The sequence below is a fragment of the Hermetia illucens genome, chromosome 5, assembly GCF_905115235.1.
Source record: "Hermetia illucens chromosome 5, iHerIll2.2.curated.20191125, whole genome shotgun sequence".
Taxonomy (NCBI): domain Eukaryota; kingdom Metazoa; phylum Arthropoda; class Insecta; order Diptera; family Stratiomyidae; genus Hermetia; species Hermetia illucens.
In genome coordinates this window covers 37672411-37744499 of record NC_051853.1, presented here as the reverse complement: position 1 = coordinate 37744499, position 72089 = coordinate 37672411, and the positions used below count along the sequence as shown (strand labels likewise).

Here is a 72089-nt window from a genome sequence, read left to right as displayed (position 1 = left end):
ATAAAAGGGAAAGATAGGCGAAGAACGAAAAATTTCTTGCCGTGATAACTACGGCTCAAACAGAGAGAGTATATCTAAAAATTAACCTTGCCTTGACTGGAGAAATAGGATACGACGAACACGGGGGGCAGGGGAGTAGGAAGAAAGATACTCTTTGGCACGGAGAGTTAAAAGTGATCACTAAACATCGCCAACCAACCTATCCAAAGTCGGTTCTATTCCAGCGAAAAAAATTTCTTTATATTGGTGGTGGATGGCACAGAAATTCATAGTCCGTTTCATTTGATGAAAAGCTCAGACGATGACGTTAACATCTGTCACCTTGAAGAAAACTTTACACTTCCTGTGAAGCCATCCAACGCCTTGAGACGGTGGGGAGGCAGCGTGAAGAATTACTTCCGATTGGCTGCAAAGTTAAATAGTACCATTTTACCTGCCTGTTGGGTCGGTTATACGGTAATGGCACGATGTGTTGGTGAAGCAGCTTAATTACACTAAAATGCATGTAACCCTCGAGGTACAACTTGAGATAAAATATGTCCGTATGAATCAAAAACAAAAATTCTACTAAACGATACTCCAAAAAACTATTAATATTCTGCAGATTTTTTAAGCGACTAGATCAAGATAACAATTAGGTGAATTGAAATTCAGAGAGATTCAAAAGATATGTAGGTCTTTGACGAAGGAGAAAGCTTTTCAATGATCGTTTTTTCAACACAAATATAATAACAGTTTCTGATTATTCACAGATTTATAAAAGACAACGTATAATAATCTCAAGCTAGGTGATAAGAGAATATTATGTCCCTAATGGGCTTGTTCACTACCCACGATATTCGCTTTGAAATATTTCATATGGGACTCTTTTGAGGCGGCTTTAGTTTCTTTCATAGATTCCTTTAAGATATTTCTCGGAAATAGTTTTAGATTGTACAGAAAGCATTTCTTACATCATGGGTGTCAACAGGAAGAATATGGAGTACATCCATAAGTTTACACAGAAACTGGTGACCAAAATACGATGTGGAAGGATCCCAATTATCTCCTACTACTTCATCAGTAATTGTTTCAGTACTCACTGGAGTACTTTTGGCGCACAACGAAGTAGTTCAAAGACCAATATATTCCATTCCTTGATGGGTAAGTAAGTTATGAAAAGAATAATATACGAGTCGTTCTCAGGTGTTTCCTTTTCTTATAAACTTCGACTGCAAAGTAAGTCAATACATGAAAACAAGTAAATTCAAAATGATTGATAGTCAACATCTTTTTATTATAAAATAAATTACAACTAATAAAACTGTTTACTTCCAGCCATGGCTTTTCCATCCACCGCCATATCCTCCCCATCCGCCTCCGTATCCTCCGAGTTTGCCAGCGCCGCCCCAACCTCCATATCCTCCCAATCCGCCTCCGTATCCTCCAAGTTTGCCAGCACCACCCCAACCACCATATCCTCCTAATCCACCGCCGTATCCTCCGGACCAGCCACCTCCATGACCGCCAGCACCCCAACCTCCTCCAAGGCCACCTCCATATCCACCGGCTACAACTGGGACAGCCTTAACGACAGCACCGTGTCCGCCACCCCATCCACCATATCCAGAACCACCCCATCCAGCTCCACCACCGTAACCTCCGCCATATCCTCCTAATCCGCCGCCATATCCTCCCAATCCGGCTCCATATCCACCCCAACCTCCATGACCACCAGCGGCTACGGCTGCCACTAAAGCCAAAATGCACAGGAAAACTTTCATTTTGTTACTATCAACGGATGCGAATAGTTACTGATGCTTTCGGATACTTTGCAGCCAGTATTTATACGTTAAATTTATCAATGAAATTGCATTGTATCGCACAAGATAACAACAAAAAGCTAGAGTATCTTTTCTTGTATTTTTTACGGAACAGCTATTTTGATTTAATCGTTTAATATTGCTTTATGAGGATTCATTAGATTAGAAGGTGAATACAGAACACATTCGTAGATGTGTATGTATGCGCTTGAATTGGTTACACATGGGAAGACCTGTTTTATTACTGTGCTAACCAGATTCATATGAGAACTCTGCCCATGCCATTAAAGTGTGGCTCTAATTAATAACCAATTTTTGATTAGATTTCTCTCCAGATTTCGAAAATCTTTCTTTTGCTTATTTTGGAAGCTTTTCTATTTGTAAATAATACAAGATATTGGCTCACTGATTAGTTCAACAGGTACAAACTCTTCTCTTCTATGGGGATTCCCTAAAGTGAGAAAAATAAATTGCAAAGAACTTTAAAATCTTGAACTTTGAGATTTTATTATGTTATTCTAACATGCTAATGAGGAGAAGGTAAAATATAGAGAACGGAAAAAGTAGAGGACAATTCATGTTTCCTAGGATTTCTTTGTATTTTCTGAAGCAATGTTATTTCTGGTTTGAGGATCATCATCATCGACGGTATCCTGTACAGACCTCCCTTAATAAGGTATTCCAACCATACGGGTGTTGCGGCAAGGTCCATCAATTCAATACCCCTAAATGCTGTCTGGCATCCTATGCCATCGCTCCATCTCAAGCAGGGTCTGCCTCGTCTTCTTTTTCGACCATGGATATTGTCGTTATAGCCTTTCCGGGTTAGATCAACCTCATTTATACGAATTAAGTAAACCGCCCACCGCAACCTGTTGAGTCGGATTTTATCCACAACCAGACGACGGTGCTATCGCTCATAGATTTCGTCGTTATGTACACTACGGAATCGTCCATCCTCATGTAGAGAGCTAAAAATTGTTCGGAGGATTCTCCTATCAAACGCGGTCAAAAGCTCGCATGTTTTTTGCTTATAACACAGGTCTCCGAGGAATATATCATCGTCATCATCAATGGCGCAACAACCGGTATCCGGTCTAGGCCTTCCTTAATAAGGAACTCCAGACATCCCGGTTTTGCGCCGAGGTCCACCAATTCGATATCCCTAAAAGCTGTCTGGCGTCCTGACCTACGCCATCGCTCCATGTTAGACAGGGTCTGCCTCGACTTCTTTTTCTACCATAGATATTGCCCTTATAGACTTTCCTGGTGGGATCATCCTCATCCATACGGATGAGTGACCCGCCCACCGTAACCTATTGAGCCGGATTTTATCCACAACCGGACGGTCATGGTATCGCTCATAGATTTCGTCTTTGTGTAAGCTACGGAATCGTCCATCCTCATGTAGGGGGCCAAAAATTCTTCGGAGGATTCTTCTCTCGAACGCGGCCAAGAGTTCGCAATTTTTCTTGCTAAGAACCCAAGTTTCCGAGGAATACATGAGGACTGGAAAGATCATAGTCTTGCCTTCATTGATGTGCAGCCCAAGATCTCGCGCCAATCACCGCCTGCTCGGTCTGGATGAAGACAGTTTGTACGTCTCGGGTGGTTCTTCCCATGATGTCGATATCGTCAGCATAGGCCAGTAGTTGGGTGTACTTGAAGAGGATCGTACCTCTTGCATTTACATCAGCATCACGGATCACTTTCTCGAGGGCCAGGTTAAAGAGGACGCATGATAGGGCATCCCCTTGTCGTAGACCGTTGTTGATGTCGAATGGTCTTGAGAGTGATCCTGCTGCTTTTATCTGGCCTCGCACATTGGTCAGGGTCAGCCTAGTCAGTCTTATTAATTTCGTCGGGATACCAAATTCTCTTATGGCCGTGTACAGTTTTACCCTGGCTATGCTATCATAGGCGGCTTTAAAGTCGATGAACAGATAGTGCAACTGTTGTCCATATTCCAACAGTTTTCCCATCACTTGCCGCAGAGAGAAAATCTGATCTGTTGCTGATTTGCTTGGACTGAAGCCTCTTTGGTATGGGCCAATGATGTTCTGGGCGTATGGGGCTATCCGGCCTAGCAAGATAGTGGAGAATATCTTATAGATGGTACTCAGCAACGTGATACCTCTATAATTGCTGCACTGTGTGATTTCTCCCTTTTTATGTATGAGACAGATAATGCCTCGTTACCAATCGTCAGGCATTGATTCGCTGTCCCATACCTTGAGCACAAGTTGATGAACCACTTGGTGTAACTGGTCGCCTCCATATTTAACCAATTCGGCTGTAATTCCATCATCTCCTGGCGACTTATGATTTTTTAGCCGATGAATTGCACGCACTGTTTCTCCTAAACTTGGTGGTGGCAATATTTGTCCGTCGTCTTCAGTTGGCGGGATCTCCAACTCGCCGATGTTCTGGTTGTTCAGTAGCTCATCAAAGTACTCAACCCATCGCTCTAATATGCCCATTCTGTTGGAAATCAGATTTCCCTCTTTGTCTCGGCAGGATGAGCATCGAGGTGTATAAGGCTTCATCCTGCTGACTTGTTAGTAAAACTTCCGCGCCTGGTGCGGTTGCTCCCTGTACTTTTCTAGTTCACAGACTTGTTGGTTCTCCCAGGCTTCCTTTTTCCGTCTGTGAAGTCATTTCTCCACTCGACGGAGTTCGTGATAAGTCTCTGTGTGCCCGTGTTCTTTGAGAATGCAACATTACTCGGTATGCGGCATTCTTCCGTTCCGTTGCTAGCTTACATTCATCGTTAAACCAGCCATTCCGATTCCTTTTGCGACTGGGGCCAAGTATGCTTGTGACCGTATCCATGATAACGTTCTTCCGGTGATTGTGAAGATCATTTGTTGATGCTTCATCTCCAGGTCCTCTGTTGACTGCGGTTATTGCGGCATCCATTTCCCTCTTATAGGTGTCGCGGAGGGTTGTGTTGTGGATGGCTTCAGTCTTCACTCTCACCTGATTGTCAGAGGGGATTCTAGGTGGTACTGTTATTCGAGTTCGGAGCACCATGCCAACGAGATAGTGATCTGAGTCTATATTGGCCCCCCTATATATTCTGACATTCATCAAGGCTGAGAGGTGGCGGCGTTCGATCAACATGTGGTCAATTTGGTTGAAAGTGGTCCCGTCTGGAGAGGCCCACATATGTTTGTGGACCGCTTTCCGCAAACCAGGTACTTCCAACAACCATTTCGTGTGACCCTGCTAATTGAATAATCCGCAGCTCGTTGTAATTTGTTTTTTCGTGTAAGCTATGGGAGCCAACGCATGAATACGGGCTCCTTCCCTTCTTGACTGTTAAAATCCCCAAGTATGATTTTGATATCATATCTGGGACAGGCTTCGAGGGTTCTTTCTACTGCCTCGTATAAGGTATCCTTCTCCGACTCTGCAGTCTCCTCTGTAGGGGCGTGAACGTTTATGAGGCTTATATTTTTAAACCTGCCTCGCAAGCGCAGAGTGCATAGCCGTTCGCTTATATTTTCAAAGCCGATAACAGCAGGTTTAAGTTTTGGGCTGACTAAGAAACCTACTCCAAGCACATTGTTTACTGAATGACCACTATAATATATGGTGTAGTGGCTCTTCTCCAGGAAACCGGTCCCTGTCCATCGCATCTCTTGTAACGCTGTTATATCAGCCCTATATTGGGACACAGTATCGGCTAGCTGCTCATCAGCTTCATCTCTGTACAGGGAGCGCACGTTCCATGAGAAAATGCGCAAATCGTTGATCAGTTGTCGTTGCCGGGTCCGTCGTTTTAAAGTCCGTCCTGTTCGAGGCTCCTGTGGTGGCTTCGTAACAAGTTTTCTTCTGTGTAGGGTTGTCAGCCCTACCCAACTCGCAACCTGGAAGACCAGTTGGTACAATTTGTCCCGTTTTTAGGCGCGGGAGACTCGCCTTCATCCTTCTCCGTCTGCAGCTTTTCGTTAAGAAAGAGCTCCCAGCGGTCACCACGTGGAAGTGGAGATAGGGTTTGGTAGTAGAGCTGTTGGTGTTGGTTCAGCAGGCATTTCCCAGGTTTTATGCTCCATCGTGGGTACCAATCCACGTTTCGCCCTGGGACCTATACTACCTTTTGATCCTATGATGTAACGTTTCGAGCGAAATAGTTTTTTAAGCTAAAATAGGCTCTGTTGGCAGCCAACGACCGTGCGCGGATTTCATCATCATAGCTATTATCGGTTTTGATTGGTTGAGAATAGCAACTATTAACAATTGTCAACATCGTTGATTTCAGTTACTCCAGCTCAACTTCCTGTAGTGCATCGTATGTAGGTGGTTCTACTTTTAAAATTTTGAATGATGCAGCTGGCTTAGCATTATATAGGGTTTCCATTATTCCCACCGAGTCACCAAAATATGCTTAATCTGTCCCTAAACTTTCCTATAAAGTAAATACTCCCCCTTTACTTTTCCGCGCTAAATACTTTTGGGCCGACCCACTCATCGGCCGCTCTTAGATAGTAGATTTCTTTGTATCACCTAGCTAGCAATGGAGCTGTCCTATTTCTTACTATTCTTAGTGTCGCCTTTGCCACATCTGTCTTCTAATCAAGTTCATCCATACGCCGACGAAGTTCTTCATTTGGGATTAGGTGGGTTCAAATTACCGTCCGATTTGATTACTTTCCCATATCATATCAGATTTTTGAACGCATTCATGACAACCGTATTCGCGAAATCGTTGAAATAACCGTGAATCAAGCTAGATTTATCAAGAACTATGGAACTACTGAAGCAATACAGGCTACGCGGTTACTCATGGAGAAACACCGTGAGAAGCATCGCCCTTTTTATATTGCATTTCTGGAGAAAGCGTTTGACCGTGTGCCAGACGAACTAATCTGGTATGCCCCACGACAACACTTGCCAGAAAAACTCGTGCGCTGTGTTCAATTACTCTACCTCGATCCGAAAAGTAAAATTCGAACTTCGCTCCGTGTTTTTGTTGGTGTTCATCAAGGAAGCGTCTTCTCGCCACTCTTCTTTGTTTTTGTTATGAACACTGTCAAACGGGATACCCTCCTAATATCTAATAGCAAAAATGATTTCGAGCAGCTTGCCAAAAATAGAATGATCGCCTCATGCAATACGATCTCTGACTGAATCTGAATAAAACTGAATTTTTGATGACCGACCCCCATGACACAGGTAGAATCACTGTTAGCAGCAGTGGCCTGCCCAGAACTGAGCGGATTAAATACCTTGGGTCAACGTTATCAGCCAATGAAGAACTGCGCTATGAAATTGCTTCACGTGTTAACGCAACCTGGATGAAGTGGCATTTCATAACTGGTGTTCTTTGTGATCGACGTATCAACGAACATCTCAAATCTAAAATTTGTCGTCCGTCCTGTCGCTCTCTATGGCTGTGAGTGTTGGCCGACTATAAAAGACAATGAACGGCGTCTTGCAGTAATAGAGACGAAGATGTTGCGCATCGAAATGAGGATATCCGCGATCGATATGGGGTTGCACTTATAGTGGAAAAATTGCGAGATAGGCGTTTTCGATGGTATTGTCACGTAATTCGTGCTAACGAGAATTCACTTGCCAAGATGGGTCTGAACACCGAAGTCGATGGCAAACGACCAAAAGGCACTGAATGGGGATTTAAAAGCTTCGAGATTGCATCTAGATCAGGTATTAGCCCTTTCCTATCCCCTAAAGGTGAGAAGCTTCTTCTATTCTCTTCTTCGGCACTCTCAATTTAAATCATACAGTTGAGTGTGCCCTTTTAGTTCTGAAAACCGACGTCCTGCTCCAAATCAATCGCAAAAACCTACCATAGCCTCTTGACATCAAGAAAGAATATTCCTAAATCCCTCATGCTTCTTCATAATCCTGCAATATGCTGATGGCCTTCTAATATACACCATCACTAGTGACCGTGAAGCTTGTTTGATCTCATAATTGGATAATTGTTCCTAGAGAAAACAAGTCGGGAAACCGGAAGCTGGACGCTTCAAGTACGAAAGGTTTTGTATATTTCTTAGTACGTAGTACGTAATATATGCATATAGTATGCGAAGGTATCCACTTTCGGGTGATATTGACATTCATAGTCTCGAATTTGCAAAGAAGCAATAACTTTGACGTATTATAACTTTGTTAGTAATAATACTATTGGTAAGATCATGCTCTATACTATAGCCTATATCACTGAAAAATTTCGTGGTGCTATGATCTACTTAAAGGGGGTTTTGCAGCCAATTATTGAATATTATTGTAATATACTACTATGAACTATATTTGAACAGATACTGGTATGGAAGGTATTTACCACCATATAGTGGCAGCCTCATGACTTTTTTTTCGGATTTTTCGGTTGTGTAGTTTCTGAGAATGGGCCCCTTAAAGAAATGATCACTTTCAACTCGCCGCACTCCCGACCCCCCGCTAATAACCGTTTCCGAAAAAAATGCGTGTGATGGACAGGCAGGCTGACCGACAGACGGACAACATTCGTCATCTCTGGAATGATGCCCATTGACATCTTGGCAGATGATATGACGAATATATATAATGCGAAGTATGTCTTTCCTTTATCGCAGACGTCGCAGACGAAGAACGCCGAAAGGGAGAGATCTCTCAATAGATGGCAAGAGTGTTGGGAACGCTCGGGAAAGGGTCGGTGAACACAGAGACGGCACGGTGAGATTAATTATAATCTTACTCAGTTTCTCACAGGGCATTGAGGATATCGCCAGTACCTATTCAGGTTTAAACTAGATACCTCACCCGATTGTCCAAACTGCAATGTAGTCCCAGAGGACCCAGACCATGTATTCTTCCACTGTGCAATGTTTGTGGAGGAAGGGAAGAACCTAGAAGAGACTCTAGGAGATCTCTTCTCGCTCGTACCAGAGAATCCGGTGCGAAGAATGTTAGCATCTCTCATTAATGCCTACATAACAAGCCCCTTCTTCAATCAACTTACTCCAACAAGCGTCAAGGCTTTCTGCTATAAACAGTTTATAGGATGGTTGATCAATTTCGGGTTCATCTTTAGGACCCATATCTCTTCTCGACAGCTGAAGTGATTTCGCCTCAAGCAAAGATAGATCTTCCGGCCTTGTACCGGCATTGGGTTCTGATGTAGAACACCCTAAACTGCCAGTTGCATGCCAACTTCTTAGTTTGAAAATATTTATACATTGCCATCAGTGAGGAAAATTCTCTTGTCTAGAACCAATTCCCTTAAATCCTTATTTCAGGCAACGGTGATAACCGTCGGTTCGGTAGAGTAGTTTTCTGCATAGGTCATTGTTCTTATCCACAGTAAGCCTCTACCCTCAGATAAAGTTACAAGCTCCATACCACCCCCAACCCCTATCCTTTTCTTCCACCTCCAAACCGAATAAATGGACGACAGGGGTTGGAGGCTTCTTGAAGCCTTTAGAGGCAGGTGTCTGTTAACGTAACAGGATGTGAGGACCAGAAGTGGCAAACATTCTCTTGAAATATGTGAACTCTCGAATAAAGTGGCATACAAGACGGTGTATGTCTGGAATAATATAATAATCGTTGGCGCAACAATCCATATTGGATCAGGGCCTTGAAGTGTGTTAAAGCACTTTATTCAAGACCATACCGGTACACTACAGGCTACGCTATAGGAGGCAATGTGGTCAGCATTGGGCTTTAAGTCTGGAATGCCGCTCCCAAATGTGACCGGACCAGTGTCGCCAATATTCGACAAGCTTTGAGAATTTATCCGGAGGGTGCCAAAAAAGGAAAAAAAAAGGTCAACTGAGAGTTACATTCGATTGGGAGTCGAGAAAATGATAAGAGTACACTATTGGCCGCAAGGGAGTAACATATAGTACATATTCATCCTAGGCTTAGTACGTTTACTAATGACAAGTCTTTTATGCTATTGGCAAAGCACGCTGACACTAAGGTTAGATAAAAAGGAGAGTTTTAGGCAACGTACTTTGTACTACCATCAACAAAAGGAAAATAAAATGTTGACATTAGGGAAAGAGATAAGTAAACTTTAGTATGGGACACTCCACATACAGTGCCAAAAACTATGACATAAAATAGAAACGTAGTAAAAATGGCTATGAACTCTATTTTGGTCCTTCGGGTACTTTTTGCCTTCTTTGAGGGCTTCCATGGCCCTGCTAAGGAAGTCGAGTGGTTGGATGACTGGTTGATGAAACTCACCCCACCAGCTGGTCGCACGATTTATTTCTTCATAACAGACAAGTTGACCCGATGTCGAGAAAGATCCTTCCTGATAAATGCTTCACACAAAGATCCATTACATATCTGGCGATGACTATATCGTCTTTGTTGTTATTTGAGTAAAAAGGCAGACGCCACCGGGTGCCATGGGAATAAGGTTTCGATTTTGCGGCCACTCTTGTATTTGTCAATACCAGATTCATTGTCTCATGGTTGTCTCATCTTCCTAGATTTTATAGGCGGAACAATAATGATATCTGTTGCGTTAACGACTTGTTTCCTTCTTCTAGATCCATTTGTCAAAAGCCATAAACTCGATGTGAGAATTAATGGGCATACCCTTATCCAACTCGCCTTCGACTTCCAATTCCTCTGAGATTTGACCTCGTTGATTCGATAATGCATTGTCTGTTTGCCGACCGATGATGCACGAAGGGTATATGGTGGGGTCGGGTAACACTGCCGACATTTGGAGCAATTCCACTTGTCGGCACCATTGAAATCGCGGAAGCAATAAAACAGATGAAATCGGGAAAAGCAACAGGATCTGACGGCATTGCATTGGGGCTCTGGAAAGCGAATAGTCGGGACCGAATACTGTGGCTCAACGAGCTATTTCATCAGGCTTTTGAGAAGAACTAACACCATCGGCAAGAAAGCACAATTGTTTCAATATGGAAAAGGAAAGGTAATCAAGTAGAATGTTCAAATCACTGTCCGATTCGTTTACTGCCCCATACCATGGAGATTTTTGAACGCACTTATGTAGCCCTGTTAGTTGGGGCTTAGGAGTTTCAAAGTGCCGTAAAAGGTGACTGAAAAGGTAGAAATGTGTAAGCCTACCAACCTGCAAAATTTTAAAACTTTGCTGATATTGAAACGCCAACAACGCCTTTTCTAACGAAAATGGATTATGATTGATTTCTGAAATGTCCGCATGCTCATCGACAACGATGGCGGTTTTGGAGAAAGTAACGATAATGGCGGAAGGTTCGTAGATTTCTGCAGCTTCCACCGCTTCGTCATTGGTGGCATATTATTCGCGGAAAGAGTATGCCATAAAATCAGATGAACTCGGACTGACCGACGGAGAACGAACAATCAGATTGCCCGCTTTAGGATCAGCAGTAGGTTTAAGAGTGGCTTTCTGGTAGCAAGAGAGGCGCTGACATCGAAATCGAAAAAGATTACCATCCGATGGTCGCTTACCTTCGCTTGGGTGTAGCGTCCGGCGATTCTTGCGAGGTTGGATAGCAGCGATCTCCTAAACTTATCATTGTCTGTTTGTATGATCTTACTGTCGCTGGACAGTGGGAGAGCGACCTTGTTGATCGGATGGCAGATACACAGAGTAACCCACCTGAGAACATCGATGAGCAATGAGTTGATATCAAAAATGCTGTTTTCTCGGATGCTATGCAGGACATGGCCCACGTCTCGAAGGGGCGGAAGGAAATGAAGGCTCTATTGACCGCTGTGAGTGATCGCGGGCGTGACATGCTAACAAAATGTCACGTGCTGCGCCGAGAGTCCGCTAGAATTGCATCCTGCCACTTACGTTGCCACTTAATGCTGCCTTGTCCGAAAGACATGGAAAAATTCAATGGATGATGACATCTTTTCTTAAACACCTCGATTATGGTGATGGACTTTATCCAAATAACTCTGGATTTAGAAAGAGAGGCAAGTATAGTTGAATTTAATGTAAACACCAGCAGAACTAAGGTTCTCAGTCTGATGCATTAATGGACAGAGCATTGAAGTCGTCGATCAATTTGTATATCTAGCAAGCATGGTTTCTACCGACGGTGACATCGAACTCCCCGACGTATTAACAGCACTTGATCCGCTTTTGCAGCCCTGTCTAAAGTCTGGGAATGAAGTTATCTCACCAACACCAAAATCAAGATGAGATTATTTTGTCTAGTGCACTTTCTGTGTTGTTATCTGGGGGTAGTACATGGGAAGTGAAGTCTACTGTTACTGAAAAGCTCCAAGCGTTCGTCAATACCTGACTGCGTGGTATCATCGGAGAGAGTTGGCCTGATACTATCTCACACGAAGAACCTAGTCGAAGCACAGGCCTACTATTCGTACAAGATGGCCGACGAGTGAATCGTCCCAAGAGCACTTGGATCTTGGATCGCAGTCATAGAGAAGGGAGGTGTGAGCCTTGGGAAATGGTGAGGGCAGCTGAAGGATATTTAAGATAAGATGTTGACGGGGTATAACCCATGAAGCGATAAATGGAAACCATGTATTATTTCGTCATGACTTTGAGAAGCTGACAACCTATCAGAGATTTAAAAGAGATTTTTGCAATCATAAATAAGTCAGACATATAAAGATAAGGCGGAAGCTTTTAGGCTGCACCACATTTTAAGTGGAGGGAGGGTCGTACGGGAAATGACGCTTGAAAGTATTTTTGCAGTCTAACAACTAATGTTTGCCATGGTTTAGGATTTTATTAGGTTGTCAATTCTCATGCTATTATTGGGTTCAGAAGCCAAACTTTTCAAACCCCTAAACTCCTTTGTGCAGTGCATGCAAGACGGTATAGATGGGCACTTTTGGAGTAGTACCTTCGGTGCAACGATGGGAAAAGCTTCTAAAATTTCTTCCGAGAATTCTGAAAGAGTGATAGATTGATAGAGTTATGTTCAATATAGTACGTAGTAGTAAGCAGAGTATTCATGCTAGGCTTAATGAGGTTGAGAAATCAGCATTGAAGTAAGTTAGCAGAGAAAAAAAATTATGCGCAAACGGTGAGCAAACTAAAGGTCTGTTTTCCTAGCGACAGGTTTTTTGCGCAGTAGGAACTGAATTTGCCTGAAAAACGTCGGCAGGAGCGTGAAATGTATAACGCTGTGTAAAGTGTTTTCCTGGCGCCGCGTTTTTATCTGTTCAGTTGCCGTTGAATTGTGTTGAAGGTAGCACCTGTGTGTCAAAACATTCACCTACTAAAATGGAGAACTTGATGAGGAAGAGAAATGTTATGGCCGCATTGATAATTAAAGAAATGATAGATGATGACGAGGAAGAGGAGTGCATATTAACAAAATATGCCAAAGAAAGGAAACGTGTGAGTGATGTATTCTCAAATCGCAGAAATGAAGGAATGTTCAGCAGTTAATTCAAGAATCATCTTCTTGACGATGAAGAGAAATTTCGAAGGTACTTCAGACTGACCAGAGAAAGGTTTTCCTTCATTTTGAACATCATTAAAGACGACTTGACTACTTCTTCCTACAACAGAGGAATGCGCTCAGAACTATACTCGTAATGACAAAGCACTTGCCATACAGCATACTACACATCATCGCTACGAGGTGGCTGGGAAACTCATTCTTTTGGAGCCTGAAAATTAGTCCATCCAACCAGACGGTATCAAAGGCTTTCTCCATGTCTATAAGGCAAGTGCCTACGCACTCACCATTGTTAATCCGCCAGCAAATATCAGACGTTGCCTTCGTTATTGCATGTATTGTCGAATGTCCAGATCGAAATCCGAATTGCGCGTTCGGCAATAATTCCTTCTTCTTGATATGCTTTCAATACCAAAATCTCAAACACCTTGCTGATGTTAGGCAGCAAATTGATTGGGCGGTAGCTCTTAGGGCTGGATGAATCCTTCCCTCTCTTTAAAATCGGGAATACTCGGGCTTTCTTCCATTGTCCTGGAAAGAAGGAATTGTTCAATAAATTATTGAACAAAATGCAATAATTATGAATGGCAATGTCTGGTAAATGACTGAGGACCACGTTGGGAATGCCATCCATACCGGATGATCTCTTATTGTTTACTCTTCTAAATATGGAAGTTAACTCTACACATGAGAGAAAGTAATCAAGCAGAGGAGAACTGTGGTGCCGTTCAGGCTATATTTGAAATTGTGGACATCTCGTTCTACGATTTCCGAAAGTCGCGTTGGCTCTAAGTCCGTTCTGGGCCGATGCACCGATTCAAAGTGCTCCCCTATAAGTTCGAGTTTCAGAGCATCATCCATCAGGATGTAATTGCCTTACCTATCAGCAGTTACACTATTCGTGTCTATACCTGAGTCAATAAGGTGCTGTATCTTGCTGCCTCCGATTTTAATTCTCGGCACAGTTACTCGCGACTTTTTCCGGAATAACGTATTTATCTTAGTAAACATGGAATCTGGATCGCTTGGTGAAATACCCTTTAACTTCTTCCGCCATTGAAAGTTCACTTCATTTACGTAATGTTGACGGATAAGATCCCGCGCCATCTTTAGAAGTGATTTGAACTCAACCAATATGAGATGATGATAGTCCCCATATCTCCGATAGATTTTGTTGACGCGAGTGAGCAGAAGGCTTTTCACTTTTTTCAACCGTTTTATGGCTGCTGTTTCATATCCTTCCATATTATTGCGAGGTTTAATCTTAGGGACAACTTGTTCAATTGTTTCCAGGGTCAAGTTCTCCAGCTTGAGAAGATACTGAAGTATTTCCTCGTTGCTCAAGTTCCTGCCACCTGGTGCAATTTTACTATCGTTTTCCCCATCAACAGGTGGGCATTCCTCTCGATATCCCCGAATAAACCTCTCTTGGAATTTCTTCCAATTTGTTTGTTTAAAGTTCAGCCTGTGGATGCCACTGTCCATCGGCAGAAGGCGAACTCTTCGTCCATCAAACAGAACTTCAATAAGAATAGCGTTATGGTCGCTATCGTAAGGAAGAGTCTGTAGTTTCCGTTGAGGATTCCTAAAATTAAAGTTCAAGCGTGCGTCAGCAATGCACAAATCCAGATAGGAATTTTTCCTGGGCCAAGTTGGACTCTCTGACCCATATAATTCGCATTTATACTCTATCTGGTATTGCTCTATCCAAGATTTGAAGAATACCCCTCTGGGATTGTTTGTGGCGTTTAGCCACGAGGTATGCTTAGCATTCAAGTCGCCAGCTATAATATAATAATTATGCAGCCTATTCAGTTCGAGTATCGTGAACAGAGAATGGAATTCCTCCTTGAACTTGGCTCGGTTGTTTCCCACTGCATAGACTGACAGTATGTATAAATTCCCTCCTATAGGCAGTGAAAACAGAATACATGATACTTCGATACACTCAAAGGTTTGAAACCTTTGAGCCTATTAATATGCCTGAAACGATAATGGCGACCCACAAGTATTCCGGTACCACCTCTCCCATCACAATTTCGTCTATCGTTCCTCACGAATTCAAAATCCTTGAATGTTATCGAATGCCTCCGATTGAGGTGGGTTTCTGAAATCAAGACTATGTCAGGCTATTGCCTGGCAGCGAAATCAAGGAGCTCCGCTCTTCGATGGATTCCTACGATGGAATTCACATTAATCGCGGTGATCCGGGGACCATCCAGTGGTACCGCTGTGACTGCAGACCTAGCAGCGGGTATGCTGTTTGTGTAAATATTCTGTTATGCTATTTATTTTTGTATTGCGTACGTGTAGCGTATGCTGCATGTTTTCACACATGGTTAGTATTTTATTGAGGATGGTGTTCATCCCGCCACTTGCATCTTGTTGGGGCTTCTTAGCTCCCCCTTGTCGCACTACTTCTGCAAATGGGATCCCTGAGACGATTGGGGCCGAAGGGACGGTACCGTTCAACGCCGCTGACACCTTCGTCCTTTGGGCCGATCTCGGTGCATGCTGCTTTGTGCCCTTAACATTGCGGTATGCAGGACATCCACGGTACGAAGCCGGATGCCCTCCGCTTCCGCAGTTGACACAGAAAGGTTTTTCCTTGCCATCTGCTTCAGTCAGCGAACATTCGGCTGCGGTATGATCTTTCCCGCACTTTACACATCGTAAGGTCATTTGACAGTTCACTGCCGAGTGACCATAGCGCTGGCATCTTCGACGCTGGACTATTTCGCCCCTTAGCAGGCGCTCAAAACGAATGGCCTGGTAATTAAGCGACCTGATGCCTTTCAGAAGGAAGGTTTGCACCTTCTCTTCCTTTGGAGTGTAGGTAAAGTGAGGAGCCTTCACTCGCTCGAGGACCTCCCGTGCTTTTTTGTAATCTGCAAGTTTGTTATATTTGACTTGGACTCTCTCGGCCCCCGTCTTTTTAACAACAAAATTCGAGAGCCCGCGTTCCCATTAAGTAGAGTGGCTAAATCTCTGCCACCTAATTCATAAACATTAATGGGGGGCACCCTTTCCCTTTTTCTTTATTTCAGGTATCAAGGTTGTCGCTGACTCTCGTATCGTCAGCTTTACTGTTTTCTATGTCCTCCATACGGACAGATAGTACTGATGAAGGGAATAAGTTGCTCCCGAAATATATATACATAATAAAATAAAATTGTAGTTTGGAGTAAGCTACTGGTCTATCAATTTTGGACAGATTCGCTGCCGAAAACTTGTTCGCCCTCAAGGTTCCTCCATGGCTGCAAAAGTAGTCGAAGAAAGCTTCACTTTTTTCCTGGCTACCTTTGGAGACGGTGGGCCCGCCTCCCCAGCCGTTAGCTGGTCCGTAAGCTTTCCATTTTTCTTGATTAATATTGTCATTTGATTTTTCAAATCTTCGAGTGTCTTCGCCAGCTCGCCATTTCTTCTTTCAAGATTGGCTATCTTCACTTTGGCTATTTTCAAGTCTGGATCCTTCTCGTTGCGGACTCCACGACCGATCCGAGTGCCTATAGGCCTTATGGTGGGGGGCCGGTCTGGTCCGCCACCCGTCGGCGGTTCGACGCTCATTCCTGCCAAGCCAAAAAACGATTTTTTTCTTAAAACTTTTAAGGGAAAAGTAACTTAGGTAACAAATCAAAAGTAAATTAGTTTCAATTAAGTTTTAAATTATATATCATTAATATATATAAGAAATAAGAATATAAATATATTTTTATATTCTTGATAAAAGTTAATTTAATTTCAATTTTAAATTATTTTTATTAATCGATATTTTTCTGTAGTGCTTCTTGCTATGGTCGATACATACTGTAAGTTTGTTCTTGTTGGTGTGGGTTCCTATGGAAAGGAGGATGACGCAGGAATTTTTAAGAAGTCAAAAATAGGAACGTTGGTTACAAATGAAACAATATTCCCGCTACCGAAGAACCTTCCGCATTCTGATATCTTGCTGCCTCATGTAGTAGTTGGCAACGATGCTTTCAGTTTAAGTAAGCATATGATGAAGCCATATTCGAGAACACAAATGCTCCAAGATGCAAACAAAAGAACGTACAATTACTGTCACAGCAAAGCCCGGAGGACATCCGCAAATGCGTCGGTCCAGTCGTGTCAACGCAACACGTTCTGCGCTGACGTGATGCGCTCTCTAGGAAAACACCCTAACTAACATCAAGGGAATGAGTGGTCGACGTTGAACGCCCTGCGTATCATGTTGTCAGCAGCTCAAAAAACCTGTCGCTAGGAAAACAGGCCTTAAGGGACTCTAAAGGAAACAAATTAGGGTATCAACATGGAAAAAAATATGGGAAAGGAAATGTCTCCTTACTTTCTAGGTTTTGTGTAAAATAAAACTTTATTCAAATCTATCTGTCTGTCTGTCTGTCACATGCACTTTTCTCAAAAACAGTAGTACCGATTGACATCAAATTTGGTGGGAAGGTGGGAACTGTAAATGCTCATGTATACAGTGGATTCATAGTTCTAGGTGACATTTAGGGGGGGCGTCTCCATACATCCAAAGGGGGGGGGGGGGGGGGGGCAAATTTTTTTTCCATCGAATACAGTCATGTTGGATATCAAATGAAAGGTCTCGATTATTACTTTTCCAAGTTGGTTTCAGTTTTGACATTTAACGCGGAAGGGGGAAGACGGGGGCCGACAAGTGGTAACTTCTTTCGTGGACCCATTCAGGCTGTCACTACACGTGTGAAAATTCTGATATAATATAGGCATATACATTATGTGCTAAGAACGAAGTATTGGATAAATGTTCACTTAAATGTTTTTATATAAGAAACATGAAAAGCCTTTCATACCTGAAGCGTCCAGGTTCTGGTTTCCCGACCTGTTTTTATAGAATCCAATACATTTTGGATGATAAATTAAAAATATATAACAGGAAATAATTTAAAACATTTGAACCTGCAACAAAAGTGAATCACTCCGAATGGAATATGAAAATGCCGAAATCTGGTCGATGACCACATTTCCTAACTAGATCATTCACACCTGAAATTGGGGCAACAACATTAAATTGGAACAAGTGGATCAACATTGCAAATTCGATCCTTTCGTGGAGAAGAATATTGGCCTATTTACCATACGCGAGGCAAATTGATCGCATTACATTCATATTATAATCACAATAAATTTAAATCCATTGCAGCTCCATTTTTTCTCCCAAAATTCTAATTAGAAGGTGATAAAACCATCGTTTAAAATCAAGATTACATAAACATGATAATAAAATTTGTTGCAAAGTTTGTTTACTTTTATTCAGTTTGAGTTGATTTGAGAGTTTGGATTATTCATGAGGAAACTGGTTCAAATACATGAAATTTTATTGGTAATGACCTTGGCGCTTTATAAATTGGTGGTGCTGATTTGGCTATTGTATTTCCTTAATTATTCACTCAGATGCGTGTGAAAGCGATTTTCATTGTTTTTTATGAACATGACATACCTAATCTTTACAGATATATTGGCTGCGGCGAAGATAGATAACATGTTTTTTGCTCTAAAACTTCGGTGTATGGAAAGAATTTCAGTAAAATAAGTTTACGAAGTCACGTAAACGAGCACCTTAGAATTCGTCTATACATAATACCAATTCGCTATGTAATTGGGTGCTTCGTCTGTAGATCGTTTTGAAAATCTCTGGTGCACCTTTAAAGATCAAGGTAAATGCTTGGTGCACAATTACACTCTAAAGTGGCGATTCCAAAATTTCGGTTCTTCTTAGCGAACCTTTATTCTTATCGTTCCTGTAGTCGTTAGCTCATCAGTTAAAATTTAAGTTTGAAATTGGGGGAAAACTTGTTTCAGGTCTGAGTGTTGGACACCTTCAAATTCTGTTTAAATTGTTGACTCTTTATTTACTTGGAAAAGGGTAACTTTTCAATTGCCCAGCTTCTATTTGCAGCCTTTGTTTTGGGCTTTTGTTAGCGGGTTTTCTCTTATTTCAAAGTCTATTGACGCGTCTAGAACCTGATTTGAGGAAACTACAGTAACATCCAATTTTATGAATGAAGCCATCTCAACAAAATAATTTGCTGCATCATACTTGCCACTTTGAATATTCCCAAACTAACTGCCTGAACCTGATTTACGTCCTTCAATTTGACATTTTATATCTCAAAAATGAAAGTAAGAGATTCCATTGAATCTTCGCGTAGATAGAAGATAATGTTCCTTTGTTCCAATTTCGAATTGTATACTCAAAAGTGAATGCTGAAAGCATGAATTGCTTTGAAGGATATACAAATACATGGAATTTTTATATATTATTTTTTTTAGCTCCGGCTTGCGAAATTTCCAATGCCATTTAATAAAATTGTTGCTTTCAAGTTGGTCATTACAATCGATGAAACAAGGATTTTCTGACGAGAACGAAAATTATTGGAAATAAAATCCATTAAACAATTTTGATTACAAAAGTATTTATTGTATTGTTAACACTTGCATGTTTCATTGTATTATAAACATTTTCATAAGGATACATATAATTTGCATAATAATTTGACTAGCAAAATAATAAATTGCAGGAAATCTTAACAGCAACTGGTTCGAAAGCGCTTACTTCCAGCCGTGGCCTTTCCAGCCACCACCAAGGCCATAGCCACCCAATCCGCCAAGCTTGCCGGCACCACCCCAACCGCCAAGACCTCCGGCGCCCAATCCTCCATAGCCACCGCCGCCCCATCCTCCATGACCTCCGGCTCCCCATCCTCCATGACCTCCAGCGCCCCATCCTCCAACGGCCTTGACAGCACCACCACCCCATCCGCCACCCAAGCCAGCTCCGCCACCGTAGCCTCCAGCACCACCCCAACCAGCTCCTCCACCGTAGCCTCCGGCACCACCCCAGCCTCCAGACTTTCCTCCCCATCCACCATATCCTCCAGACCAACCTCCAGCCGAAACTGCTGCGATAATAGCAAGGATGCAGAAGAATATTTTCATGTTGTTGTTGTTTGTAACACCGAATAGAAACTGTTGTTTGGTTGAAATTGGACTATTATTTATATGGTCATGTTTTAAACGAAATCTTCAAGCAAATTCAGTTGATTCAGATATGGTTATGTATTTAGAAATCTATCGTAGATATATTATAGAAAGGAAAAGTAGATATACTGATGAAACTGCACTTAATAGATGAATCAGGAAATGCAGGTAACATTGATTGATCGATTGCATCATCATTTTGGAGGAATCGCTGCTGGCAGGCATTCATAGAATTCAACATACATACACATTTATTGTAAATCAGAAGTCTTTTGCGCACCCTTGCTATAAAAAGGGATGAAATTTTAAGAACCATTAACTACTGTACGATAACTAATATAAAAATAAAAAAGCTGGTTCCTATTATACGGCCCCTGTTTTGAGCTGAACCTGCCGCTTGTGAACGATACAAAGGCTAAAGAAAAAGAAAGAGTATCGCGTCTTTGAAGATCCAGCTTTTACTGCTGAAGTCATTAACATATGACCCAGTCGATACGAGTGTGTATCCTGAGTTCATGGTTCTTGGTTGGTTCTTCGTTTTTCAAACAGACACTGCCAGCGCCCTGCTCATCCTTCAACGTAAAGGGCTGATCTGGGCTGTTTCTTCACTATGGAGATAAACACTAAGCTTTACCGTCATCTGACCCCTGAGATTCAATAAATAAACATGTTATCACCGCCATCCAACTTTGTTCGAGGTATGATTCTCTAGTAGAGCGGTGATAGTATTTACCCTAGATATTTTACAGGATTTGTCATCGACCGTGCTTCAGATCGCGGCATTGCTCTTCTGCATTAACTAATATTTGAAATACGAGACCAGTACCGCTTTATTACTCGAAGCAACACAATGACGTCATCAGGGAGTGTGTTCGACTTGAGGGCAACCGTTTCAGTACTCGCCGAAGTACTCTTCTTCACCGTCCAGCTGAAATCTCCGCTGAGGTTCAGGACGAATTCCAAAGAACGTGTGCAGAATTTCGAAAACAGATCCTTCGCATTCCTAGGCTCTATGAATCCCTGCAACTCCTAGAATACTATCTCAAACCAATGAAGAAATTGCATCTCGTCTGCGTGGTAACATGCTGCTGCTAAAACCATGTACAATCACTTGTGTATTGCGGTGCAGATATGGCTGTCAATTGCACGGTCAGAAGATTCGCGTTCGCATTATTGGTTTGAGTGACGGAAGAGATCCACTATGGAAAATTTATCCGGAATGTCGGCCAGACTCATTGTGGCAGGACACCACCCCTGGCATGAATTTTGCAGACATTACCGAAGAGGAGGTTCGATGAGTCATAAACAACTCAAAGAACTGGAGAGGTCTTGGTCCGAATCGGGTGCATAAGTTCTGGTATAAAAAAATTATACATAGTCGGTTGGCATGTAAATCAGATCCTTAGTTGACCGAAGGAATTTTCACCCCCCCCCCTCCCTGGTTGGCATTTTATGCTAGTATTGGGCAAAATCTGGCATCTGCCGGGATTGTGACAAATCCCGCGGCGCAAGTGGCGATGGGTGCGAGGTCTTGGGCTGCACATTAATGAAGGCAAGACGAAGTATATGGTGGCAACGTCAACGCCAAAACCGAAAGAGCGAACAACATCGAATCGCAGTGGTCAAACGAAAACAATGAAGGTATGAGACTGCAACTTTGACATCGTTGAAATTTCTCCTATTCAAGGTCGAAAGTCACAACCGATAATAGCTATTATGATGAAATCCGCGCATGGTTGTTGGCAGCCAACAAAGCCTATTTCAGCTTAGAAAAACTGTTTCGCTCGAAACGTTTTATCATAGGATCAAAGCTCTCAATGTGCAAGACAGTGATCTTGCCAGTCCTCATGTATTCCTCGGAGACTTGGGTTCTTAGCAAGAAGAAATGCGAACTCTTGGCCGTGTTCGAGTGAAGAATCCTCTGAAGAATTTTTGGCCCCCTACATGAGGACGATTCCGTGGCCTACCTAGCGACGAAATCTATGAACGATGCCACGACCATAAGGTTGTGGATAAAATCTGGCTCAATAGGCTGCGGTGGGCGGGTCACTTAATCCGTATGGATGAGGATGATGCAGCCCGGAAAGTCTATAAGTGCAATATCTATGGTAGAAAAAGAAGATGAGGCAGACCCTACCTGAGATGGGACAATGGTGTAGGTGAGGACGCCAAACAGCTTTTAGGGATATCTAATTGGTGGACCTCGACGCAAAACCGGGATGTCTGGAGTCCCTTATTATGGCAGGCCTAGACCGGATATCGGTTGTTGCGCCCCGTTTATGATGATGATAGTCGGTTGGCACATAAATCAGATAATTAGTTGGTAGGAGGAATTTTCACTCGTCCTGTTTTTAAAAAGGACGCCCCCCCTTAAGTGGGTAGGATCGTGGGAGCCTAAATGGCTGGCACTTGGTGCAAATAGCAAAATCTGGCATCTGCCGAGATTGTGACAACTCGTTATAATTGTTGACGCGACGATCCAATTGGATCAGGGAAATGAATTCAAAATGCCCAAAGCAGAACTAAACGATCTAGGGCTCAAAAGTGAAATGAAGGAGAGCATAAAGGTCTTATCTAACAGATCCGCGGGAATATGAAAGATATATCAAACGACGAGATACTAGTGTCCTTCGATGTGGAAGCAATTTTACGTAAAAGATGCGCTGTGCTAAGGAAGTCCTTATTAAGAAAAATAAGCGCGGCAGTATATGGTATTACAGGGAAACATATCAAATGCGCATTTCTCCTGATGAAATCACCAGTGTCAGAACATGTAGGGCGTCGATAACTAAAAACTATCTTGCTCGCAGGCTCAAATAGCAACACCTCCTCGAATCTTCTCTAACAATGAGGTGAGAATTGAAGACTGAAGCCGTAGTCTTTCGTAACACCTATAAGCGGAAATGGATTCCACAATAAGCGCAACTACCAGATGTCATGAAGAAGACTCATCGACAAATGAATTTATTTTGACCTTGTCACATAGACAGTCGGAAAGATTGGTCCGATAATGATTGTAAACTAGCAAACGGAACGAAAAAATGCATATCGGTTAATGCCACAATCTCAGGAAACGTGGGCATGCATAGAGACGGAGAAATTACTTTATATATGAAAAAAGGAAGTCTGAGAAAACCAGCAGGTCTGTCAATTCGAGAAGTACAGGGAACAACCGCACCAGGTGCGGACATTTTTTTCATGCTAATCTTGCCGAGACAAAGAAGGAAATCTAATATCCGACAGTATGGGCATACTGGAACAATGAATGGAGTATTTTGGTAAACTGCTCAACATCCACGAAATTGCCAAGTTGGAGGTTCCACCAACTGATGACGTCGGGCATATGCTACCACTACCAGGAATTGAGGAGATAGCTTGCACACTTCGCCGGCTGAGGAATCATAAGTCGGCAGAAGCCGATGCAATTCCAGCCAATTTGGTTATATATTATGATATATGTAGGCGTCCAACTACTCAACGCAATTGAACTTATGCTCAAGTTTTGGGACAACCAATCAGTGCCTGGTGATTATCTGTCTTACACATAAAAACGTACCTGTAAGATATTCTCTGCTATCTTCCTAGGCTGGATAGTCCTTGTCCTTGAAGAAAGTGATGCTAAATGTAAATGTCAAAGCCACTATCCTCTTTAAGTCTACCCAACTACTAGTCGCTGTTCATTGTATGGATGGAAAGCATAGACCGAAATAGAAGCTGTCTCCATCAATATCTGGTTCCCGAAATATCGATATACGTTGTCTTTATGTACATTTTTTTACCGTTTTCTTATATATCAATTTCTGAATGCAGGACTGCTTCAATCCAATAACATGCTTGCAATCTGCAAAGTCTTAGCACCCTAGGAAGTGCACAACACAATTTTGAACCACTAAAATGCGGTTGGGTTTCAACCAAGATTTGCATTTTGCCACATTTTTTTGTTATTTACTTCAATATCTAATATTATTAATAACTGAATTTGAAGGGTTTTGCAATGTCGTCCGTCCTGCCGCCCTCTATGGTTCTGAGTGTTGGCCGACTATAAAAGACAATTAACGGCGTCTTGCGGTAATGGAGACGAAGAAGTTGCGCTGTACTAGTGGCGTGACATGTTTTGATCACATCCGAAATGAGGATATCCGCGATCGATGTGGGGTTGCATCGATCGTGGAAAGTTGCGGGACGGCCGTCTTCGGTGGTATGGTCACGTAATTCGCGCTAATGAGAATTCATTTGCCAAGATTGTTCTGAACATTGAAGTCGATGGTAAACGACCAAAAGGCCCGCAAAAACAACGGTGGCCTCATACGCTAGATGGGGATTTAAAAGCCTCGAGTTGTCCTAATGTAGTGATTGTTCTCGATTATACTTGATTCTCCTGTCCAACGGAATATTCCAGATTTGTTTATGTATCGAAGAATTTCCTTTAGTGGATATGAAGCCTCCCGCAGCAACTGGAGCATATTAGCACCAAAAATCTGATGCATGACGCGCCCATAGAAGAGGCACTCATATAGAAAATGTTCCGTGGATTTCAGTTCCTCATTACAGGATGGACACTATCATTTTGATGAATTCCTATTCTGAGTATATGTCCTGCCAGTGAATCATGGCCAGTCAAATAGCTCACAATACCTTCTTCTCGACAGGATAAGCTTTGCAGTGTGATTGTTTCATTCTGACAGGAAAAGTTTAATGTGTCTAGCAGCATTAAGGCTCTGCCAATTGTCCTCATGGGAAGCTTGTTCCCAGTTTTTGATAGCACCATTACACGATGTGATTGACACTCTACTCCACAGTGACCAGGTACCTAGGATAGTTCGACCGTATCGAATCTTGAAATAGCGTTCAATCGGCTTGAGTATAATTGCAGATTTCGATACGATTACCCTTCAATTGCTCGTCAATCGGTCAAGTTATTGCCCTGTGGAACCCTGGAAAACCATTGAATATTTTCCTAAAACTAATGTCTGCCGTTCGTTTTTGTCTAAAAGGCTGATTATTTTTTTTTGTTTTTGAGCCATCGCTATAGAAGGCCCTTAGTGTCTTCTATCAGATGTAAGAGAATCCGAAAATCAGAAGGCATTACAAAAACTGGATTCAGTTCCTACAATAACTTTCCCAATATCCTGTACTCCTCAAGACCGCCTTTTTCCCATATTTCTAAATGAAATCGTCTACGGGTTGTTTTCATTGCAGTGCAATGTATATAAATGTAATCCAAGGGTTACAGATAGAGTAATCCATTTAGAGCTACGTCGGATGTCGTCCTCATAGCACCGGTAGCACCCATAATTCGATTAATGTACTAAACCGCAGAGTGTTTTGTTGATACCCAATATGACCATATCTGAAAAAAGTTTTATCCGTTTCCTTCGCTTGTTTAGAACTTTTTATTCAACACAAAACTTTCGAAAATGTATTTTCTAATTTTCAATTCTTTTTCAATTCATAATTTGTAAGATAACATGGAAATCATTGGGAATGGTGAATACATTTTAAATTTGCAAAATATAAAAATCATTTTCACCATAAATAAAGAAGAAATCTTAAATTCATTTATATTGATACATTCTTTCCACTAAATTAATCAAAAATTAATTCCTTATAAGCTTCCATCTGGGCAATACTGAATTTATTAATATTTTCAGATTAAAAGAATATTTCATCTATTTAACATAAAATAAACTTAAGATACAACGTACAGTTTATATTTTATCAGCAAATCTATAGGAACTTATGAAGCATTAAAATCATATCTTTATTATATTATAATATACTACAAAAAGCCTAAATATATATTTATAATTAGTTTAATAAAAGATTTTATTTTCGATAATTAAAATAAATTAGGTGTAAAGCCTAAGTTTATGCAAAATTTTAAAATAACTGTTAACTGTTAAAGATCGATCATAAGCTCAAAATTATTATTTGTATGAGTATAGCTTCGGCATATTCAATTTTTGCTATTCAGCCGGTTTTTCCGCAGTTTAAAGCCTTTGATATGTACGTATACAAGTATTCATTATATTGTGACATATTCAGGTTGAATATATTCTTCATTAATGTTAATTTCAGGCTAAACCAATGATCTTTTGATTGTCCATTGGACAATTAAATTATCGGCTTATTTCCTGCTTCATGGAAATTGGGCTAATTTGAACGACTTTGAAGTGAATCATTTGAGAAAGTGTGGTTTCATCAATTTTTAGTCTATGAAATCAACGTGAGATAATTGACACAAAAAATTATTCCTCCCTGTTTATTACTAAAAGTGAATGAAAAAGGCTAAATTATGGAAGGGATGGAAATATTACTAAATATATACATATGTACATATTTAGTAATATTTTTATTATTTATTTATTTATTATTATAACTAAAGGAGCTAAATTCGAACATACTATAGTTGAATGTGGTCCTCCATCTAAATATTAATGGCTCCCCACAATGCTTAACCTTAGTAATTGGAAGGGAATAAGTTTTCTTCTCATTCACCTTTCAGCTAATTAGAATTTTTTAGTAATTGCCAATTAAATGCAATATTAACTACCTTAAAGTTATGTAATGTTACATCACATAAATATGTAAGTATTATAATAATTTCGAATAGTGGATTTACAAGGGAAGTACTATAACTTTTTAAACAATTTAAATAATTCTACCAAATATAACTGAAGTGATGTATGATTAGATATGTTGGCTTAAGAGCTTCTCTACTCCAACCAGACCAAATATCTGAACAGGACAAAGAAGAAAAAGATTTACTCGAAGATATAATAAATATCAATCATTGATGTTACGAAGGTGGTACAGATAGAGTATTAAAATTGAGTAAATCTTTCCATGCGTTGAAAGAAAGTCCTATGGAATGCGATCAGTGTTTTCCGTGTATCCGGATGGGGTAGTGGTTAGAGAACTAGGCTGTTGTATTAGACGGTTGCGGTTCAAATCCCACTGATGGGGAAGGGATTTGTATCGTAATTGGAAGTCGTCGGATAACAGTCGATTCAGGATTGAATAAGTGCCTGAGCCAAATTCAGATAATAATCATGAGCGGACACAAAGCTGACCACATTGTCTTCTAGTGTACCGTTACGGTCTTGGCCCACATTCAAATGGATTGGCCCCCCAAATGATTATTAACATAGTAAATTTGGCAAACAATTTAAAATAGGTTGCACATGAGTTGATAGCTTAGCATTCTGCCACCTTACTACCGTCCTAGCACCCGATCCCTGCTTTGAACATAGAGTCCCGTAAGTATTTGTGTCATTTAAGGCGACCTCGCTTTCTAACGCAGATAGTGGTTGCAGGTGGGACTGGGAATGTAATGAAAAGATCAACAAGAAAAACAGGAACAGCAATGACAACGACACTACCATTTAGAACAACAGAACAACTAGAACAGCCCAAATTATTAGAAGAAACAGCTCTCACCGCTTTTGATAGCTATAATGGGGGATTTTACTATAAATGCTTTTGCAAGAAGCGCGAAGCTACGACGGACACCTACTGAAAAAGTAGAAAGACTCACTGTCCTAGGAGAGAAGAAGACTAGTAGTGGCACCGTCGTGGGTAAAAGTGCTGGTGGCTAAGAGGGGGAGACTCCATCGAGTTCGAAGGCCGAAACATGGCAATGAGAAAAGATGGCAAGCTGAGCAACATTGCCTTGTCGGCGAAAAGATTGACTAACAAGCAAACCAGACAGAAACGCAAGATATCTCATCGGAGAAGATAGACCTCATTTGGAAAACCAAGTGTAGAGGAAGAAAGGCTATTCAAGAACTACCTCGCTAGTCTTCCGTAAAAAGAAGTGTGTCCAACGGAACATGTCCATGGGTATCAAGAATAGCACAATAGATATGGAGGAACTCCTGGATTTTATCGTACATCAGCGGAACTTTTGAAAGACGGTCGAAGAGGGGCTACGGAAGAAAACACATTGCTAGTGGAGCCCCTAGCTGCACAGAACACGGTGCACTTAGCCCGCCAGAAACGGAGCAAAAAATAAATAAAAGGGGGCGAGTGGAAAACAACGTGCATCTGCTACACAGCACGCAGCGAGAAGTATTCCGCGGAGTGGTAACCAAATGGACTAAGTAGCGTTGAAAATAGGCAGATATTCAGCAACAACGTAGTAAGTTGACTAGTGACGATATTGACTTCACTGCAACATGGCCGAGGTTAACTATGTACGTTGATAACATCAGCTCCAAACAAAAACGAGATGGGGCAAAGCACATTCATTCGGAGGCCACGTCCAGGGGGGAAGGTTTTCGAAAAATTTGCTACAACGCCAAAGTAGAAGACTATGGTCTAGACGTTTAATCTATCCGGTGGACTCGAACCTACGATATACTTGTCGAACTTTTCATTTTCCCTAAAAAGACAGCCAGCCAACTTCTTCATTGACGGAAAGTAAAGATGGGGTGGATCATTCGCAGGAAAACAAGAAACATAGTTTCAACCCATTGCTTTAAGTGTTGGACCAATGGCCACATAGCAGGGGTTAGCAAAATGTAAGATAGAAGCACATTGTGCTCCAAGCGTGGTGAATCCAGACCCAGAGCGATGGCCAGCGAGTATGAAAAATGCTTTGCAAAGATCGCGGTCTGTAGTAGAAGTGGCTCATTTTGTCGGTTCCGGGTGATATTAGGTCCTCAAAGAATTGTTCGAAAAAATGAAAAGTAAAGCAACATGATCCAGATTTTGCAAGCGAACATGCATAGCGATGCTCATAACTTGACGGGTCAGATAGTGCAAGTAAGAAAAGCGGACATTTTGCTCCTCAGGAAGCAGTGACGAGATAGAAGCTCACCATCGTGGTTTGCCGATACATCTAGCTCTGCTGCTGGGAGATACAGTCAACTTATGATTGTGGGTCCAGAAGATGGTTTCGTTTACATTCGTTGTGTAGAAGTGATTTTTTTCAGCGTTTGCTTCTCAACGAACAATGTCTGCTTACGGGAATAGGCTCAGCTCCGTGGAGGACGAGATATGGGACACGGAATTCTTGTTGTCATTTCAACGTAATCTCATAATTTTTTTTCTACACAAAAATATAATAGATGATCTTCCTGAAATTTTAATGCTTTTGATAAAAGCATAAAAAGCTGGATCGAAATGCAACATCGTCTCCATTGGTGATAGTTTTCATTTTGCAAATAGCGCAGTAATCTGCTGTAAAAAAATTGGTATCTGCAAAATAAAAACGACTATCTCCGACAGAGACGGTTTTGTAGAACCGTAAATATCCAAATGTTTTTCAAATTTTTTACTATTTTTACATAATGTTTGCTGTGCTGCCTACAAAAATGTAAGTTTAAGAAAATTATATAGGCGGGACTATTGGAGCAGCCGGTGTCGACTAACCTTTGAAACTTTGAACATGTATCTATTAATTTTCAGAAGATTCTGCCATACTGTTCTATAAGCCCTAGCTACATAGCCTTTGCCTGCTGCGTCTTTCATTCTGCTCCTGTACATCAGTTCTCTTCTCTGTTGCTCCAAAGTCAGCTCTTTCGTCGCTGTACCACTCAAATGATAAATACTATCAGGTCGCCCTACGATAGTAGGGTATCCGTCCCCTATCGTTTCGCTTTCTTCACAATAATTATTCCAAAACTGTTACCTTTTTTATTCCAAAACTGTTTGCTTTCAAGTCACAAAACGCACGCTGTTGCCCTCCAGCATATAACTTTTAGTACAACTGATCTGAAAGGTTTCATGTTCGTTTGATTTATCGGAGGTTGTAGTAGAATTGCCGAATTGTTATTATTTATGGCGGACGTTCCAGCTGCTTCCACGCGATTTTCAATATAGATACAATGTAGAATTAGACTGGAATTCACGACTCTCCAGGCCAGCATCCAGCAACTTTAAAGTTTCAAGAAGTCTCTTCAGCAATTCTAGTTTGCTCCCTATTGTAGGGAGACCGAGCAAGGCCAGCTCATCTTTGAGAAAATCTTCGAGTTTGCCCACTCCGGCTTACAAAAGCCTACCGCTATCATATCATCATATTGTTTAGAAGCGGATGACAATTGTCGAAAAATGCTGCATATTTAAAAACGAGAACGGGCCGTTTCTGCCAGTCGGTAAGAAATGGATTTTCGTGTTTGTAAGTCGAAAATTTTCAAAATTAATACAACCAAAGGCCAAAAAAAAGATCAAAGGGTAGTAGTAGTAGGGCGAAAGGAGGAGTGGCACCCACGATGCAGCATAAAAATTGGGAAACGCCTGCTGAACCAACACCAACAGCTCTACTTCCGAACCCTATCTCAACCTCCACGTGGTGACCGCTGGGAGCTTTTTCTTAACGAGAAACTGCAGACGGAGAAGGATGAAGGCGAGTCTCCCGCGCCTAAAAACGGGGCAAATTGTACGAAATGGTCCTCCAGGTTGTTGGTTGGGTAGGGCTCACAACCCTGTACGGAAAACCGAAGTTGCGCAGCCAGAACAGGAGCCTCGGACTGGATGGATAACACAGCGACGAACCCGGCGCTACACCATATATCATAGTGGCCATCCAATAAACCATGTCTTCGGAGTAGGTTATTTATTTATTTATTTATAGCCAAAAAATGAAACCTGCTGCCGTCGGCTGTGAAAACATAAGCGAACTGCTATACACTCTGCGCTTCAGGCAAATTTAGAAATATAAGCCTCATTAACGTTCACGCCCCTACAGATGAGACTGCATCCTTCCAACCTACCTTTCACGAGGCAGTAGAACGAACCTTCGAAGCCTGTCCCAGATATGATATCAAAATCATACTTGGGAATTTTAACAATTAGCAGTGTCACACAAAATCGTTGTTGGAAGTACCTGGCTTGCGCGGAAAGCGGTTCACAAACATACGTGGGCCTCTCCAGACGGGACCACTTTCAACCAAATTTACCACATGTTGATTGAACGCCGCCACCTCTCAGCCTTGGTGATTGTCAGGACATATAGGGGCGGGGGGGCAATATCATCTGGGATCACTATGTCGTTAGCATTGTGCTCCGAGCTCGAATTACAACACCACCTACAATCCCCTCTGACAATCAGGTGAGAGTTAACACTGAAGCCATCCACAACATGCCGCAATAACCGCAGTCAACAAAGCTCCTGGAGATGAAGCATCAACAAATGATCTTCACAACCACCTGAAGAACGTTATCATTGAAACGGCCACAAACATACTTGGCCTCAGCCGCAAAAGGAGTCGGAACGGCTGGTTTGACGATGAATGTAAGCTAGCTACAGAACGGAAGAATGCCGCATACCGAGTAATGTTGCATTCTCAAAGAACGCGGGCACGCGCAGAGACCTATCACGAACTCCGTCGAGCGGAGAAGCGACTTTACAGACGGAAAAAGGAAGCCTGGGAGAATCAACAAGTCTGTGAACTAGAAAAGTACATGGAGCAACCGCACAAGGCGCGGAAGTTTTACCAACAAGTCAGCAGGATGAAGCCTTATACACCTCGATGCTCATCCTGATGGGACAAAGAGGGAAATCTGATTTCCGACCGAATGGGCATATTGAAGCGATGGGTTGAGTACTTTGATGAGCTACTGAACAGCCATCAGCGAGTTGGAGGTCCGGCCAACTGAAGACGACGGACAAATACTGCTACCACCAAGTTTAGTAGAAACAGTCCATGCAATTCATCGGCTAAAAAACCATAAGTCGCCAGGAGCCGATGGAATTACAGCCGAATTGGTTAAATATGGAGGCGACCAGTTACACTAAGTGGTTCATCAATTTGTCCTCAAGGTATGGGACAGCGATTAGGAACAAGGCATTATCTGTCTCATACATAAAAAGGGAGATATCACACAGTGCAGCGATTATAGAGGTATCACGTTGCTGAGTACCATATATAAGATATTTCCCGCTTTCCTGATAGGCCCATACCAAAAAGGCTTCACTCCAAGCAAGTCAGCAACGGATCAGATTTTCTCTGTGCGGCAAGTAATTGAAAACATCTTTTCATCGACTTTAGAGCCGCGTAGTTATGATAGCATAGCCAGGGTAAAACTGTACATGACCATGAGGGAATTCGGTATCTCGGCGAAATTGATAGGACTGACTAGGCTGACCCTGACCAATATGCGAGGTCAGATAAAAGCAGCAGGATCACTTTCAAGACCATTCGGCATCAACAACGGTCTACGACTGCGTTCCTAAAAGTTGATAATTCATAAAAAATGAAAAGCCTAAGGTTAGCTTTTCGAATCTCTTCTGTATGAACATTTGCATCCTGACCATTGAATGCATTCCTTTTACCTAATAGAGATCGGAGAAACCTATAGCCGTTAATTTTTGAACAGATCCTACCTCTTCTCTTTCCTATGTAATTGAAATATCTCAATGAATTTGTCTCAAATCATTCGGCCGGCAAATTAACTCCGTTTATTTCATTGATAAAAACAATCCATTAGATATACTACCAAATGCCCAATGAAGTATTAAAATCATAACAAGTGCACCCTATCGTTTATCTATGACAGTGACGAATCGGCTTGTGAAATATTATATTATACTTCCATTTGACCTCCTACGTACAAATCTATGCCATTCATAAAAAGAACACCAAACAAAACTCCAATTATAGTTCATTGCCACTTGTGGTCATTAATCGATAATAGCCTCATACATTTTAATGAGAACTTTTACTATCAATGCATAATCTGATCCGATCAAAACATGAAGTGGACAACATAATCAATGAGTTCGTTTACACCTTCGCTTCCAGCTAAAAGCCTTTTTTTGTGGGAAGAAAACAATGTCACCGTAACAAAGATACCGGTACCACTGATCTAATTTTTAACCATTCCGTAATCAAGAGCGAAAGCAAATGCAAATGATATAAACATAAAAAAGTTTGCAACGAACCGGTTCCAATAATTTTAGCTCGAGTTTTGGAGTGCTGATTGTTTAATTTTGAGTTGTTGGATAGAATATCTAAAGATATTCACGGAATTGTTTAGAATGGATGTAGCTTTGAAATGGTTCTGCTTGGGAAATTCTATTCGATGCAACTGTATCTTTCACAACTTGCTTAAACCACTCAATTTTAGCTTGTAGTCACGATATATTGCAATAGCGACAGTTTGATAACTTTCTGTTGCAAAAAAGTGATTTCTGTTTAAAAAGAGGCTAAGACTTTAGTCGCTTTCAGTATGGTTAGTACTCTCCAATTTTCTGTTATTATAGATTGCATAAAGCTTCTAGAGTTCTCTCTTATTTTCCGAGATTTAAGAAAGTTGGAAAATGTCTTAAGTAATTAATATCCATTAGTTCGCTGGTTTAATCAGTGGACATCATAAAATTCCTTGGGAATTTCATTTAACTTCCAATGGTCTCCCCAGCATAGTTCTTAGAATTTCAATCAAGGGTTTAAAATATATTGAAAAGATTTTTTTCGTTTTTTTTTTTTAAATTTGTTTGATTATGTGAATATCAGGAGCGTCTTTTTCCTCACCCGTTCGTTTCTCAAAATTTGTCACTGTTTGTAGGGATTTCTGAAGACTGAAGTCGATAGGCCAGGTCATACCAAATTGATCACAGTGAAGTGTCCAGAAATAACCAAAACAACCCCTCACCCACTATTATTTACGGATATATTTTTCTTCTGTTAGTTCGACCGGTTCAATTGATTGTTTCATCTAGGTTAACACCAATTTTTGTTGGTTAAGAACTCTTGCATCAATAGTCTCAAACTTTAAGCTTATTATTAAGTCTAATGAATTGTTGAGACGTTAGTCTCGCGTGGGACATATCATATAAATCTTTTCAACATGTCATCGGAATACCTACCTGTCACTTTTTAGCTTAGAAAACTGTAACAGTTTTCGATCTCTAAAAAACTCACAATATGTAAATCAAAACCTTATTAAAATTGGTTTACTGTGTGTCCGTCCGTTTGTCTGTCTGTCTGTTTGTTACACCTATTACCTAAGAATCGGTAGCTCCTATTGGATAGAAATTTGGTAGAAAGATGACTAGATCTGTGGTCCCAAGTTGAGTTTAAGGAGGTGGGGGGGGGGGGGGGTCTCCATCCATGCAAAAGGAGAGTATACAGTTTTTTTCACCGAATATAGTCAGTTATTTATTTTTCTGAGTCGGATTTTACCTAATAATAGCACTAAATGCCAAGCATTTAGGCTCGGACGATCTTACCTACTTAAAAGATAAAGGTGCATAGTGGTGCTGGCGGGTGATGGTTTAATGGGAGAATACGTCGAGAACTTCCTGCAACATCGACCACGTATGCAGAATGGTATATTTCTGCATGGTTTGAACTAAACTGTGTGAGAGTCCCGGAACATCACAGAAAGCCGTAAGGGATTTAAGTACAATACCTGCAGCTGAAAATGTTATGGGAACTATAATCTCTTTCTCGAGATGTCAAATTTCTTTGATTTCCAACATCAATAATACACGCGGAACGACCCGTTATGTCAACTAACAGCAAGCCAGGCTTGTTAGGTGGTGTAGGGCGACTAGTTAGAACTTACCGATCCCAATACATGCTGTAAGCAGAATTATCAAGTACTCCTTGTGGCTCATATCGGTAAACCGGGCATGTTCCCGTGATCAACCCATGCTGGTATGCAACGTTTTGGTGAATCATTTTGCATACAGCTTGCTAGGTGTTATTACAGTCAAGCCAGAAATGAGATGGTCCAACGTCTCTAACGCGGAATCACACATTCTGTACTGGTCGTTCTCCATTTGCTCTTTCATTATGAGCTTTTTATAAGTTCGTGTAGCAACCACGCCATTCGACTTGGCAATGTTGCAACGCCACGTCAACTAACCAATTAGCAATCGCGCGGCAGTTTAAACCACTTCATGGCAGATTTTGCATGATGCATTCGGAATTTGGACATAGTAGTCCGTATCCGCCGCTGGACGTTTTCCAGATCGGCCTTTGTTCACGGCAATATTCTGCATGCATACGTCAGTGAAGGGATAACGAATATATTCAATGTGCTTATTTTATCCTCCCCGAAAGATGAGATTTCAGTACCAGCTTTATACGTGGCAGGAATTCGGACAGCAGAGCATCCTTCAGATCTCCAACTCGAGCATAGATTCCTGCAGAGTTGCTAGGTATTTGTGGAAGCCTGTCTCGGTCATAGCTTGGAAGTGGAGGTCACTAATGCTATGCCCGGTATGCGTCTCGTGATGGCCTTTGCGGATGGCTTGGATTCGACAGTTCTTTTATATAAATTCTATCCGAATACAACGGCTAAACATGCGTACTATTCCCAACAGACTTTTAAGGTGGTCGTCAGTACCAGCATTCAACTTGATTTCATCTACGTACATCAAGTGTGTCAGCTCGTACTTGGCAGGTAGGCCATATTTTATTGAAAAACCATGCCCTCTAGCATCATTCAGTAGCCATGAAAGGGGGTTCAGTGCATGCAAAACCAGAGGGGACTCAACGACTCATCCTGGAAGATGCCACTCTGTATAAGGATAGGTTCAGAAGTATTGGCACCCTCAGATGAATGTACTGATAAGGTGGTGCCACCCTTCCATGACTGCCGCCAAACGCTTTATTAGTTTCGGATCAATGCAATGAAGATGTAGGACATCGGTTAGCCAGGTGTGCGGGACGCTATGGAAAGCCTTGGCATAATAAACTAAAGACGTTTCTTTGGCCTCTAGTTGCTTGTCCTATAACTACCAAGTCCAGTCGGTAACCCTTTTGCCCCTCGTCACAAGGTGCGCATTGACCCTGCCACTAATAATGAACGTTATGAATTTGTAGAGTGTCGTTAAGCATGTAATCGGTCTTGTGCCCGCGGGGTCCTACACCGTGTCCGTTTTAAAGACAAGGTGGGCAGTTCCCGCAATGAGGAAGGGTGGAAATTGCTCCAGCTGGCTAATGCCCTGCTTTACATTGTGTGCCAACCGACTATGTATACTCGTGAATTTTTTGTACCAGAAGTTCTACACCCGATCTAGCCGGGAATACAGGGCAGAGGGGATTTGGGCCTTACACAATATGTTAATAAGAAGAACTGCCCCCGCCTCCAAAAAGCCAACTTCCCGAACTCACCATTCACAGAGGTTTATTGCAACCAAATAACGATGCTATTAATAGTAGCATTCCTATCAAATTTTTCAGTATTGTGCACTACATGTTGTTTGTTGAAACCAAATCTGTTAATAGTAAAGTCTAGAAGTTTTGAGACTTTGATCATCCTCTTATTATGTTTGCTTCGCGCAAGTGTCGATAGGTTCATACGTAAATATCGTGTGGTACCTAATTCTGTGTAAGAACCTAGGAGAATGCTTTATAAACAATATCAAAGTTAATTTTATTCTGATTTGAGAACAATTGAGCGAAGGCTTTGAAAAATCATCAATAAAGTTCTATATGAAGGTGAGGAACGAGTAGGTGCAATTCATAGACAAATTGTATTGAAAACCTCAACGCTAAGCTATTTGTAACGCTTAAGAAAAAGTAAAAGAATTATGGGATTTGATAGCTTAAGGTGGATAGCCTGCTTATACTTTGTTTAATGAAAACTGAAGTTTTAATATATTATTTGCAGCCAAAATAATTTATGTACGCATTAATATTAACAAGAAATATCCGAATGACTACCACAATAGAGGCTAAATTTATTCTATTGCTCTTTAGATACGCTTGGCTGGGAAAGTGAAATTGGCTCTAGTATGTAAAGTTCAAAGTAGGATCTAAATTTATAACTTGATTTGTTTTGAACACATACAAATTAAAATGTAGAATCTGCATTTATAACCTGAAGTTATTTTGGACAGATTAGATGATAGATTCAAGTTAAGAAATCCCTGAAAATATCAACAACTATTCCTGCAGGACCGGTTCTACTGAAATGCCAACAATAACGAATTGCAAATCTGATTTTGGTTACGACGGCCAATGAATTATCCGAATGACATATGCCGGTATCTTCTATTCATAACAAGGTTTCAATAGAAATTTCTTTGCTAAGCCAAGTTAGCAAAATGTTTAAGGGTAAGGCGCAAAGGCAAAGACGCCTAAAGAGAAAACTATTTACAAAAAAAAACTAAACAGGATTTCATTTTAATAAATTAATTTTTATTTATTTCTTCCAGGCGCTGTTGATTCCACTTCCGTATCCGTTATAGGCAGCTGAGGATTTGTAGTTATATCCAGATCCCAAGCCGGATCCGTAATGAGCACCGAAACCAGATCCATAGTTGGCTCCATATCCGGCACTGTAACCAGTTGCAGAACTAACTCCCAAACCGGCACTGTAAGTTGAAGGGGTGGCGGCTAAACTGGAACCGTATCCTGATCCGTGAATGGATCCCAAACCAGCACTGTAAGTTGAAGGGGTAGCGGCTAAACCGGCATTGAAACCTGCTCCTTGAATGGCTCCCAAACCAGCACTGTATGTGGAAGGGGTGGATGCTAAACCGGCACTATAACCTGATCCTTGAATGGCTCCCAAACCTGCACTATATGTGGAAGGGGTGGCTGCTAAACCGGCACTGTAACCTGATCCTTGAATGGCTCCCAAACCAGCACTGTATGTGGCAGGGGTGGCTGCTAAGCCGGCGCTGTAACCTGATCCTTGAATGGCTCCCAAACCAGCACTGTATGTGGCAGGGGTGGCAGCTAAACCGGCACTGTAACCTGATCCTTGAATGGCTCCCAATCCAGCTCCGATACCAGCACCAAGACCACTGAATGAAGTTAAAGATTTTGTGATAGCTGGGGCAGCAGCGAAACTTTGTCCGGTGTATCCTTGACCGGAGTAACCAAGTCCAGCACTGTATCCAAGTCCTGAACCATAGTTAGCTCCAGCAATACCAAGTGGGGCTGCAGTAACACCAAGTGGAGCTGCAGTGGCACCGATGGTAGCTGCAGTAGCGCCGAGAGTAGCTGCAGTAGCACCAAGGCTGCTTCCAGCGCTGTAGCCAAGTCCAGAGCCAAAACCGAGTCCAGAACCGAGTCCAGAACCAAAGTTGGCTCCGGCGTTATAACCGAGTCCTGAGTTTAAGCCAGAGTATCCTCCCTGAAGAGTGGCGGATGCAACGGCAACAAATGCCAACAAGCAGAAGACTTTCATTGTGGTTTAGGCTGATTTAGATACAGAATCAAACTGATGCTTTTCACAAAAACATTCTTTCTATTTATACAAAATCTTATTTTTTCTAGAACTATGAAACAATATGATGTTACCTAAAAGTAATTTATTATCGGAAATTATAAATCTGAAAGCAAACTCAACATAATATGATTATCAATGGCAAGCAGGTTTTCTAAATTTTGGGGGAGATTTCCATGCACAAATAAACAACGGGGGACTGATCCTCCCGGTAGAACTTTAACAATAGAACAAAAAAGATAGATCCCAAAAATTTATGCATATTGCATGGATGATTATATACTATATCAGATTTATAACTGCTTTTGCAAGTGAACGAATCACCCGGCGAGCCTCGTCCGGTTTTTTCCGAAAACGAAGACTTCTGCAAACTTGTTTTTCCATCCAATAACAGGTGTCTTCAATAATTTGCACGCGTTCAACTAGTGAGCAAGCCCCCCAAAAGATATGAATCTTTTTTCAAAGATCATACCGAAACTGCTTTTGATATTGTTACCAGGTCATTAAATATACCACAGCATTTGAAGGCTCCACCTCGCAATGACTAGGGTTTGTTTTCTTGGTTTAAGTAGAAATTTAGTCATAGAAATAAAAGTTGATTTTAATTAGGATTTGATGGCTTTTTTTACTAATTGGATTATTTATGTAGATTGGACAAGATATTTCTTCTGATTTATTTAATCTTTTTGTTTACATCTTTTTGGTTTTCTTTCAAGTACAGTTTTATTGAGTCAGTAGACGATATTAATTTTAACTACAATTCATCATTTTCTTTCCCAACTACTGAATTGTTTGTCCTTAGCCTAGTTATGGTGTGATTGCAGTATATAGATATTTTGACACTTTCCTAAATTTATGACTGTTTACGCTCCTCCATACCTTGTCAGACGTCTTATATTTGTATCACTCAAATCTGACCTTCTCTAATATTAGGAAACAAACAGACATTTTCAAATTGTGTTTTTTTTTAACTATTCAACTTTATTGTCGTTTTAACAAGTTACATCTCAGCAGAAATTATATGTATCTGAAATTAAACAAAAATGTTTCCTTTAGTGTAAAGATACGGTCTTATATATCAATATTAGAGAATAAGTTGGAGCAAGCTAGAGACAATGACACTGAAATATTTTATTAACCTTTTCTCAATCTTCATCTTTCTCAACACAAATAATTTTTATTTACTTTAATCAGGTATTCTCTTTCGTCTGCTCTCCTGCTTTCGTAAATGGGACGTCATGCCAGAATATGTGCTCTCCCCACAGAATTTGCAGGCAATACCCTAAGTTATCCCCAGCTTTCTCAAGTGATACTTCAGCTTACAGTGATCTAAAGTGGAGTATTCCCGCTATGATCCGAAGGTTTTTCTTGGTGAGGTTAAACCAATCTTGCGGTTCTCATTTTTCCATGAAAAGACCCTAAACTTTTCCATTCTTGGTAAGTTCCCTCAATAGAGACCTCTTAACCATGCTTCTTCTTTCTGGAGTGTCATGGCTATGGACCACTATCCAATTCCACAGGGAAGTCCGGGCACATCGAACTCCGTTTCTACACCGTCTTTGGCTAATTATTTCACAGCTTCATCGCGATCTATCCCAATATGGCCTGGAACCCAGAGTATATCAGGCCTCATCATACGAGTCAAACGTATTAAATTCTTCTTTTCCTTTAGCCTTTTTCCACTATCAGTGCAACCCCGTATTGATCGCGGATGCCTTCATTTCGAATGTGATCAAAGCGTATCACGCAATAGTCCAACGCAACATGTTCGTCTCCATTACCGCGACACGCCGGTAATTGTTTTTTACAAATGGTTAATACTCAGAACCATAGAGGGCGACAGGGCGGACGTTCGTTGATAGGTCCACAAACAAGTTGTGGAACAAGTTGCGTTCATCCAGGTTGTGCTGATGCGTGAAGCAATTTCATAATGCAGCTCTCTATTTGCTGATGACATTGACCCGAGATATTTAAATCGCTCAGCTCTGGGGAGGTCACTGTCCCTGGCAATGGTAGTATCGGTGTTATGGGGATCGGGCGACAAGAATTCTGTTTCATCCAGATTTAATCTGAGATCGTGTTGGATGAGGCGATCATTCTATTTTTGAAGAAGTTGTGCAAAAACACTTTTACTATTAGACGCTAGGAAAACATCATCTGCATAAAACAGTTTATTGAGCGCTGGAGGTTTGATGTCTTGTGTGACAGTGTTCATAACAAGACCAAAGAAGGGTGATGAGAGGGCGCTTCCTTGATAGTCATCCACAGAGATACGAAGCCGTTTTCATACAACCACCAATTTTCCAACTTTACTTTTTGGATCGAGGTAGAGCAATTTAACCCCGTGCATGAGTTCCTCTGGTACTAGTTATTGTCGTAGAGCACACCGGATGAATTCATGTGGCACACAGGCAAACGCGTTCTCTAGATCCAAAAATGTGATGTAAAGAGTAAGCGCACAGCAGTTGCGCAATTCTCGATAAACTATGCTTCATTCACAGTTATTTGGACGACTTTAGGAATACGGCTGTCAATGATGTGTCCAGAAGTCTTTATGATATGGGACAGCAACCAGATCGGACGGTAATGTGAACATTCTGTTGGACTACCGTTATTTTTCCATATTGGAATTGTGATGCTTTCTTGCCAGCCAGATAGTGTTATACCTCCCTAAATACTCCGATTGAAGGATGCATTGAGCTACAGTGTTGGGTCCCAGTTCTTCGCTTTCCAGAGATCCGATACCATGTCGTCAGATTCTGTTGCTTTCCCCGATTTCATTCGTTTTATTGCTTTCTCGACGTCGGTTGCGCTGACAGGTGGGATTGCTCCAAATGTCGGCAATGCTTATGGAAATGGAGGTTGAGTGAGATCACTTCTTCTCTTTCGTCACAAATAACTCCATTTAGTACACATGGAGCCAGTACATCCCTCACCCTGTTTTATCGGTGGCTTAAATCGCAAAGCTGCAATCAACGGCCAATGTTGGGGTGCCATGTTTCCCCGCTTTCCCCCGAACGGCTTTGCATACAATCGTTTTATGGACCATGTATTCACAAGTAGTATCCACAAAATCCGCTATTTGCTGGCTTCCCTCATTGCACCCATCAAATCCTTTCCCCTCATGGCAACTGTTGTCGTCTGCCTTTTCATCATGAATGTCGTCCCCAATGACGATATAGTCATCAGCAGGCACATTATAGGTCTTTGCATTGAGAAGTTGCCAGAAGGCATCTTTTCCGCCATCAGGTCGACTTGTCTGAGGTAAAGACGTGATATAATGATGAGCTTCATCATTCAGACGGTCATCAAATCGTACAACTTTGTTAATGGCATCACGGAAACCCTTAAAAATGGCATTGCCAACACCATATTGAGTGTTTTTACCGCGTTGGCATTCTAAGTCGCAGCGAGTTGTTTCGAGCACGTGGCAGCATCTGTCATAACAACAAATCTTGCACATAAGAACTTCCTTGAAGATTTAATTCGGATTAATAGAAATGGATCTTAATAGAATCACTGAGCGAATGATACTTCCAAATTCCTCTATGGGAAGCTTGATAGAGGCAACGCGCGCAATATTCTCAGCAATTAATCCATGTTTGCTCTCCCAGGAAGTGAGGAGATTCATCCAAGGTCAACCTTTCGGATACATCTGTTTCCTGCTGGGATAAGATAAAGAGAAAACCATCTAGGCGACATCGGCACACCCACACCCTACAACATTAAATACATTAAAAATGTTGACTGACGGTTTCGTCCAGGCCAGAGGCCACTCATCAGATGCTGCCTCAATTCTTCCCTGGTGGTGTGTGTGTGTGTGTGGTCCACGGAGTCCTCTTTTTGGGGTAAACATCAAAGTTTATCAAAAAAATGTTGACTGACGATTTCGTCCAGGGCAGAGGCAACTCATCAGACGCTGCCTCACCTCTGCCCTGTGAGCAGCGTGACCGAAAGTAGCGACAGGTGGTAATCACTCCATTTATATATAGTTAACATTTTTGATAAACTTGGGTGTTTAACCGAAAAGGAGGAGTCCGTGGACTACAAGTAAGGAAGTAAGTTGCTTCCCAAGTGGTACCGTCCGTCAATAAGTGGATGCGGACTCAGGACTCCTAGCATCTTCAACAATTAAATACATGGATTTCCGGACGTTTACCTGTCTCGTCCCACTCGAAAGGCGTACAATGAGATTCCATGCCTCATTGTCGCTGAAGTTGCTCCTCCTGTGTATAGTCTTCGTGGTATGTAGGTACCTATTTGTTTTGCTAGGACTAATTTACTTATATTCTGACGCCATTCATGCGTCAAGAACCCTTCCTTATTTCTCGATGGGACTGCGCTCGTCCTACCGCGGCGGCTGAGGTGAACACCCTAGCATTTCTCCGAGGCTTATAATCTCTCAACATGACCATTTAATGAGATTGGATAGTATTTAGTATTTATTTGATCAACAATAAACGGAGAATACTCTAATTACTTATTGCATATACGTGAAGAAGGTGTCAATAACACTATTTTTGTAAGTGGTTAGGAATGAAGCCAGAGGGCGAAGCTACAAACGGTTATAATCCTGTAACATCCTGGGCAAGGGGAAGTTAAAGTGGCATAAAAGCACTGCGAAAGGAACTTCAAAATCATTAAGGTTTCGAATATTGTTTGATGTGTTACGGTAATGAATTTCGGAAGCTACAGAAAAGTTCATCAAGCCTTTGCAAACTTTGAAAGGGACACATCTGTCAGTCAACGATCTACGAATTTGTAGAGATATCGATTAAGGAAAGCCAGACTTTCAGGATAAGTCGTATAGGAAATATTTTTTTTAGGGTTAGGAATCGAGTAAATTACCTTTGCACAGATTTAATTGCATCACAGTCGCATTTATAAAGGATGACAGAGGAATGGACATCCCTGAATTGATAGAAGGAACGGAGGATAAAGTCAAGCATTATGGAAGCGCGGCTGAGTACATCGACATAAAAGAAACTTAAATCAAAGTTTGCTGTGAAAGGCCACACTTACATAGGCCCTTGTAAGAAGCAATCATAGCTAATGACTGACCGCCAAGATAATGAAAGGGTGTCGGGGGAGAGGTTCTTAGTCAATAGTAAAAATTAGAATTTTTCCATATTCGAACCGACAATAGAAAACAATTTAGTCTTCATATAAACGTTTTACTTTTGATTTTACTGAGGTAATATAAACTACGTTGCCTCATACCTTCCTTTATCTGTGCTTGGGACAAGCATGCTATGTAAATAACATGGCGGAGTCAGCCGAGCGTATTTAATTATCATTCTTCTTTTAGTTTAGCGCTTACCTCATCTGAATACCTTGATAACTACCTGGCTCTCTGCTACAATCTCAATGTCCTGCAGCCTATATTGCCTCCGGAAATTTGAGTATACATATTTTTGTCAGATATATACGGAAATATATCCATTGGCGTGAACTACTTCCTCTTTGGAACAACACTCATCCTTGCTATAGCTCTCTTCGCCTAGGAAGATCTCTAGAAATACCGTTAGATTTTTTTCATCGCCCAGTGAAACACACGCAAGCCTGTCCTTCAGGTTTGTGTAACTACCTGACTGTTGTGCTAACTTTAACCCAATAATTAGCATTTCTAAAGGCAGTTATAGCACCCAACCCTACAACCTTAGTATACATTTCTAACTATAAAATTTGTGGTTCTGTTTTCTTACATTTGATTCATCCAGAAATTCAGCGATGCGGATATAGGTATTCTGTATTTTTGCTTACCACATGTTGTCGAAAGCACCCGTGATTTTCGAAAACACACTCTTTATTATCTATTGCCTTGTGCACTACAGCCATCAGGTTATCAGCGTTAGAACGCCATCGTTTGCAGAACAGCGGAAATCCTAGTTGAATTGGTCTGAAATTTGGTACATATCAAGGTTCTTAGGCTGTACTGCTTCTTACGACCCGGAAAATGGAGCCTAGAATTACTAACCGAAGACAGTCCGGGTTAATTCTGGCAAGATGTTTTCCGCGCCGCTTCGCACTCCCCACCTTACGTTGGCTTCCAAAAATATCTCTTTTGCTATTTTTCCATTTTCCTTTTTCTTCACTCTATCTGTTATCGGAGTGTCAGTGTAAGGATATTGTACATCAGTATCGGATATGACCTCGGTAGATGAAAAATGCATGCGAAAAAAAATAAAGATTAGCTTACATACTTTTGTGATTTATGCGATCCCTTTCCTGAATTTCTAGAAGTTATTTGGTTTGGCTACTATACATCATCAGAAGCTTTGTGTATTTTGATCACAGTTTGTTGCCTACCTCTATATGGGCCATATTATTATTCAGGCAGAGAATAAGAATCCCAGCCTATGCTCCTGGAATTTTTTTGTTATCCAGTCCCGGATCATTTGCTTAATGTTGCTTACGAATGTTGGCAAATAGCCCATATCGGCCATATTTACATCTTTAACCTAGTACTGAGAATAAAGTCGAAAAGATATTCACCTCTTCATTTGGGCCATATCTGTTTATGTGTGCTAGGATCGCAGTCGAGCGAAAGTTTTACTAATTTCGGGTGTTACCTCTTGAAAAGTAGTCCGATGCCACAATTGTTTCAGGAGTCTCCCCGTCTACTTCCAATAGAATTTGAATAGTTATGAGGTTTACACCCAACAGTTCTTGGAAATATGTATATTTTCAAAAGACGTGCTTAAATTACCTACTTACCTCTTCTTGGTAGAATACGTATCTACCCTTGGCACGCCTAAAATTGGCATACTGCGGAAGCAGCTTTTACATGAGAGAGGGAGAGAAAGATTCTAGATTCGATTGAAGGAGACACTGTCCATAGGTGACGATATAGAAGAAAACAGGTTAAGGTTGTGGGCATAGAACAGACAGAGACATATAAGGCAGGGTGAAGGGGGAAGTCATTGATAAAGAATAAAAACAATAAAGGGCCCAGAATAGAGCCGTGTGAGACACCAGAGGAGGTGCAGAAGGAACGGGGTATGCAGCTATCAAAAGAGGCAGGCCTCTTACTTTTGCAACCGGTCCTGCAAACCATGATACAAGTGATATGGAAACGCCGAGAGAGGTGAGTTGGGACAGAAGCATCTTGTGGTTGACAGTGTCAATGGGTCTAGTAAAGTCAGTGCAGAAAATATGCACTTCCTACCGTGAATTTAGACATTTGGTAACGAAGTTGGGGATTTTGAGCAGGTTGAAGGCAGTTGACCTAAGCTTAGCAAACCGTGTTTTCACTGTGAGGTGGGCAAAGTGGGCAGACGACAAATCGTTGACATACCTTCCCAAAATTTTGGAAAAGGAAGAGGAAAGCGAAATAGGACGGTAATTTTCATCGGGAGTGCGATCACGGCTTTTATGAATTGGAGCCTCTTCGCACAGGCTACGAAAATAGTTCTCCTTGTGGCTCTTATTGAAAATAGTAGAGAGAAGAAGTGAAATGGACTGACTAGTTTTCAGAAAAAGAGTTTGAAAGGACCGTCGTGACCAGGGCCAACATTAGCGTCAAGCTTGCCAATGAGGTACTAGGCAAGTAAGGGATAAGGAGGGTAATGGTAGGAGAAACGAAGCAAGCTACATCCGCTAGTGTAAAAGAAGAAAAGGAATGAGAGGAAACATAAAGTAGCGAATAGAAGGGGCAGAGTAGGTCACAATAGAGTTGTAGGTTGTGAGCAGAGAAACCAACGAATTTGATGAAAAGAGGAGATAGCTGACTTCATTATTAAAAATGTGTACAAGAAATGTAGAATTCCGTTAGAAGAAACAAAAAAGAAAGTTAGAATAGGTTCCACAAGACAGGAACTTGTTCCTTGCAGCAAGTTCTTAATGAAGTGCAATTATCGCCAGAGCCGAGCTCAGTCCTTCCAGACTTGCCTTATGAATGTTAAACTTGGCAGGTTTGAGCACGGTAGAGGAGTGGAGGTATATAATTTGAACATCGTACTCGAGAGCAGAATGATGGGTATCAGGAGGCACATAAATGATAGCACAAGAGAATTGGGAAAAGCAACGCACAGGAAAATCAGAGAGGGCAAGACAAAGATTGCGATCTCAGTTATTCGCGGAAAGATTAATTGTGCAGGCATTCATGAAAGTGGATAAAGGAAGGGAGGGTGGGAGGAGTTACTGGGGAGGGAACAAAGGGCGGGAGTAGTATCCCAAGAGAGCATAAGAAAGTTAAAGTGTCCAGAGAGGATGAAAGGAAGTGAAGTGTGAAAACCGATTAGGACTTCTGATAATCTCTCGAATCTCTCCTACAGGTGGAGGTGCTAAGGAAGGGAAAATATACACAGATTTGGATGAATGAATGAATCGTACGGTTACAGAATCGAAGGTGGGAGAGGAGGAGGAAAAAAAAGCAGAAAGGAAATCTAACAGCAAACGGCGCACCGGGGCTGGTTGACCTGCCAGTACAGTCTCTGTTACAACGAAGGACAGAGTACCCTTCGACGAGGTCGGAATTGCAAACCTTGTCATCCAGCCAGATTTCGGTAATACGGGCGACGGTAATGCTAAGGTAGATAACTTGAAACTCCATAGCTTGGTCTTTAAACCCTTATATTTTGGTAAAAAGTCGAATATCACGAAACTCATGCAAGGTCTGCCGGATGAGGGGGAGGGAGGGGCTCTCTTGTGGCTAAAAGAAAAATTTTGGAATAAAGGCAAAGACTCCGTTGAGAGAACCATCCTTGGTCAATTTCACAGACAGCAGGGGTAGTAGAAGTGCCAGAATTGTGTTGGCTTCTGATCTAGGCCAAAGTATCGACGGAAGTGCTGGAGCTTGAAACCTTCCCAAATGTTACTGTATCGGCGTCGCACAAACTGAGAAAATCCTTGAAGATCTGGCCCTCGCATGGTAAGGATATGATGACTACTTGGGAGGAATCGAGCTAAGGGATACGACCCCTCAATCCCCCTGCTTTCCATGAGATGCTCGATGAATCACTCTGGCAGTCTAGTTCGAATGTGGACCAGTTTGTACTGGTGCCATCCTCGAATGCCACCTGACTACCATGCTAAAAGATTTCAGAACGTGTACTCCATTAGTCGGCCGGTCAGTTGCATTTGAAAGGGATAGGTTTCCTTGTCTGGTAGATACTCGCCACGTCCAGTAGGGCGATAGAGATTTCTAGGACAGAAACTGGTAGTTCTTTTACCACCCTAAACGCTACGCTAGTTTTAACGGCTACTGTGCCTTAGTTGGATGTCAGCAGCTGAACATCTGATCGTGCGCAACGCTCTTTCTTTTATCATCGTCCATTCTTTAAAATTTTACTTCACGTCTTGATCTCGCGCTTAAGCCATATACTCGTAAATACACTGTGAGCAGCGCGACCATTAGAGTAAGGATTCCACTTCAAATCGAAGGTGCTCGAGATATTTAGGGCACGAATATTAGAAAGAAAGCTCTCTTTTGGCCACAAAGTCGTCTGTTTATGATGTTTAACTTTTGCTTGAGGCCCTGTGAGCACCTTTCACAGTGCAGAGAGGATGGTCCTTCGGCTGTTGCTTCGGTTCATTCTACGCTAGATTCGCTTATCTTAAAACATGACTAGCAGGCAAACAGACCCTCCGTATGAAGTTGCGGAATGAGCGGCTACCGCGGAGAGGTCGTGTGATAATTTACCTAATTGATATGACGAAACTTAGTGGGGAGCGCAAAATTTATAATATTGTTAGGCATCTTTATTGTAAGGTAAATTTCAGGACCAGAGGTAGCGCTGGAGTTCTAGAGTTTTGATGGGGATTTTCCCAATTACCTGTTATCAGTAGCACTGGATTGCATGGCAATTTTTTAGATAATTATTTGCAGATTTCAATATACTTTGTACTAGAGCTCTTAATGAGCATTTTCAAAATCTTTGCCGATTTTTATAAGGCGCTGACATTCTAAATTGCAAATTTTCATAAGCAAAGTATGAAAGCAAAAGTATCTATTCTCGGATATGTTCAAACCTCATCTGACAATTTATGCGAAAACTATGAGAAACTTCTGCTATTTGATTATTCAGTTTGTTTTTAATCCAAAACTTAACGACGCCTCATCTTGTAAATCATCAAATAAACACAATCTGGTAAAAGCATTTCAGTGAATCCTAATTTGGTTGTCTTGAACTTTAATTTTGAATGAATGTTTGATAAATGCTGGCAACGGACATCGTTAAGGTGTCTCAGCATCTGCTGATCAATATTCCCACAATCAAGAGCTTATCTAATTCTTGTTTGGCGAAATTTCTAAAACTTGGGCAAATGAAGGAGATGGTCAACATGAAACCCGTTTTTGAAAAGAGACATGTTTCAGTTTTTTTCCAGCGGTCACACGTGAAGCTTGTATACACATAATATCTATTAAATTCATTATATACAGATATCGGGGAAATCATAATAAATTCAGGTTCGATCCTTTAGATCGGAAGCTTTTTTTTCCTGTTCTCGTCTGATGGCAAAACACTTAGAACTATTTTGAAGATGATTTACGATACGAAGTTTATAAAATTGACTCCAGTCCAATGTTAACTTTTAATGGCTTTGGTCAGTTACAAGGCTGAAACTAGTTTTATCTCTAATCGCTACAAACCTACAAACCATTAATCCTACACACTCTGTAGACTCTTGAAAAAATGCTCGTATTTTGTGGCACATTCGCGGAAAAAAAGAATGTGAGACGCAGGTGTCTTGTATGGTAATGATCTTCACTTGCCACAGTTTGGCTGCCGAATTGTATGCAAATTATGTATATCGACATTTATTATCGAAATTTGAGCCTGATTTAATTAATTCACTCACCATTCACATGCCTGTGTGTATATTTTCGCCACGTTAGAAAACGTGTCCAATAAACTTAATTCTGAGATCATGGGGCCCCGTGCGGGCTAGATCGCTCATGACCCTCAATTAATTTGAATCCTAGACAATAATTAGTTCAGTTTTTAGTAGTATAAATACTACAGAGATCTAACGAATCAGTATCAGTATCAATCCGTACAGATTCCTGACAACATGAAGGTATTCATCTGCTTATTCGCCGCTATCGCTGCTGTCTCCGCTACCTGGACTGGTGGCTATGCTGGCGGTTACTCCTCTGCAGGTCTGCTTAAACCAGGTCTTGTAGGATATGGATACAATGGAGGATACTCTGGACTTGGAGGACTAGGCTATTCTGGACATGGTGCCTTCGCTGCTGCTCCAGCCGTTGTTAAGAGTGTCGCTCCCGTTGCTTATGGTGGATACGGATATGGTGCTGGTCTTGGTGCTGGTTACGGACTTGGACATGGATACGCCGCTCCAGTTTCCGCTGGTATCGGTTATGGTGCCGGTCTTGGCCTTGGCCATGGCTACGCCGCCCCAGTTGTCAAGTCAATTGCTCCAGTTTCCGCTGGCATTGGATACGGTGCCGGTCTTGGACTCGGACATGCCTATTCTGCCCCAGCCGTTGTTAAGTCGATTGCTCCAGTAGCTTCCGGTATTGGTTACGGTGCTGGTCTTGGTTACAGTGCTGGTCTTGGATACGGTGCTGGTCTTGGTTACGGTGCTGGTTTCGGACATGGATACGCCGGTGCTGGCTACGTTAAATCAGTTGCTCCAGTCGCTTATGGCGGTTATGGCCATGGTGCCTGGAAGAAGGCTGCTCACTAAAAAATCAAATTTTGCATAGTAGTTATTTGATACATCTGTCGAGTATTATTGCAAATACGTGTAAGATAGTAGAAATAAAATATATTTAATATATAAAGTACTGGCTTTGAATTGAATCTCATCTTCTTACTTCTGTCTAAATATCGTTGCAGCCGTTGAGGCTCTTCTCAATGTTTCTGATCTAAGACTTCAGGATCCGCTGCTTTCAAAAATCTCAACCCTTCAATTTCGTCCTACATTCCCCCAATCCTTGGATTGCATGTGACCATCGTAACTTTTGCTTATTGATGATCGTGCATTCCTGGGTCCTCAAATACTTCGCACTAGTTATGGTTGCCTTCCATCATGTTTAACCCCCCTTAATTCTCCACAGTGGTTTTCCTTCAAAAGCATTCGGCATTTTGATAGATATTTGCGTGGAGGCTTTGTAGACTTGAAACTTCGTACCCCTATGGAAACTGTTGGCTTTCAAAATCACCACGGCGGAATAGAATGCTTTATTTCTGAGTGAATTCATCTCCTAATCTCATCTAACTCGCTCGGCAATCGTCTGCCTAAGTAAATGAAGCTTTCTACATTTTCTATATTGTATCCATAAATTGTAATGTTTTGTCTGATGCGCATTATTTTTCAGAATTCCGTCCTTAATTTTGCTTTATTTTCGTTGACTTGTAAGACAAATTCGTTTGCTGCCTTTTCGGCATTTGTAAAAATTTATTTTGAAGCCGTAGACGATCATGATGCCATGTTAATGTTTCCTGCATGGGCGATTTGAAGAGTGATGTACTTTTTACATCTACTGGAAGCTGATATGTGCAGTGCTCCAATGTTAGATTGAATAACAGGAGCCAGTCCATTCCCCTGCATTAGTGACTTAATTTTATAACAATCTCCTTCCTAACCCCATCTTCCACGTTTCGTTAGTCAGTTCCCTGACATCAGAGACCCACAAAGAACGGAGTTCGCCTTGACCGATTACTCACCAACTAGCTTTCCCATCCTTAACAAAGGATTCGCCCACTCCTTGCTGGACCATTTCCTCATCAGTAATATTATTAACTCTTATCCAAAATCCCAAAACGATGGTATAATCCTCAAGCCCAGCATCCAGATCTCCATCCCACCATTAGCCCCTGATTTCAAGAAAGCTGATTAGAAACGCATAATTGCAGCCCCCAAAGCAAAATTTCAACCACTATTACTCCCCCCAACAGAGAAGTCACAAACGATACCATTCACCTGATAGTTCGTCAATATACTGAAGTAATTGTAGAAGAATGCGATGAACTGATCCAGGCACGTTCTCCCAATTATCGCAATCTGATTCTTTTTCCCAGTGATATCCTTGAGCAGAGCCTCCGGCGATGACTATTTAGATATTCTACGCAACCCTCACACATCCTAGATAAAATCTAGTTTCTAAACAGGTCAATTTGCGAGAGGGTTTTGACCCTCTACATTGACCACCTTGCCAGCACCGAGCTGAACCCTGTTGCATGCATTTCTAACAATGTGAAATTCCTCCTTAAAATATCGCCTGAAAAGATGAATATCCCTTCTTTCAAGTGCACCGATACACTCTAAATGCCCGCGATAACTCAGAACTCCGGGAAAAATTTCCACTCCTCTATTTTGCCATTTTAAACACTGCGATTTCAATAGCCGCCTTTAAACTAAACAAGTCGGGAAACCAGAAGCTAAGCGCTCCAGGTACGATAGGTCTTGCGTATTTCTTATACAAGCATATTTAAGTGGGTATTTGTCCGATTTGTACCTGGCTCGTAAAAGTTATGCAATTGGTTTGTCTAACCATTCAGTTTAGTGAGGTACTGACATTCAAAGTGTTTCATCATCATCATCAGCGGCGCAACAACTGGTATCCGGTCTAGGCCTGCCTTAATAAGGAACTCTAGACACCCCGGTTTTGCGTCGAAGTCCACCATCTCGATATCCCTAACAGCTGTCTGGCATCCTGCCTACGCCATGGTTCCATCTCATCACTCCACCTCAGGCAGGTCTCCCTCGTCTTCTTTTTCTACCATTGATATTGCCTTTATTGACTTGCCGGGCTGGATCATCCTTATCCATACGGATTAAGTTACCCGCCCACCGTAACCTATTGAGCCGGATTTTATCCACAATCTGACGGCCATGGTATCACCCATGATTTCGTCGTTATGTAGGCTACGGAATCGTCCATCCTTATGTAGGGGGACAAAAATTCTTCGGAGGATTCTCCTCTCTTCTTGCTAAGAATCCAAGTCTCCGAGGAATACATGAGGAGCACTCAAGATCATATACAGTAAGAGCTTTGACCCTATGGTGAGACGTTTCGAGCAAAACAGTTTTTGTAAGTTGAAATTGGCTCTGTTGACTACCAACAACCGTGCGCGGATTTCATCATCGTAGCTGTTGTCGGTTGTAATTTTCGACCCTAGATGGGAGAAATTATCAACGGTCTCAAAGTTGTGAGAAAATATCAAGCGATGACGGCTTTACGGTTTCTTACCAGGGCAGAGGCAAATCGTCAGACGCTGCCTCACTTCTGCCCTGGGAGCAGCGTGACCGTAGCGGCTCGCAGATGTTGAGTGCTCCTTTATATAATTCGTAGAACACGACATGATTATTGACCAGAGCTTGGCCAGAGCTGAAACATATTTGAAAAGTTTGGGTGCAAGCCCTAAGCGAGGGGTCTGTGGACCAGGAAAGAGGGAGTAAGTTGCTCCCCATTTGGTCCGGTCCAGCATTAAGTTGATGCGGACTTAGGACCCCATCATTCTCAGAAAAAAAACATTCTCAAAGTTGCGGTTTCCTATCTTTATTCTTTCCGTTTGACCAGTGCGGTTTGATGTTGTTGGTTGGCTGGTTTTTGGTGCTGATGTAGCCATCATATACTTTGTCTTGCTTTCATTGGTGTGCAGCTCAAGATCTCGCCCCAATCGCAGCCTGCTCGATCTGGTTGAAGGCAGCTTGTACGTCTCAGGTCGTTCTTCCCATGATGCCGATATCGTCAGCATATGCCAGTAGTTGGGTGAACTTAAAGAGGATCGTACCTCTTGCATTTACCTCAGCATCCCGGATCACTTTCTCGAGGGCCAGGTTAAAGATGCCGAATTGTCTTAAGAGTGATCCTGCTGCTTTTATCTGGCCTCGCACATTGGTCAGGATCAACCTAGTCAGTCTTCTCAATTTCGTCGGGATACTGAATTATCTCATGGCCGTGCGGCGCTTGAATGAAGCCTTCAAATTAATTCGCTTAAATTAATTGAAGACTCGCATGTGTATTTCCTTGAGAATCAGGCAAGCCAATTGAGGATAAGAATCGTACTTGCAAACCACCTTAGAACTGGTAACGGAAATGCACATCTATCCGTTCAAAGATGAGTCAAGTTTGGAGAGCTACATCAGAGGAAAGGGAAACCAGCCAAAATTTCTAGAAGTGAAGACAAGGCAAAAGGAACCTGGGATGCTGATCTATTCAGACTTGTGTGGACCGACGCAGATGAGATAAGCAGGAACAGATACTTTCTAACACTCATCCACGACTACTCACGGTTCGTGATCACTATGCGGATAAAATCGAAAACAAAGGTAAGCCATGCAAATGCAGATTATGTTGTAGCCATGAGAAACAGCTGTGACAAAAAGTCAGTGATGATCAGTTCTGATAAAGGAATAGAATACATCTCCAAGAACCTGCAAGACTTTCTTCGGCGGGAGGAGAAGACCAGCCAACACACAGTTACATACGCGCAAAGAAGGAACTGGACGCTAACTGAAACTATAAAGTGAATAGTGCTCGAGGCTGGATTGGACGAGTAGTTTTGGGGAGAGGCAGTACTGACAACGGCGTACTTGCAAAAAAGAGTAGTAAGCAGGAGGGGCGAGAAAACACCAGTTGAATTGTTCATGGTTCATTCATAAACTTTTGCCTCCAAGGTTTTCTTCCTCGTTCCAAAAGAAGAACTTTAAAAATGATACGTCAAGGCGCGAAAAGGAGTTTTAGTAGGCCACCTTGGAGAAGGGGTAGGATACAAGGCACTGGTCTGGGTTAGCAGGTCGGTGAAAGCCTAACTAGCGAAGAAGAGTCGCTCTAAAAAGAAAGAAAACAAGATGTCGTCAAGCCGATCTATCATATATGGGATTCTACATGAAGGACAAGAAGAACAAGAATCAGAAAGTAAAACTAGAGATCTCCAAACAGAAAGTAAATCAATAGGCGAAAATGGAAAGAAGAGTATACCAGCAACTCAACAAAATTGTAATATCGCTAAGAATCGAAAAATGGAAAATCTGTAACCGACGTCAAAAAGAGCAATGTCTGTGGCGGTCAAATAGGCGAAGAGCTGATATCAATAGACGAAATCTGGAAAATACCAGAACTACCTTCAGAAGGCATTTGCTGGTGGCTAGAACAACATCTAGGATTACGAAAGCAGTGTGCAAATAACCGCGTAGATCTTTCCAAATAAAAGACTTGGAAGAAGTTAGCCATTGCCACGGGATCCAGAATCCAGAATGAGAAGATAACGATTTATTTTTGCTGAAGCAAAGGGCAGGTAACACATTGATGATTGTTACCACCAGATGAAGTACTTGCCAGAGGTCCAGACATTGTTAACATGAAACCTAAAAGTAAGATGGTTAAGAAGAAGCATCGTAAATCAATCATTCACAAACAGCCCAAACGCAACTCCAACTTGGTTGAAAAAAGAGAATACGCACTGCTGAATGGAAACTTAGCGAAGTTTCTGGACATCACCAGGACTTGCACTTCATGAAGCTGGCAAATGGTGCGGATCCTATAATACAACGTTCAAAATCTACCAAAAAATAAATCAACTTTAGAATTCTATGTTGACCCCTAATAACATTGAGTTCATGTGCTACAAGAAACTTTCAGTCTAAACAGCGTATATAGGTCTCAGCATTTTGTTGTGAGATGAGATACTTTAAATCGGTGGAATTATCGGCCAAAACTCGAGTCGGATGATATTACAGCTCGTTTCGTGAAAAAAATTGCGAGGAGGAAGGGCACTGTCATTTCAAGGAACCCCTTGCCATTCGGCTCCTCCACCGATCGAGTTCTATCTTCCTTGCAACGAGAAGGACCCAAGCGTAATGATCAACATGGTCTCATCTGTCAGCGCTCCTCAGCATCTCCTCGACAAAGTTGTCGGGAGAGAGATCTTCTGTGTTTAAATAGATAATAACAATAATCGTTGGCGAAACAGTGCAATTGGATCAGGGCCTTGAAGTGTGTTAGAGCACTTCATTCAAGACCATAACGGTATATTACAGGATTGCAGTATCCTGTAGGAGGCAATGTGGTCAGCATTACGCTCGGCCGAGATTATTACCTTGATTTCACTCAGGTACTCATTCACAGCTGAGTCGACTGATATCCGTCGTCAAATCAGGGTACAAACCCCACTGCCACCAGTGAGATTTGAACCGCGACCTTCGGTACGACAGCCTTCTGCTTTGTGTTTAAATAGAGTTGCTGAGAAATCCCATCCCACTTTCCACATGAAAACAAGGTGTGCTGGGCACCGTCCACAACTCGATTGCAAAATACATAATCCGTTGATCGTGCCTTTTTAATCTTGTACAGGTGAGACTGAAATCATCCATGCCCACTTAAGAACTGGGTAAGGAAATAGTCAGTCTCGTCATGCAACGCATCTAAGTTGCCAATGAACCGCGCAGTCTACCTGCCTCAAGTTTCATTTTGTCAAGAAAGTTGCCATTTATCTAGGGTGCGTTGTCGTTCTTCACGACCAACCAGCTTTACGCTCCTTAGCAAAAAAGGCAACGGAGATCACTGCCGCGATCACCATGACGGCCAATTCATAGACAATGCCGTACGCAGACACCATCCGTAAAGCTCTCCGTCTCTGTACGTGCGCAATGAGGCTTACGATATACTTCCTCCTCCTTTAAGGAGGGTGCTGTCCCGAACCTAGATAGCAGGGGTACCTGATAGGAGTTGGGTCCTTGTTTCGGTACTGCTCAATGATGGGAACCAAATCAGCTTTGGTCTTGCAGCAAACTGCACTAGCAACTCGTGAACTGTTGCGCTCTGGTGCATATTGATTTGTAGGATGCGAATCATGGTGATCGGGTCCTAGCTCTTTCCAGTTTTGCTCTGAAGACTGGACACCGCCCCAAACCTACGCAACGTTTTCGTCAGACGCGCTACGGTCCTTGCATAGGACGCAACCCAGTTTTCGTTGCCGGTGTTCGCTTTATTGTCAGGCTGACCGCATTTGCGGCAAGTTGCCCTTCTGGCAGGTCCTCGATAGGTTGCAGACGTGTACTTATAATCCTTAATCCGGCTTTGTACCCTACCCATTACCCAACCAATTCTGATTTTCCCACTGTTTAGTGTCTCCATCGCGTATTGCTCCGCAACTTCCACTTGGCCTCGGGAGTTCGCAGAGGTTGTGCTCCTTCCTCCAAGCGCTTTACCCCCAGTTCGCTCTTCAACGGGATGTCTGCCACCCGTTTAGCGCTGGCAGTGTTTTCATCAGAAGGAGCGGTTATTTCTGCTTCTCTCGAATTTTCTCTTACTCTCCATGTCCGCTTGTAGTACAAAATTCTATCCAGGAGCTCCTCCACTCCATTAGCCCGTTTTTCACCTCTTTGCTGACGTTTTTCGGGGGAAGCGTCGCAGATCGCATGCGCTTCACAATTGCCGCGCACTTCTTAATAAACGTTTCTTTTTCAGCTTTCGTCCCCGGTCCCCTCAAGTGTAACCTAAGATTAGCTGATTTCGGAACTCACCAACGGATCTGCGCTCGTTCGGGGCAACGCGGTCTACTAATACCAGTTCACTGCACACTACCCGATCAGGGTTCCGAAGGGGCTGGCCCCTGACACACTAACAACTACCGCCTTGGCAGTGCTAAGCCTACCCAATCAACGTCAACAAGGAGTTGTCGACGGCTTCGGGGACTTCCAGTGTGTTCCGGTGTGTATTCGTCATTTGCAGTTCCCTCGCCACCGAGAAGCTTTCTCGAAGCTACATAGTACTTGGACCGCAGGTATTATGGCAGCTTGGGGGTCAGAACTACTTGCTCTTTATCTCCGTTGGGATCATGGATAAGTTTTAGCTCAATCACTTTTCCTCAGATACTAAATAACAGTCCACAATTTGTAAACAACAATCGTCACCGTCGCCGCGCAGCCTTTGCTGCAAAGGTTGTGGCATTCATTTTCCACAAATAAATCTCATAATTTGAATTCTTACCAAAGCAAGTAGAAAGATTGTCGGAATCCATCAAAGACAAAGGCCATAACAACATGCGATCAAATTTCCTCTTTAGCAGGATATCACAGTTTCATCTAAAGCCAAAGTTGCAATTGATTCATATTGTGGGTCTCTCTGAAACCTACTTAATTTAACTTAATTGCCTAATGACCTTGATTCTACCAGGAATTAAAGATCTAGCCACTATCCATCATTTAGTCACTTATTACGATTTTATTATTTCACGTTTACGAATTTAATCTATGGAGACGATAATATTTCAAGCATTTAATCTGTGAAATTTCAGATTCTCACTACTGAATTCACCCTTTGGTTATACCATGAATACACTATTATATTACAGCCAATTACACTCATTATACCATCATGCATAATTTCTTTAATCTGTTGATTTGTTGATTCAGATAAATGTTATTAAATGGTTTACATCACTCGGGAAATTCTTTCAAGTACGGGAAATGGTAAGTACCCACTCACGATCACCGCAATGTTAACATTTTTCTGTACAGCATTAACAATTTTGCAAGAAATTTCCAATTCCGAATGTCTTTGCTTTCGTGCAGATACAACATCCATTTATATCATAAGTTATGATTTACCTCAATCGGTTTAAAGTGTTGTTCCGCAATTTCATCTCAAATTAATTCAAACCAGTAAATGAATTCGACAAGTTCTATGCAAGAGGTACAAGAACAGGTTTTGGGACCGAAAAGATGTGACAAGAGTTGATACTATTTTTACCTGATTATTGCGTTTGCTGCAATAATCGGATGATAGGAGAATTTTTTTTTACAGATTATTAGGTAAATCGTACACTCTTTGATGTTGTTTAAAGTTTCAAGCAATATAACTTAAGTGGTATCGCGTAGATCATAATAAAACTACCGATTGAAATTATAATTTAACGTTTTTATTTAACATTATCATAATATGAATTTTAAGAAAAACGGATAACAATATGTAGTATATCACAATTTGGTATAAAATATGAGCTTCATTTCTAGCATTGGTGGGTTAGCCTCTAGTTTCAGTATTTGCCTGATCCATAGCCACTTGAAATACCGCTATCGTAACCTCCAAGAGATCCTCCATGGCCACCTTCACCACCACCGAGTCCTCCGTGACCACCTTCATATCCGCCATATGATCCTCCAGCTGAGCCTCCGAATCCACCATGACCACCTTCGTATCCTCCCAATGATCCTCCATGTCCGCCGGAGCTGGCTTCATATCCACCGAGAGATCCTCCATGTCCTCCTTCATAACCACCATCATATCCACCATGTCCACCGCCTAATTCGACTCCACCGTAACTTCCATGTCCCAAAGATGCGGCAGATTGCCCACCGGAAAGACCTCCGGCATAATTGCCTACGATTCCGGCACTATGACTACCGCCAAGTGCGGCGCCAACACTAGCTGCAGCATTGTGTCCACCACCGTATCCACCGCCATGACCACCACCGTATCCACCACTAATTACAGCACCACCATGGCCACCTCCGTATCCACCACCGAATCCACCATCACCGCCACCCAAATGACCAGCTGATGCAGCTGCAGCTAAGGCAAAAATGCAAACAAATACTTTCATCTTAAAATGTTGACTACAATTTAATGACTGATACTTTCCCGTGCAAGTCTTGGCCTTTTTATAGAGGCTTCTAAATTCGCCTTCGCGCTCACTGGAACGACAGCACACCACCATCTTGCGCTTTCTTTGAATATGCATGATATACGATAGGCGTCACCATTTTTTTATGCTAGCTTTCCCCCAAAAGATTGTGGACTATAATCAATTTGCCACGGACACTAGTTGCAGTAGAAACAGCTGGCCGGAAACTTTATATTCGCATAAAACTAGAGATGTAAAGTTTGCTAAGTATAACAAATAAAAAAACGGGGCAATCAGCGAGGAAAGAGCATCGCTCGTTATGTTATCTGTTGACGCAGAAAGAGATAAAATCCTGGTGTGGCAAATCACAAATTAACAAACAGCAAAAATAACCGAGCCCTCGCGGATGATTAATCGCCTACTCCAGGACAAACTATATCAAATCAAACTTATTAACGAGTTATAATTTATTTCGCAGCTATTGAAGGCATAAGTAATGCGTAACTCTTAGATAAGCATCTGAGATTGTGCATTAGCTTCTTTATTCTGAACAAAGGTGAGCCCAACTTTACACCGTTCCGCATGCTGCACGGTTGCCATTGTGTAATGACTATCGAATTCGGATTGATTTTATAATGTAACAACGGCGTCTGTGAATGTTGGGCAATGAGCCAAACAAAATTTGGTCAATTATTAGGCCACACCCAACCAGTTTATTGATGCATATATTTGAAGTTAAATATAATGGGAAATGGGTTCAGTTTAAAAATCTGCACAACGCCGGCTTTGTAGCAACCAAATAGGTTTTATTAATTTCTTGCAAAATCATTCACATTTTCTGAAGAATGATTTTCATTCATTTAAATTTGTGTTTTCAATTGTAATTAAATGTTATTCAAATAAGACGAAACACATAAAATTGCATTGCATTTAAAACATCTGCTCTCATTAAGTTTAATCGTAAATTGCATGTGAAATGTAAATATATTGCCAAAATTACTTAATGCAGAATATATGGAGTTTGAGATCAAAAAGTGAATGTACATATCTATATGCATCTGGGGTAAGGCAATTGCAATTGTTTTTGCTTGATTTTCCTTCGATTATAATTTCAATGTGTTTAGCAATAGAATAACAATAAGAATCGAAGATATTCACTTTAAGATGAAGCGCTTATGCGTCTTCATAGATGAATCTGCGTTCGAAAAGAGTTTGAAATAACGCTGCCCTAGAAAAAAAGAACACCTTGAGGGACGTATACATCATAGTACAAAACATCAAATAAAATCGAAGAGAAGCAAGTAGATTATCTCTTCTTTGTACTACAAAATCCGGTAATTATCTCTAACATTCACCTCCACTTTTTCTAATTCATTTCATTGAAACGAAAGACTTAAGCGGGCAACTTGATTTTGTATAATTATTTTTTGAGATTTTGCGCACTACCAAACTAACATTCTTTAACTGCTGCTTACAATTTTATCTTTTTCTTTTGAATTTTATCTTCCTTTCTGTATAATACTTAATTCACAACAGAACCGTTGAACATATAGTTTCGAAATTTGAAAGAAACGCGTGCAGTATTGGGTGTGCAATTCCATTTGAAAGAACTATTCTCATCACATGAATCCATCTTGTGTTAGTTTCAAGTCAAAGACCTATTATCTTCCAGTTATGCTACTTTACGAATTTAATGCTTTTGTTAAGTTCTTTTGAGCTTCAAATATATCAAGCTTTATGTCAAACAAAACAATTCGCTCGAAGCTTAGCGTTGTGTTTTCACGTGATGAAAAGTGCTGCGGGGAGTTAACGAAACGTGCCAAACATTTTTGTTTATTACAATTCACTGATCTTTATTATTGAATTAATTGAATTAAAACGGAGACCTAGGATCTAATAGGGAGTTAAATTGAAGCATGTTATTGAGGAGCGTTTCCAGATTCAGTATTTTGTTTCATAACAAAAGCCTGAGAACTGCATACTGACTCGATGTCCTCATTCCTACAATCAGACTATATTATCCCTTCCACGACAGTAAACCCTAAATAAAGCAAAGTAACAGACGAAATAAACCGAACTATGAAAAGGATCCACTGGTGGTCTTTCAGGTTGGAAGAAAATTAATTGTAATATATCATAAAATTCAGGGACAACTGGTGAAAATGCAACAATGACCGCAGTATATGAAAATTAACTAAAATTTGGCATAAGACCATCTCATAATGGGTCGAATCATCAATCTAGGTGGAAAAAAATTCAAATCGAGAAACCTAACATTTTCACGTTTCTAGTAGAGACCGTTATATCAAAATAAGCGAAATACGTGGAAGAAAAACAAGTAACAAGTAGTTTTATGCACACGGTAGCTATGCAAACATTGGATTCAGGGTTTGGAATTAGCGAGTTATTACCAAACCTGAAAGCGGTGACTTTTCATTTAGTTCGGCGTCACCTAGCCTCCTCAATTAACTTTGAAAGATGGAAGATAAGTGTATATTTAAAGATTTTCGTGTTTTAAATATTCATTTGGATACCGTTTTATGATATTTCTTTTATAAGGACCAAATTTGCTACTTTTTCATTTTAGTGTAAATGTAACTATCGCTAACTAACTCAGTAATTTTTATGTCGAAACTATAAAGTAATACGTGAATTCAGATATTAAAAAGGCAACTTCTCCATGCTGTTAACATGACATGGTGGTCCCAAGCCCAGGAGGTTTCAGGCAATGTACCTTGTATTATCTTCAACAAAACAAAAATAAAATGCCGAGATCAGGGAAAAACATAAACCCGATGTAATTGAAGTTACTCCACTATGCAACATCTACCAGACCTCTGTTGGTAACAAGTCCCGCGACAGGCGATCCAATGTTGCTAGAAACAAGATGATCGGATCGAGTAACAAACATCGAAGAAATGCTAGGGCGTCCACCTCATTCGACGCGCCAGGACGGGCCCCGGTCCAGTCGAAAAATGAGCAAGGGTTCTTGATGAATGAACGGCGTCAGGACGTAAGTAAGTTAGTCCAAGCAAAACAAATACGTGTCTGCACGCTAAATGTTGGCACCCTAACTGGAAAGACCCAGGAACGCGCAAGAGCCCTTCGGAAAATGCGCATTGATATCTGCGCTCTACCAGAAATCCGATCCCAAAAGCTGCGATTTAGAACGCGATCACGGTAAAAATGGCTAAAAACTTCTCTATTTTGGTAGCCCACACACTCAATACGGTGTTGGCATTGTCATCTCAGAGGGTTTCCATGTAACCATTAAAGTCGAACGATTCGATGATTGGCTGATGAAGCTCACCATATCAACTGATCGCACTATTCACTTCTTCACCGTATACGCACCGCATATAGGTCAACCTGATGACGAGAAAGATGCCTACAGGCGACCTTAATGATCATCCGGGCGAAAAGGCTGACGGTAACAGGTACCATGAGGGAAAGGGGTTTGAAGCCCGCAATGAGGGTGGCGAGCGTGACCTTGTACTTATGAATACATAGGTCATCAAACGATTGTCTCATCTTCCAACATTTGACAGTGGGAATAGTAAAATGCAAATGGTCACTGATTCCCTATGAGACCGTTGTACTTCAACATCAGCCCTTAATTGCTGTCTTGCCAATCAAGCCACCGATAAAACGGCATGAGGAACGCACTGAAATTGGGGAAAGCAACCGGACCTGATGACATCGCATCTGAGCTCTGGAAAGCGAAGAGCTGGCACACAACACCAAAGCTCAGTGAATTCTTTAATCTGACTGGCAAGAAAATAGCGCGGTTTTAATATGGAAGAAGAAACGTAGTCCAGCAGAATCTTCAAATTACCGTCCGATCCGGTTACTTTCCCTTACCATGAAGATTTTGGAACGCATTCTTGACAATCGTAGTCGTTGAAATAACCGTGAATTATGCCGAGTCTGACAGACACTGTGGAACTATTGACGAAATACACGCTGCGCGGTTACTCGTGGAGAAACACAGTGAGAAGCATCGTCCTCTTTACATAGCATTTCAGGATCTAGAGAAAGCATTTGACCGTGTGTCACACAAACTCATCTGGTATGTTCTACGACAACATTTAGTGCCAGAAGAACTCTTGCGCTGGGTTCAATTGCTCTACCACAATCCCCGAGGTAAGGCTGGAAGTGTGGCGGGTATATCAAAACCGCTCCGTGCCTCTGTTGGTGTTTATGAAGAAAGCGTCCTCTCGCCATTCCCCTCTGCTCTTGTTATGGACTCTATCACACAGCGCCCTATACACTGTTTTATGTAGATGATGTTTTCCTAGCGCCCAATAGCAAAAATTAACTCGATCAACTTGTCCAAAAATGGAATGCTCGTCTTATGCAACATGGTCTGAGACAGAATCTGAATCTGACGACCGATCCTCATACTTACATAGGGATACCAATAATAATGGACTGCGGATGATTCAATTAGCAGTATCGAATGAAATGGTTTGCGTGGAAAGCGGTTCACAAACATACGTGGGCCTCTCCTGACGGGATCACTTTCAACCAAATTGGCCACGTGCTGACTGAACGCCACCACCTCTCAGCCTTGATGAATATAAGGGGCCAATAAAAACTCGGATCACTACCTCGCTTTCATAGTGCTCCGGGCTCGAATTACGACACCACCTACAATCTCCTCTGAAAATCAGTTAAGAGTGAATACTGAAGCCACTTACAACACATCTCTCCGTAAAACCTATAAGGGCGAAACGGCTGCCATAATAACCGCAGCAAACAAATGTCCTGGAAATGAACCATCAACAAATGATCTTCACAACCATCTGAAGAACGTTATCATTGTCACGGCCACAAATATACTTGACCCCAGGCGCAAAGGAAGGTCGGAACGGCTGGTTTGACGATGAATGTAAGCTAGCAATGGAACAGAAGAATGCTGCATACCGAGTAATGTTGCATTCTGAACGCGGACACGCGCAGAGACCTGCAAAGAACTCCGTCGAGTGGAGAAACGACTTCACAGACGGAAAAAGGAAGCCTAAGAGAACCAACAGGTCTGTGAACTCAAAAAGTACAGGGAGCAACCGCACCAGGTGCTCAAGTTTTACCAACAAGTCCGCAGAATGAAGCTTCGATGCTCCTACCGAGACAAAGAGGGCAATTTGATTTCCGACAGAATGGGCAGACTGGAGCGATGGGTTGAGTATTTTGATGAACTGCTCAACAATCAGAACATCGACGAGTTGGAGCTCCCAGCAACTGAAGACGACGGACAAGTGTTGCCACCAGCAAGTAGAGGAAATAGTCCGTGTAATCCACCGGCTTACAAACGATAAGTGGCCAAGGGCCGATGGAATTAGAGCCGAATTGGTTAAATATGAAGGCAATCAACTACACCAAACAAATCAATGCTTGACTGCGAATTTGTCGCAATCATTTAAACTACGATATCACACAGTGCAGCAATTATAGAGGTATCACGTTGTTGAGTACCATCTATAAGATATTTTCCGCTATCTTGCTAGGCCGGATAGCCCCATACGCCCAGAACATCATTGACCCCCGATCAGATTTTCTCTGTGCGGCAAACGAGGGAAAAACTGTTGCACCGTCTATTCATCGACTTTAAAGCCGCCTATGATAGCATAGCCAGGGTAAAACTGTCCACGGCCATGAGGGAATTCGGTGTCCCGACGAAATTAATAAGACTGACTAGGCTGACCCTGACCAATGTGCGAGGCCAGATAAAAGCAACAGGATCATTCTCGATGCCATTCGACATCAACAACGGTCTACGACAAGGGGATGCGCTATCATGCGTCCTTTTTAACCTGGCCCTCGAGAAAGTGATCCGTGATACTGAGATAAATGCAAGAGGTACGATCCTCTTTAAGTCTACCCAACTACTGGCCTATGCTGACGATATCGACATCATGGGAAGAACCACCCGAGACGTACAAACCGCCTTCATCCATTTCGAGCAGGCGGCGCGAGATCTTGGGCTGCACATCAATGAAGGCAAGACAAAGTATATGGTGGCAACGTCAGCACAGAAAACCAACCAACCAACAACATCCAACCGCACTGGTCAAATGGGAAGAATAAAGATAGGAGAATACAACTTTGAAACCGTTGATAATTTCTCCTACCTAGGGTCGAAAATGACAAGCGATAACAGCTACGATGAGGAAATCCCCGCACGGTTGTTGTCAGTCAACAGAGCCTATTTCAGCTTACAAAAACTGTTCCGCTCGAAACGTCTCACCATAGGGTCAAAGCTCTTACTGTACAAGACAATGATCTTGCCAGTCCTCATGTATTCCTTGGAGACTTGGTTTCTTAGCAAGAAGAATTGCGAACGCTTGGTCTCCGAAGAATTTTTGCCCCCTACATGAGGATGGACGATTATGTAGCCTACATAACGAGGAAATTTATGACCGTCCGGTTGTGGATAAAATCCGGCTCAATAGGTTACGGTGGGCGGGTCACTTAATCCGTATGGATCAGGATGATCCCACGCGGAAAGTCTATAAGGGTAATATCTATGGTAGAGAAAGAAGACGAGGCAGACCCTTCCTATGATGGAGCGACGGCGTAGGTCAGGACGCCAGAGAGCTTATAGGGATATCGAATTGGTGGACCTCGGCGCAAAACCGGGATGTCTGGAGTTCCTTATTGAGGCAGGCCTAGACCGGATACCGGTTGTTGTGCCGTTGATGATGATGATGATAAAAGGCCGCTTCTCCATCTTTAGTATTTGTCACATTCAGAAGTGGAGGTGGTCATAGGCATGTAGTTGAAATCACCATCTGGCGTAAAAAACCAGTCAATCTACGAAAGGCTATCTTGGCTGTTTTAGTTTTAGCCTATTATCAACGTTTTTGAAGATTCTACCGGCTGATATAAAAATATTGCCAGGTATTTGAATACTTCGACATCTTCTGCTGTGGTGCTCCTGTGTTAATTCAAATGAATTTGGTTTTCTTTCTGCTGACTGTTAATGTGGCTCTTTGTGAATGTATGATGAGCGAATCTAGACAGCGTTGCTTGTTTTCGTGTGTATGAGGTAATGGCACCATATGATCCCTATATTTCATGGTTTGCTAATTGCCAATTGCTGCATTTAATCAAGTCCCCTTTCTTCGGAATTTGAATGATTAACCCCCTTAATTAGTTGTAGGGCTGATATCGTTATCCAGTTTAATCAGCTCTGCTCCGTCAGCGTACTTTGTCTGGTGACCCTTAAATATGTGGAGGACGTCCACTCTGATATATTAGGATGTACTGGAAGATTTATATTGGTGCTGTTACTATTCTGTTCTCCTCCCGTCGTTATCGGTTATTGTGCAGTGTGTTAAAATGGTCCCCTGCTCATCTGGTAGTCAGCGCCGGTCCATTTGCCCTAGAAATAGGTAGGAATGCTTTGGAGTTATTAGCGGAAACTAGAGGATTATAACTAGTTCCATGTACCTATAACATATATCACGTTTTCTAAAAAGTATACGTTGTGAATTAAATAAATTTGCAAAAGAAAGGTGATTAAAAATACAACTACAAAAATCGAGAAGTAACTTCAGAAAAAAATAGCCAACAAACTTAGGATCTAATCTAGTCATCCTTAATATACATGTGTCGTGGAATCGTCAACCACATGAATTCCAACTGAACCATTTGGACGCTACCTTATAATTGTTATTAGCAATAAAACTTAAAACTTAGGACGTTAATAAATTTTAGGTTACTTCCTTTGTTCTACTGATTTGCACCTTATAACCTTTCACCTCAATTTTCATAAATGACTGTAGAGCACTTTATTTATGGGTTTATATATTGGTATTAAAGTCACGATAAACTAAATATAATTAGAGATATTGGCGACCTGATATGTTCAATCTCGGTAAAGCATTAATTAATGTCAAAATTACATAAATTAATTATTAAAACATAAACATGATCTGAAATCGTGCAATAAGCCGAGCATTAGTGAAGTGGAGTACTTTCACCCTCATTAGATGCAACACTTTATTATTAGTTAGTTAAGTGCTATTTAGAGTGTCTAATATAATAAATGAATACAAAGTGCAAAAGTAGTGAAAGATAAGTGCAAAAACCAATTGTGAAGTTATGATATTATGCAAATTCAAGTGAATTAATGCAAAACTCCCAATTGCATGTTTACACCTTTCGACTCATTCGTTATTATTCGTAAAAAAATTGAAAGTAAATCGAAAGTCATCTTGCAAACAGTGCAAATAGTAGTATTAACCATACCTGATTAAACAAAAGGTTCGTTGGATTTACAGCATGAATAAAGATTAACTAGTTCGCTTGAGATTTTTTTAGCATCGTATCTGATGCTAACTGGATGAGGCAATGACGCTGAAAAATCTGGGCCACAAGTTTCTGCGAAGAAGGAGAAAAAACTTCTCCATTTTTAGCAGTTTACATGATTGAGCTGCTTCATGTGTTGTTATTAAGTAATAGGTGGCTTAGCGTAAATGGATGAACTGTTTGTAGTATCTGAACGTGGAATTTGTTTCCGAATTGTCGCAAAAGTAGTTAAAAGGGGACACTCAACATATTCTGAAATTTCAACGTAATAAACGCGAAGCTTACCTAAGTGATAGTGAAGCAGAAAGTCCGAAAAGCAAGAAATCCAGTAGCATGGGCTCGCCAGGGAGGCTAGAAAATATATACTCCTCTCGTGTAATGTTTTGATAAGATAACGAAACATATCTGAACAGGTTCCGGTGTCAGTGTTAGCAAATCTAGTTTAGCTTTTTTCGTTACTTCATCACGTTATTTACAGAGACTGTGATATGAATGGAAACATGAGTCAAGCGGGAAACTAGTATTTCATATTCGGAAGTGGTCCTTACGTGGATGTACTACTATTTATCTGAAATATTAAACATTTGAAACAGAAGGAATCATATAAGGTTACTGGTTATAATACAAGATAAGGAATCCCATTATTTAGGTAATAAAGATGAAGCAGAGCGAAACAAGTCCCGATTGCTAATTGATCCTAGTTCACTTTTTGCTATGACTTATATGATTAGGCAATGCCCAGAGGGCCAAGGCCGATGGGCCAAGCGCTCTAACCATTAGGCCATCCGGAAGCTTGTTAACCCTCTTAAAAATTGCTAAAAGCCTTTGAAAGTAAAGTCTTGAGAAAATTCTTTAGAGTTGGAGAGGATGACCTATGGCGCAACAAGTATAACCGGGAGCTGCGCAGTATATATAACAACTCAAAACTGACTTAGGTGATAGCATTGTTCCATGCGGAGGCCACATTTAGTAAATGGGTGACTCCGGAAAATCGATAGCTCTGGATGAGTACTAAAGCGGGAACACGATGGGAAGATAGAGTCGATACAGACAGCGCTTCACCGCCAGACATAGTTACGGGCTATATTATAACGAAGGAGAACAAGTAATAATTCACCTGAATGGCTCACTTAGTGATGAATCGGTAGAACATTTACTTGAGGAAAAGATTTTTAATTCGGTACTTCATTTATGCAGAGCTTATTAAAAGTGTTTTAGAAAACTAGTGAAATGAAGTGTCAAATTCCACATGATGCTAAATTATAGTCAGAAAAATGTGTTTATTTATAATGTGTTTATTAAAACGGAATGTGGAAGAAAATTTCTATGTTTCTATTACGACAAGTAATACGAAGACGCATAAAAATACATTCTAGCTAATTACTGAGGTTCAGGGATTGTGCAAACACGTCCTCATTGATAAAGATTTGATAGCCAGGCTTTGATAGGTACGCCTATTCTTTGGTTTTCGCGGACTTTTGTGGTCGATCGAATTTGAAGATAGTGTGTGGCGTGCCCGTCGGAAAAAGCAACCGGAGGATACCATGAAGCTGGTATAGCAAAATCTCACAAAGAAGAAACTTTGTTCAAATATTTAAGGGGGTCATCCCGTTTGAAGCCATTTTTTGGCCTTCTTTAGATATTTTTTGGGAAGAACTGGAGAAGGATGCAAACACAAATTTTTGATCATAGATTTACTGATGTCTTGAGTGTGCATAGTAATTTCTTCAGCCCGATCGCATAGTTCATTATTGAAATACAGAGCAATTTATACACCAATCTCCAAAAAAGGTGTTTTTCTGTTGCCACGCTAGAGGACGTTGCGATCATCTTAAGGGAAAAAGTAAACGGCATCTTAACGTACAGACTTAACTACAGTCCACAAACTAGGATAATTAAAAAATATTGAAAGCTAAATTTTTGGTGCCCTGTTTTTCTGTGAATTTTGGTGGTTTTTCATGGTTTCTTCAAAGAATAAAAAAAAACTACTGAATGAATCGCAATTATCCTAGTTTACGGACTGTAGAAATATGTTCTGAATAAGTCATAAAAGTTTGAAAGAATTTCGTTGGATAGATTTCAGGTTATGATGGCAGCCGATTTTCAATATACAGTTTCGAGAAAAATGCATTTAAAAAGTAGAATGCGTTTTTTAGCCATAAAACCTTAACTGACCATTAATCTGTTATACCTAGTCCATAAACCTTAGGTTTCTTGAAGAGACACATGTACAGCCTTGGCTTCAATTCTTGTCCTTTTAGCGAAGTCATTCGAACGTCATTCGGACCGATGAATACGAGCTTTATTACGGCGATCGACATAAATCTGGCATGTCACTTATCACGTGTTTAACACTATAATTTCCGAACGACTCCGAATATCAAAAAATCACTTTGCCCATATATTCTACACTATATCTAGATACACTTGATGCGAAAAAACATATCGATTCCACGGATCGGACACACGGGATGACCCCCTTAAATAGACTCTCATTACATGCAAGTAATTAGGACTAGCCTCAATGAAATTACTCTAAATTAAAAGGTAGTAAAAGGCCACACTTTTACCCATCGTGTACGAAAATTGTAACATCTATAAGCAGGTTATATCGTGTGAAGACTGTTTCTTTTTGCTTTTTTGGGTTTTTTTAAAGAATTTTTAGCAAACGGTATTCGCTAATAATTCAAGATCCGTTTCTGAATTATTGGATCTTCATTTATTTAAACTTCATTTATTTAACCGATACATAAATTATCACAGTTTGATCACAGCTTTCTACAACGAATTTTAGTACAAAAATACTTATTGGAATTGGACAAGATAAAACTTAACTTGGCATTCTTCGGCCGGCGGACAAGACTTGAGATGCTGTGAGACAGTTGACAAATGTCGTTATTGACATTTGCTCCCCAGACTCATGTCAGGCCGTCACCTGTTCATTGAAATAATAAAAACTTGTTGTTTCTTTTTCGTTGGTGTGGGTATTTATTCTTGCAAATACCGATATTTCGGGAACCACTTGTTCCCTTCATCAGTGCAAACAAGTTTTAAACAACGAAAAAGAAACAACAAGTTTTTATTATTTCAATTAATTAATCGTTGGAAACACCGCATAATTTCACTCTGATCGTCACCTGTTCTCTGCGGCCATTGGATGCAGCGGGGGAGACGCCCAGGTTTGCACCTCCGATGTGCTGCCACATCACTTCGCACCCAGCTGAAACCGCGCGGGTTCAGCGAAACAAACCGTCCACGTGATCCGGCCAATGGAGGTCACCGGGCGAATCTGACGCTGTGCGGACGCTTTTTCGAAGTTGCCGCCGTTCATTAAACGCCTTCAGCCTCGATAAGGAGAGCTACTTGGACCCGCCCCGGACGTCAAGTTTGAACGTCTCGTTCCAGCACTCTAAAAGGGCCCTTGAATGGTGGTTGCAGCGGCGTCCGAGGGGCGTTCATACTAATGAGGGCCTGTCTACATTATCAAGATCAATAGGGATGTTGACCTTAGATGTCGCCAGTCGGGACCGTGGAGTTGGGTGCATCTTCGAAACCGCGTCCCTGAGCAGACACAACATTCTCGAGTCATTTAGGCGCTGCTCTGATGTCCAGTGCTGGCTCATAAAACAGGCGCAGATTCTCCCCGTACACCATCTCCTCGGGGCTGGCCGCGAAATCCTCTTGCTGGGCTGTGCGGAGGCCGAGGAGGATGAAAGGCAAGGACCGCGACCACAATGGATCGTCGCGAACCAGCAGCGTCCCAGCACGCAATTGGATTGTGGATGGTATGCAGTAGTTCTATGCCTTTTGAAGCCAATGAACTTTTCTAATTCCGCGAAAAAAGTAGATTCGAATCGGATTCCTTGTTCCGTGATGATAATGGCTGGAACACCAAAACGCGGAACTCACTCTCGATAGAGGGTCTCGGCACATGATTGTGCTGTAATGTCAGACAGAGGTATTCCTTCAGACCATCGTGTGAACCTGTCGATGATTGTGAGACAATACCTGAATCTGTGCGAGTCTCGCAAACGGCGGATGATGCCGAGATGGATGGCGTGGAAGTGTTTGGTTGACCTAGGGAATACATATACTTCCTTTCGTATTGGCTTGTTGGCCTTGCACTTCTAACACGCAATTCACTGTCTGGCCCAAGTATTTTCGTCCTTGTTCATGGACGACCACAAGTATTTTTCGATGAATAATCGGTTCGTCGTGAATCGTGAATCGCATGGAATACTTCCCGGGTAAAATCGCCTGGAATTAATAGCTAGGATCCCTTATCTGAGGTGGCGCAGAGGGAACTTTTTGAATTTGTAGTTAGAGTTTGCGCTCAGGTTCTGGCTCGGCGTTTTCCGTGTAATCGACTGCGGCGGGGACGGTGACCTCCGAGATTCCAGACAAAGCGTCTGCAACAACATTGTCTTTTCCAGGCACGTGTCGGATATCAGAAGTGAACTGGCTGCTGTAGCTCACGCGCCGAAGTTGGCGAGGGGAAGCTTTGTCAGGCTTTTGCGTAAGTGCGAAAGTAGGGGGCTTGATGTTCGTGAACATAGTGAACGGCCAGCCCTCCACGGAGAAACGGAAGTGTTTTACAGCGAGGTATGTGGTGAGTATTTCACGATAGTAGGCGCTGTAGTTGCATTGAGCCGAGTTGAGCTGTTTTGAGAGGAAACTGAACAGTCAGCTTTGATTCCCCCGCTGGTGAAGAGCGGCGCCTACTGTTGTATTTGAAGCGTTGACGATCACAGCTAGGAGTGTATTTGGCTGAGGAATTGCCACTGGCATTTATTTCTGTTTTGAGCGACACGCAGGAGAGGGGGGACTCGAAATGTGTGTCTCGAAAAGTGAAACAGGTCTCGTTCTCAGAACCTATCCAACCAAATAATCTGGGCAATTTGCAAAATTTTTCTCAGTTTTCATAACGACTT

General features: G+C 41.7%; 5 protein-coding genes across 5 annotated transcripts; 1 reads left to right on the top strand and 4 right to left on the bottom strand.

Moving 5' to 3' along the window:
- Positions 1-1245: 1245 nt before the first annotated feature.
- On the bottom strand, positions 1246-1810 carry LOC119657318 (ctenidin-3-like). The gene has a single exon (XM_038064178.1). It carries the CDS (start codon positions 1761-1763, stop codon positions 1308-1310), a length of 456 nt encoding a protein of 151 aa, XP_037920106.1. The 5' UTR covers positions 1764-1810; the 3' UTR covers positions 1246-1307.
- A 17934-nt stretch (positions 1811-19744) lies between these two features.
- Positions 19745-20131, bottom strand: LOC119657056 (glycine-rich protein 23-like). Its single transcript, XM_038063810.1, has one exon. It carries the CDS (start codon positions 20129-20131, stop codon positions 19745-19747), a length of 387 nt encoding a protein of 128 aa, XP_037919738.1.
- Positions 20132-37273: 17142 nt separating this feature from the next.
- Positions 37274-38266, bottom strand: LOC119657055 (fibroin heavy chain-like). The gene has a single exon (XM_038063808.1). It carries the CDS (start codon positions 38264-38266, stop codon positions 37274-37276), a length of 993 nt encoding a protein of 330 aa, XP_037919736.1.
- An 11009-nt stretch (positions 38267-49275) lies between these two features.
- LOC119657188 (fibroin heavy chain-like) lies at positions 49276-50070 on the top strand. The gene has a single exon (XM_038063991.1). It carries the CDS (start codon positions 49322-49324, stop codon positions 49955-49957), a length of 636 nt encoding a protein of 211 aa, XP_037919919.1. The 5' UTR covers positions 49276-49321; the 3' UTR covers positions 49958-50070.
- Positions 50071-58118: 8048 nt separating this feature from the next.
- On the bottom strand, positions 58119-58873 carry LOC119657110 (keratin, type I cytoskeletal 9-like). Its single transcript, XM_038063869.1, has one exon. The coding sequence runs from the start codon at positions 58822-58824 to the stop codon at positions 58258-58260; it is 567 nt and encodes a 188-aa protein (XP_037919797.1). The 5' UTR covers positions 58825-58873; the 3' UTR covers positions 58119-58257.
- Between the last annotated feature and the right edge of the window lie 13216 nt (positions 58874-72089).

Bases quoted from the DNA above. Each gene is read 5' to 3' on its own strand.
- LOC119657318 (XM_038064178.1), bottom strand. From the start codon at position 1,763: ATGAAAGTTTTCCTGTGCATTTTGGCTTTAGTGGCAGCCGTAGCCGCT.
- LOC119657056 (XM_038063810.1), bottom strand. From the start codon at position 20,131: ATGAAAATATTCTTCTGCATCCTTGCTATTATCGCAGCAGTTTCGGCT.
- LOC119657055 (XM_038063808.1), bottom strand. From the start codon at position 38,266: ATGAAAGTCTTCTGCTTGTTGGCATTTGTTGCCGTTGCATCCGCCACT.
- LOC119657188 (XM_038063991.1), top strand. From the start codon at position 49,322: ATGAAGGTATTCATCTGCTTATTCGCCGCTATCGCTGCTGTCTCCGCT.
- LOC119657110 (XM_038063869.1), bottom strand. From the start codon at position 58,824: ATGAAAGTATTTGTTTGCATTTTTGCCTTAGCTGCAGCTGCATCAGCT.